General features: G+C 44.7%; 1 long non-coding RNA gene across 1 annotated transcript; it reads right to left on the bottom strand.

The window, feature by feature from the left end:
• Window positions 1-13,434: 13,434 nt before the first annotated feature.
• LOC122461658 lies at window positions 13,435-59,449 on the bottom strand. The gene is made up of 3 exons (XR_006283741.1): window positions 58,991-59,449; window positions 57,286-57,363; window positions 13,435-13,540 (listed from the first exon to the last, which is right to left on the bottom strand). It is a non-coding gene; the product is annotated as an uncharacterized LOC122461658 (long non-coding RNA).
• Window positions 59,450-72,089: the final 12,640 nt, after the last annotated feature.

The raw sequence follows: 72,089 nt of genomic DNA, 5'->3' as shown, positions 1-72,089 counted from the left end.
GTGGAAGCTGAAGGTTTGCCTGCTGGGACCTCTGCCCAGCTTTCCGAACTAATAGCCCTGACCCGTGCACTTGAACTGTCAAAAGGAAAGCGGGTCAACATTTTTACTGATTCAAAGTATGCTTTTGGTGTGCTACATGCTCATGCTGGCCTATGGAAGCAAAGGGGAATGCTGACAGCCCAAGGCTCCCCAGTCAAGTACGGGCCCCAAATCCTCTGGCTCCTAGAAGCCGTACAACTTCCCTTGGAAGTGGCGGTGGTACACTGTAAAGCCCATCAAAGGGAAGATCAAGATGTGGCCAGAGGTAATGCTAGGGCAGATAGAGAGGCTAAGCATGCTGCCACCCTGCCATCCCCTCAGACTGAGAACGCCCTGGAGACCGCAAGCCAGTGGTGTTAGTGGAGCGTACCAATCAGACCCTTAAACAGCATCTCTCAAAAGTGTGCCAAGAAGCCCCACTGCGATGGCCTGATGCTTTGCCCTTCGTCCTACTTCGTATCCGCGTTCTCCCAAAGGGTAGATTAGGGCTTAGTCCCTTTGAAATTATGTTCGGAAGGGCATGGCCTATGAATGGCACTCCGGTTCTGTCAGGGGAATGGGAGCTGGGTAATGGTTTTTTGTCACAGTATACGTGTTCCCTGTCTGCTGTTCTCTTGTCTCTTCCCAGGTATACCAAGGATTCCCAGCCTCTCTCCTTGGACTCTCCCGTCCACTCCTTACAGCCCGGTGACTCAATGCTGGTTCGTACCTGGAAAGACGAGCCTCTCCAGGAAAAGTGGAAAGGACCCTATACTGTCCTGCTGATCTCCCATAAGGCAGCAAAGATCGAGGGACACAAGAACTGGATCCAACACTCTCGTCTGAAGGCAGTACCCGCCCCCTCGTCAGCAGAACAGTGGACCGTCCAACCTGCTGACTCCTCATCTAGTGACGATCTCGGGCTAAAGCTACTGTTTAAAAGACAAATAGTGGGGACATTAACGCTAAAATGGGCCCACCCAGGTACTGGAGACCCTGGGTTGGGAAGATAATTAATTGGGTAACATTGTTATTCTCTGTATTGGTATTTCCAAACTGTGCATACTGGGAGCATAACTCCTTTGTTTCACTTGCGCACCATGTTGCTACTTTAACAAACCAGACTGATTGCTGGGTATGTGCTCCAACTCCACTGTCCCCCAAAACGGGAATGCCCCTTGACATGCTGCCCTGACCCTAGCAGATCCCCTGGAAACTCCATACGCCACCAAAGAGCAGGAAAGAATGGACTCGCCATTCTGGAACAAGACCTCTTTACAGCAAGCAACCTATCAGGACCAGGAGTATTCAGTTGCAGTATTCACTGAGGGAGTATTATGTTTTACCCGAAACCAATCTGATTACTATGGGCGTTCTGTGGGAAAAAGCTCCTGTGTTATTACACAGTGGGCTGATGGGTATTGGATAAAGACCAAAAGGGGAGGCCAGCAGTGTGGGTGTAATGGTTCCTCCCCTTTTAGGGAAACTCTTACAAATAATCTTATCACAAAAAAAGGTTTGGAAATATAACTTGCCGTCCACTTAATATCCCCTGTTATTATATAACTGTTATATAGCTCATGGAGTTCCTCATCTGTCAATAACTGCCACACTGCCCAAAGGAAAGATTAGAAATGCCTGAGACACCTCTGTTGAGTCATGAAAAAAGACCCTGTGGCGACTGACTACGGCATTGGAGGGCAATATGAAGAATCCCCTCACAACCAAGAAGCTTGTAGGGTGCTCTGTACTGGGAATAGCGCCACTGTTTACCGGGCCAGCCACGGCATGCATAGGCCGCTATACTGTAAGGCTGCAAATGGTACTTGAGAAAGTGGCCCTAGAGTTAGAGGACTCAGTTAGTGATTTAGGGTCAGCAGTAAAAACATTAAATAAAGAGGTACAGCAGCTCAGGACATTTTTCCTCCAAAACAGGCTGGCTTTGGACTATCTCTTGGCAACCCAAGTAGGGGTTTGTGCCCTCGTCGGGCCCCGATGTTGTGTATATGTAAATGATAGCAGTTATGAAATCTATGAAAAGGTGGTACAGGCTGAGGCCCAGGCCCGAGCCGGAGCACAGGTTGCCTATACTGCCCCTGAGAGCGATTGGTTGCAAACCTTGTTTTCAGGCTGGGGTTTGTCATTTTGACTTGGTGGTTTATATTAGCCTGTTATTGAAACTTCTCTTTCCTGTATTGCTTGTATTAATGGTATTATGTTGTGCAGTATCATGTGTCAGGGCCCTTTTGCAAAAGTTAATAAGTCATTCTCTTCAGGGCTATCACAAAGTGCTTATGCAAAGTCCTATTGTAAAGAAATAAGTAGCCCAAGTGAGAAAACTCAGAACCAAGGCTGTTGAGTGTTCTCAAAGGAGGGAGTTGTTGGGGACACTGGGGCATGGCCACTAGGTAACTCGAGGGGATGGAAGACCACGAGTGTCAATGAAGCCCCCTCGCACAAGGCCCAGGTGTCCTTGGCGCCCCCCCCTTGCTGTTGTTTTGCCTCTCGACACAGCGGCTGTCTGAATTTAGAGACAGTATGCCGACCCACTCACTCTCCCCCAGTCTGCCGACACACTGTCTCTCACATACACATTCCCCCTCTCACATATTCCCCCAACACACACACTGTCTCTGTCTCTCCACCCACACACACTCCCCCCCCCACACACACACACTTCAATTGAAAAGCAGCTGAAAATCTAGTAGGATGCCCATGGAATGATGGGATTGAGAAACCTGCATCATGTGATGCTGTACCTGCCCCATGAGGCATTGCAAATCCTTCCCAAAGCACCCTGCGGCCAGTTGCACAGTGAGATAGCTACCCACAGTGCACTGCTCTCTGTGTCGATGCAAGATCTGCTAGTGTGGGTGCGCTCTGCTGACACAAGGAGTATAGTGGGGACATGCCACAGCAGTTTAATTAACAGACTGCAGTGCTATGTGACAGTTGTGGGGCTGGGCAGATAGCTTCTCCCCACTTTCCACCCATTCCTGCTATGCTGTACAAATCTGATTGGCCAGGAAGGGGGGGAGTTCCACTCCAAAACAAGGACACAGAATTAACTCTGATCCCTGGAAGGGTTTGAGCGAATGAGCAGATGGGCGATGGGACAGGAGACCAGCCTGGCTGATTTGGAGAGGAAACAAAGGAAGAAGCATGTGGAGGAAGGAGGAGAAGCCCTGATCTAGGGAAGAAGGAGACTGATCTAGGAGCTCCTTGGAGAAGAGTCCCATGCTTGCAAAAGGGGACTGGTATCTATGCCCAGCCTGGAGCTGACAGTATACACCATTCCGAGCTCACACTCCAGCCTCAGAGAGCACAGACAGGTTGGACTGACTCAATGGGAGAAGGGATACGTTGGCACAGAGCAGAGAGACTGTGTGTGTCTAGCCAGGCATTGGAGGCGAGGGGAAGGCTGTGTGGTGTATCAAGGGCAAGGGAGACTGTGTAACCCCTGCTAGAGATCCTGGCTTAGGTCTACTCCTGGCTTTGCCTGGGTTAGAGAAAAGTGTTGTCCTATGCTTAAGTGCGGTGCTTGTTCCAGGGGTAACTCCGACCCCCCTAGGAGGGTGGGTTGGTGTTTGTGAAGAAGTGCACGAATAGGACCTGGGACCCCTCTCAAGACCCTCGGAATCCCCCATCTGACAAGTGGCGTCCCAAACAGGATTTGGGGATTTTAGGTAGGGGTCTATCCAGACCATATCTGAGGCTCCAGAGGCATCTTTGAATCATATGGACTCTCCCACAACCCCCAGCCCCATCCTGCCAGCCTGCCCAACCTCAATGACTTTGACATACCACATGGGCACCTTGTAGTTACCCCGGTTTACAGGGGATGGCCAGACCAGCTTCCCAGGCAGACTTGGAATTCACATGTACAGCCTCCCTCAGTAGCAGAAGCCAGGGATTCTGTTGGGCCAGCTGTAGGGAGCTGCCCTTGTGAAAGTGCAGACCTGGCCCCATGACCAGAAGAGTACCACCAAAAATATTTGTAAGCAGCTGGATTGGATTCATGGGCTCCTGATCCCCCTCCCCTAAACAGATGAAAAAGGTCTTTGCTCGGACCCAAAAACCTACTGAGGCATGCAGGGACTTGGCCAATAGCTTTCAAGTGATCCTCCATTCCATCAAAAACATGACACCCTCCCTGGCCCAGGAACTTGAACAGGACCTGGAGCAACAATTGGCAGAAGGGGCCTGTGACCCTCTTGCTCGGCAGGCTTTGCGCTCCCTATGGATCCAGAACCCCAACATGGACTTTGAGGACTTTAAAGAAAAGGCTCTGGATGCAGTTGGGTCACAAATACCTGAGAGCCACGGCTGGACTCGCACCCACATGCTGGACTTTGATTACCCACAGCCAACACTCAGAGGCCAGCCAGGGGTGAAGCAAAGTTTCCCAGCCAACAGCGAAACCCACAACATCACCCCTCAAGACACGGAGGCAGTCTGGCAGCAAGTAGGGCAGAGAGTCTCTGTATCTAGAGGGAGGAAGGCTGTGTGTTCTGTCAGGGGCAAGGATGTCTATGTAGTCCCTGCTAGAGATCCTGACCTAGGTCTACTCCTGAATTTGCCTGTATTAGATACACGTATTGTTCTAGGGTTAAATGTGGTGCTTGTTCCAGGAATTAACTCTGATCTCCCTAGGAGGGAGGGTAGGTGTTTGTGGACCTGGATGGGACCTGGTAGTCCTCTTCAGATCCTGGGAATCCCCACCTGATACAGTCATGGCAGTACTTCATAAATACGTGCACAAACATCAAAGCCCATCATGTTCAATGGAATTGTCACGCCTCTTGCTGTAGAAACTCTGCCTAAAATCATTGACATAAAAAAAAAATCCCCCCCCCGCCCCGAATCTAAAACTCAAGAGTCAGGATGCAAAAATCAGGAGATTGGTTTAAACATCATTAAATTTGCATTTCCTTTTCTGTTGCCAGTTGTTGAGCTTCCAGGTTACATTCAGTTCTTGTTTTCAAGATTCTCCCTGCAATCAGGAGGACTAGGGGGGAAAAGTAGTTATATTTTAAATGAAAGAAAAGAGTCTCACCTAATCATATGCCTGCAGGAGCTGTGGCTTTAAGACACACAGCACATTGCTAGTCTTGTGATAAAATCACAAGAGATGACAACCCTGTTGCATAGCAGCAGTTAGAACCTTCAGTCTCTGGATCGACTGCCAAAGGAAGTTCTTGTGTCTGGCACCATACTCTGCGGCCAGACTCAGATTTATGGAACTGTCATGTGCTCCTGTGCTTGGCAATAGCACAAGGTGTTGATTGAGTCATTCGAGTGTGACTTGTGTGTTCTTTTTGCCTCAAAAGAATGTGCAGAAGTGTTTCATGTCCTAAAATGAGCTATAGCTAAATCCAGAAGACATTCTCCCAATTTCCATCAGAATGATGGAATTCATATTAAACCAAATCCTGAAATCCTTCCTTAGGTCCTGATTCAGAAGAGCATCCCTATTAAGGAAATCACATAAGCACGTGCTTAAAATGAAGCATATACTTAAGAGCTTTTCTGAATACAGATGGACGTAAGCCCTAAACTGGGACCTTAGCTTTCATTCATTCAGAAATGCCATTGGCCTTAGCGAGAGCTTTAGTGGGCAAGGACTTCAAGTCTTGTCAAGTTATAGGGTAGACAACAGTAGCAGGGTTTTCTCCAAGATCACTGCATTTCCAACACAACATGGACTGGGGAGCTCATAGAAAGCTTGTGTCATTACAACCTTATGTGTAACTATATCAACATGATCATTTGCACTAAAAAGACAAGTCTGAAGTTGAAATGTACACAAGGGTGCGGGTATTCTACCTAAATGACATTTTTCAAAGTAGGTACCTGAAGATGCATTTTTACCTAGCATTTATTCTTGAAGCCTTTTCTTATTTAAATATGGCAGCATCTCAAGTGATTTTAATTTTCTAAATCGTGCATCTGACTATAATCCTTATCACTAAAATCAATCCATTGAAATTTTATATAGAATACTAAATTCCTCTTATTCTTTATCAGGGGACTTAGCATGCTACAGAGTTTAGTAGAAACTGCATATTATTGTGCATTTCCTTTCTATTTTGCTCAACATATCCATGTAAAAAAGTTTTTAAAATATAACAACTATACTCTGCACAACAACACCATGACAGTAAGGAGCAATCTTTTTCCAGCACACCTTTAGATCCTAGTTTGCACATAGAATCATAGAATATCAGGGTTGGAAGGGACCCCAGAAGGTCATCTAGTCCAACCCCCTGCTCAAAGCAGGACCAAGTCCCAGTTAAATCATCCCAGCCAGGGCTTTGTCAAGCCTGACCTTAAAAACCTGTAAGGAAGGAGATTCTACCACCTCCCTAGGTAACGCATTCCAGTGTTTCACCACCCTCTTAGTGAAAAAGTTTTTCCTAATATCCAATCTAAACCTCCCCCATTGCAACTTGAAAACACTTCATATATCCTGTTTTACTGTATTTTCTGGACTTACTTGTATTAAATGTTGTTATAAAGATGCCACAATTAAGAATGCAGTAAATTATAAAATATATAGGTACAGCAGCTTGGACAGGTGAATTGATGCAAAAGGCAAATACACAAAATAATAATTCATTTGTATCTGAACAGTAAAAACCCTATTTATGAAAAGTTCAATCCAACTCTCACTGGAGGCAATGGAAATCTTTCCACAGATTTCAGTGGGAACTAGACTGGGCCTTTAGTTTACAGATTTTGAGCCAGATCCTAGGCTGGTATAAAATTAGCATAGCTCTGGACCTTTAAATTTTTAAGAAGCCTTTTTCGTATGTGCCATTTATATGAAGAATTTATCGTGTCATTTCCTTTAAAGGTGGTTTGTTACTTAAAATACACCAATCAACCATTCAACAATAATCCTTAAAAGAGTGACACAAAGCTTCCCCAATAAATCAGAAGTCTAGGCCATGGTTTATTTAGCCAGGAGAATCCAAATAATTTAAGTACACAAAAGGAGGCCTTCATGATAATAGATGACAGCCACTGACATGGATGGATGACACCATGAGCCCTGTGACAGCCCACCTCCTCCACCCAGGGTACTCGAGACATCACAGACCCCGGCAGGAAAAAAAAGCAGACAGCACAGCATTCAGCTTCTCTACAAACATCAATCCAAGAGTGGTATCTCAGGTATGATTTCTTCATTCAAACTCATTCATCTGACAATAGAAAACAGTGCCAACACTAATATAAATGTTATCCTCATTTACAGACCACCACAAGCTAAGGAATTCATAAGGGAGTTCACAGATACCTTCGCAGACATGGTGGTGAAATACCCCAGTCATGTCCTCCTAGGAGAGTTCAATATACTCATTGACAAAGCCACAGATGTAAAAGCCCAAAAACTCATCTCCTCACTTGCCTCCCTAGAGCTTTCATGGCCCCAGCCCATGCAGCTGGTCACACTGTAGATCCGGTCTTCAGCCTAGATGTCAAGACTGAGGACAGCATAATACAGCCACCGACTTGAACAGACCGTGGCCTCATTAAGGCAGTGGACAGAGTTTTAGTACCCAGGCGTCAAGAAAGACCAATGATCAATGGATTCCGCTGAATTCCCAAGCACGTTAAACAATAGCAGCACCACGCACAGTGTGAGGAGTCAAGGACCTGGTGAATCATTATTATTTTACATTAGCCTTGACCATTAACACACCGGCCCCCCACATAACCCCTTCTTCCCCACTGCCCACACAGATCTCCTTAATTATCTGACACCTTGATCCAGATGCGGGCAGAAACTTGAGCCCAATTGTGGAAAATAAAGGCTAATACAGACAGGATGAAACAATGAATTCCTCTATGACTATGCTGAAGTGATATTACAGACCAAGAAATTATTCTTATCAGCTTCCACTGAAACTGCCAAATCCTGCCCCAAGGACCTATTGCTTCACCAATCCTGGGTGTCTACAACCTGCATACCGAGCGTTTAGTACATTCACTCCTCGAGAAGTTCTGGACACCCTAAAGGATTTTCAACCAAAAATGTGTGAATCCGACACAGGCCCTTCCTGGCTTGTGAAAAAGTTGTGAACTGGTGCTACTCCTGATTGAAATAGATGATGCCTCATTTTAGAGAAGGAATCTTCCCTTCTGTGGTATATTGAAAATTGTGACCTATCACTTCACATTCTCAGGGGTTTTCCTGGTCCTGCTTGCAGGCAGGGAGCTCTGTAGGAAGCTTGTGATCAGAATCAGTTCTGCGGACAGACAGCCTAGAGTAAGGTGGGGTGAGTTATACCTCTGTTTTAGGGAGCCAGCTGCTTTGTCTTTCTCTGATTTTGGTATGTTATCATTCTAAATTTTAGGAAACAAAATAGTGTTACATTGCAACCTGCCAGCAAGAATATTTTTGTGTGTCTTCTCTGTGACTATGCCATGAAACAGAACACCTTCCTTCTTCAAACACGCAATAGTCTGACCAACACTGAAAGACACCTAGATACATTGGTTCTAGCCAACTACTGCCCAGTATCCAACCTCCCATTCCAGAACAAGTGCATGGAGAAGATAGCCAAAGGCTAACTACAAGTTCATCTAAATTGAAGTTCATTTTCTAGAGCTGGCACAATCTGAATTCAGACCACAACAGGGTAGTGAAACCCCTTTGGTGGCACTGATGGATGATCTCCTCCTGTCAGACATCCATTCTCATTCTCCTGAACCTCTCTGCAGCATTCAACACTGCTGACCATTAGATACTACTGTCTCACTGGAGAGACGTAGCAGAGGTTCAGGGTAATGTGTTAAAATGGTTTGAGTTATTCCTGGAAGGATGCACCCAATGAGTAGCGATGAGAAACTGCACCTCCACCAATAGATTCCTCACTTGGGGAGTCCCACAAGGATCAAGTCTCTCTCAAGTCCTATTCAGCATCTACATACAGCCAACTAGGTGAACAGATCAGACAATATGGACTCAAGTGCCAGCAACAAGCAGATGACACACAACTCTGTCTATCCTTCCTCACACAGAGCCCCACAACACTACCATTGAGATGGGCCAGTGCTTGGATGAGATCAGCTCATGGATAAAGAACAGCTGGCTGAAACTGAACCTGAGCAAGACAGAAGTGATGCTGGCAGGCAAAGGAAAGAATTTTGAAGAGTTTTGAGCTACAATTCAGTCTCTGCTGGTTAAAGATACATGTCTATATTTGGTCAATTCAGTCTGTAGTACTCTTGGATTCCTCGCTGATACTGAGCTCTTACATAGCAACATCTGAGTAATGCTTTCTACTATCTGCAGTTGGCTAAGAGACTCTGTCCCATCCTTGGGGACAAAGACCTGGCTCATTTATTCATGCTTTAGACAGCTCTTGGCTGGACTACAGCAATGCGATATACCTCAGCATGGAGACTTCAGCACTTAGGAAACTCCATCTAGTACACAACACAACACAGCACATCTTCTCAGCAACACAAGCTATCATGAGGCTACCATCACACCTGTCCTCCACTCTCTACACTGGCTTCCCACAGAATATTGAATCAAGGTCTTGGTCCTTATCTTTAAGTCATTCCAGGGACTGGACCAAAGGATATCTAAAACATCTCCTAAAGCTCTGGGATAAGGACTGTGGTTGACCAGTCTGCTTCTCCAACACAACAGATCTTTCTACAATAAGGGTAAAACTTGTCTGTGCAGGAGACAGAACTTTCTCTGGGCCAGCCCAAGACTGTGGAATGAACTCCATGAACTAAGGAGCATCTCAACCCTCACCATCGTCCTCTGCAAGTGAAAGGCACACTACTTTGACCTTGTTTTCTCTAATATAAATACATAGCAACTTGTATATTAATACAAACACACACACATCCCTAAAACACTCCCAAACAAGGAACTCTACTGCACACACACCTCCTGCTGGGAAGAAGATGAGAGAACAAACATTTTATAGCTGTATAGTCACATTGTTGCATGGCATAAAACCTCTATAGTATAGAATAGGCACATGTTTTCTACAAGCCAGAACATGAGTTTCAGTCAGGCATTCAAAATCTTTGCTTCTCTGCTCCCATCCCAAGTAAAGCTCATTTGCTGCTAAAAGGAATATTGGATATCACATAAGCTTTGACGTGAATACTAATACTTTCCTATCCCAGGTGGCTCTACCCATTTGAAGTCTGGCAAGCATCCACCCCAAAAGAAATTGAAATTCTGCTGCATGGCAACCCAACTCAATTCACAAGAACAAACTGATATTGTCCCCTGCGTCACGTTTATTATAACAATATGACATGATGCGACTCAACACAATACACAGAAGTTTGCCAAATGAAGAAAGCATTTCTTATTGACTGTGTGCCTGCTAGCAATTCAGACAGTGTCTGCAGCTTGAAGTTTTTATTTTATTCTATTTTATCTTTGGTTCAGAGGATTAACCTGTGTACTTTTCTCTGAGAAAAGTTTGCTTCTCCCTCCTCCCACCCATTCTGCTCACTAGTACTTAATTAAAAAAAACCATGCAGGAAGAAAAGTATCCTAATATTATCATTTGCATAATTGCACAGCCAAAGCAATTACATTCTTTGAAAACACAGCAACGGTCATGAAGTGGATGTACTAAAAAAAATCTGTCACTAATTTTTGCAATCAGCTATTCTAACAACCAGGTACTGTATGTTGTGTATGCCTAGCCCTTTGGCTGTAGGCAGCTTCTCTTCTACAGTCTATCAGCTCTTAGCTATGTTCTTCCTGTAGGAAGGTAATTAACATGTCTTTTAAAAAAACACCTTCTCCAGTGATTGTTCACTGTAATGAGGTACTAAGAACCCCAAAAACTAAACAGGAGACAATCAATATCAGAGTGTGAAAATTAAGATATTTAGGAGATTTTCTATACATATTAGGAGCCTTTCAAATATTTGTGTCTATATACATACCCATCCATGTTCCTACTCAACAGTCTACATACAGGACCTGATTATTAAGTGTCCTCACCTGCCCCGGTTGATGTGCACACGAACATTGGTGCATGCTCCTTTCAGCACTAACCCCTGCATGCACAGCTGAAAGAACTGAGAATCTATCAACCACTGGTGCAGATGTTAGTGCTCAAAAATGAGTGCCCAGCTGTTTGTACTTGCAAAGTTGCATAGGCACAGATGGAACTATTTAGTCCCCTTGAAAATTTAGCTCATACTGTGTACAGCTAGAAAAAATAGACTCAAACAGTTTATCATGGATGTCCAAGGCAATATTGTCTGTCCAAAACATAGCAGTTAAATCATAATCCCTTTTATATTTAAGGTAAAAAATCACTGGCATATAGCACACTAATATCTCTAGGATTCACTCTATAGCTCACAGAAATGATAAAATATCGTGTCTTCTATAATCAAGCACCATGATTTGCTATATCAAAAGGGAAAGACTATGTCATGACAGAAAATGACCGGCAGTAGAATCTCTCAAATGATGCGGTATTCAATACATTTGTTATATGTGGGTGTTATTGCTACTATATGATTTAAATGTATTTGAATTCTGTTACCCAACTTGTTTTATAGTTGGGTCTAGAGCTGGTTAAAATTTTTCCAATGGAATGTTTTTCCATGAGAAAATGCTGTTCTGTCAAAATCAAAACTTTCCAGGGGAACAGATAACTTTTGGCAAAAATGTTGAAATATTCTGTTTTGAGATTTTCAACATGGAATGTTTTGATTTTTCATTTTGAAATGACTATTTGTTTTTAAATTTATTTTATATTATTAAACAATAAAGTCAAACATTTTGACTGATCCAAAAATGAAATTTAAAAAATATATATATTTTATGGGAAGTTTTAAAATTCATTAGTTCATCCCAATTCGGAGCACAACCCAATTGTATCGTCACGGAATCTCCTGCAGATTGGAAATTCCAGTTCTTGCACAGCTCTAGCTGGCACTATCTCTAAAATGATGTCTGTGGAGATGAGTTGAAGATAATACTAATGTAATTCCAACCCCTTCTGCTGGACAGTGCTTCCATCTCAGATGCTGACAGTTTAGACTGCACTCTTTACAATTTTGCCATAGGAGGCAAATCATGATTCTGACCCTGTAGAACAACTTCCCTCCTGACACAGGTTTCAGACTAGCAGCTGGGTTAGTCTTTATCCACAAAAAGAACAGGAGGACTTGTGGCACCTTAGAGACTAACAAATTTATTTGAGCATTAGCCGCGAAAGCTTATGCTCAAATAAATTTGTTAGTCTCTAAGGTGCCACAAGTACTCCTGTTCTCCTTACAACACAGAATCTCAAGGAATTATTTTAATGTCCTTTGTCTTCCAAAAGGTATTCCTAGAGTCAGATTTTTCAGCGGATGGATGTTGAGATCAGCAGATAAACAATGTGTATGTTCACTCACATTTGCATGCATAAGTCAGGTACCGGGGTGCTCAAATGAGAATTTTCATATCTAGTTACACAGTAGCAGCCGTGTTAGTCTGTATTCGCAAAAAGAAAAGGAGGACTTGTGGCACCTTAGAGACTAACCAATTTATTTGAGCATAAGCTTTCGTGAGCTACAGCTCACTTCATCGGATGCATTCAGCTCACGAAAGCTTATGCTCAAATAAATTGGTTAGTCTCTAAGGTGCCACTAGTCCTGCTTTTCTTTTTGCATATCTAGTTACTCACCTTCTGCACCTGAGAGAGGTAGCTGCACATGTAAAGGTAGGAGCACACATGCTGAGGTTTGAACAACAAACTTGGGTACCTAATGGATACTCTACATACTGCCATTTGTTCACTTATGATTCTTTAAATATTTTCAGGTATTAGATACATCCACAATTAGACTGCTTCACAAATGCTCCACAAAGCCAAAATAAATTCAGCAAATTTGGCTTTATGTTGGTGAATATTATCCTAACAGCTTTAACCTAAGCCTCATTCTTGTTCCTTGGCAGTTCTTTAAATTATTTCATATTAAACCATGAACAATATTTGTTTTCTTTCATTTTGCACAGTGTGATTGGCAGCACTTTTTTAAAGGGCCAAGATTAAAGCACAACATTTGATTTCCTGGTTCAGGTGGTTGGAATTAATGTTTCATCTAAAACACTTTCCATTCATAGTCTAATTAAATATATTTAATGCTATTACATTTACAAATGGATTCATTTCCATGAACTTAGTATTGACACTGACTTATGAAGCCTGCATGGGGTAAATAATAAATATAGCTTCAAATAAGCTTTCACATTCTAGGTATGAAAAAATAAGCCAGTGACCACACACATAACTAATCACGTTAGCTGTTAAAAGTACAGAAAATACAGAGTTACTGCAGATAATATTTTACCAAAAGAAAAACCCTGTAGACATTCAAGTTTTGATGATTGCTAAAACAAGCTTCATGGAGCACTTGATTTTCCTTTGTTCCGGTCTCTGTACAATAGAGATGCCTGATACTGATGACTCACTAGTATTTTGCTTTCCAGTTCAAAAGTTCACTGCTTCACAGTTGAGCCGCTTGCCTGAGTGTGACATAGCAAAAAAAAATGTTATTTATACAGACATGGTACCCACCTAAGAGACCATATCAACTGAGCTGTCACTTTTTAAAAAATATTGTTTCCAGCATATAGTGGAAGTCTTTAGAGTCTGATGACTATATTTTCCATGCATCACCTCTAACATATATTCATAGTGAGTAAGAAAAATTTGCTTCAGTTTCATGGGTTTGCACACAAGGTTTTAAGAAGACCATTACAGTATGTGCCTGATCCAGTGCCCACTGAAGTGAAAGGCAGACTTTCCACTGACTTAAGTGGTTATAGGATCAGACCCTATGGCTCAGTTTCTCTCCTGCTGCTCAGATCAGCAATGGAGAAGGGGCAGTTAATAAGCTGCTTAGGACACCTTGATCCTTAAGCTATTTTTCTCAGTACTGAAGTTAGAGCAGACTCTTGGCAGGTGTAGCTTACAGCAACTGGCTCTAATCCCTGACAGACAATACACCAGTTGAGAATTGGCAGAGCATGCATGTAAGGTGGCCTCAGCAGTGCAAAGTAGGCTGAACATGAGGGGTTCTGTTTAATAGTCAGTGGGATGGGCTGGCTCCCCAATCCTTAAATCACTGCACGTGTAAACGTTCCCTTTCAAGAGTGGTTTGAAAACTGAGCTCCTCAGAATATTGCTTCTTTTCAAGGCTTAATAAGCTATCTCTGAACAGCACTTAGTTACTGCAATGATAAAAGCGCATGTGGCCAACTAACTAAAAGGTTTCTCTTGCCCCTCTGCATGCTCATAACATTTTCCAAAGGACCGAACAGAGTGGCTCTGAAGGTGTGAGCAGTCAAGTGGGTGAGCAGAGCAGGGGCATGGTTAAGGGTTTGACCACTGAGATCACATTTTCCAAAGCCCTAACAAGGATCCTATGCGTCCAGGCAGGTGCTGCTTCCCTAGTGGTGGCACAGGCCTCGCTTCATCTGTGGGTACAAGATGCGTGACCTCTGCCTTCTCCACCCACCCATGGCAATCTAGACAGTACATGTTGGGATATAGATATCCAGGCCTGTCTGTAAAGGCCTATACTCTAAGAATTTAGGTGTATTCAGATCACTTGGCTAGTTATAGAGGTATAAAAGAAAGAATCAAAATCACTGTCTGCCCGTGTAAGGTCCTTCTCTTACTGTGACAGTCTGAGGCCCTGTGCTTAGGCTAAGGCCTTTGGCTAAGCAGCAGAGGCAGCCATAAGCTGGGAAGTGACCGGTCACATCCTCACATTCCAAACTAGTCATATTGAAGTAAGGAGCTATTGGGCTGTAAGGAATACACTCCTGTCCTGATAGTGCCGATCACCTCCAGAGAAAGGGAAGTGCCTAGAAAATGTAAAAGGAAACTTCATTTGATAGGTTTCAGAGTAACAGCCGTGTTAGTCTGATAGCATCCTGTCTGGCAAGAACTCACTTATCAATAGCTGGGATGTGAAATCCTCATTTCTTTGTTGTTCTGTCACTGTAGTCCCCATTTCCCTATTGTTTGTCTGTATAATCTGTGTCGGGTTCTGTGATTGTTCCTGTCTGCTGTATAATTAATTTTGCTGGGTGTAAAATAATTATAGTGGTGGGATATAATTGGTTACATAATCATGTTACAATATGTTATGATTGGTCAGTTAAATTTCAGGAAAATGATTGGTTAAGGTATAGCAAAGCAGAACTCAAGTTTTACTATATAGTCTGCAGTCAATCAGGAAGTGAGTGGGTGGGTGTGTGGGTGGGGGAAATGGGAACAGGGAATGGGGGTGGGGAAATTGGAATCATGTTTGGCTAAGGGCAGGAATGGGAACAGGGACACAGGTGTAAGGCTCTGTGGTGTCAGAGCTGGGAAGGGGGATACTAAGGAAGGAAACTGGAATCATGCTTGCTGGAAGTTCACCCCAATAAACATTGAATTGTTTGCACCTTTGGACTTCGGGTATTGTTGCTCTCTGTTCATGCGAGAAGGACCAGGGAAGTAAGTGGGTGAAGGAATAAGCCCCCTAACAGTACACAAGGCAGTGCACATACGATTTCAGCTGAGCCCTCCATTTCCTGCCCTGCCCTTATTCCTAGGTACAGCTTGCAGTGGCATATTTAGGACTTTCCAAGTCAAACAGGATAGCTAAACAAATGTTATAAAACCAGTAGAGAAATCCACAGCCTGGTAGATATGCATGTGTGTAAGTAAAATGAAAGGGACTCTCAAAGTAGGCATAGATCCTAAAGATCTCACTGAAAACATAACGTAACAGCTTTACAAAATGAGGAAAAAATACTTCACAGGATGACAGGGGGATAATAATATACTAAACTGGATGCTGCATTCAAATTGTGGTCACTCCAGTTAGATAAAGTGATAAAATGTGCACCATTAGAGCACCCTTTGGGAGATGTTCAAACACTCCCAGTTTCTGTAGACCATTCTCATGTCCCCCTTTGCCATCATCTATTTATCTATCTTAGAGTTTTATACTGCCACCCATCACCAGAGTGTCTGAGCGCCTTCTATGTAAAATCAATAGCAAAGTCCCTGGTGGACTTCATGGAATCTCTGGCATTTCTCCCTTTATAGGATCAGAACTCTGCTTGGGTTCATTTTGGGGGGAGGGTTAGAAAAGGTTTGAGAATAACAGAGCTGTTCAAATTGTGAGCATCACCTAGAATGGAAAGGCTTTCTCAAGCAGAAGGTTTTGCAATGTTTCCTGAAGATGGAAAGACTGTGGATTTCCCTGCTCTCCTCTGGAAGATTACCCATAGTCAGCTCCCTTAGACTGAGAATGCTTTGTCCCCAGCTCTTGCATGCTTTGTCCCGGGCTTTGCGAGCTGCATCAGCCCTGAGAAGCACAGCTGTCACAGGGGTTCATAGATCAAACTTTGTTTTTGAGGTAGCTGGGATTTCATCCATTAATTGCTTTGAAAATTAAAACCAAGACCTTAAACTGGCATTGGAAACTGACTTCCACCCAGTAAAGGGCCTTAGCACAGGCCTGATGTGCTCATGGCAGCCTGTGATTAATGGCCCCAATTCAGCAAAGCACCTACACAAGTGCTTAACTTTCAGCTTAAATACTATCCTAACAGGGATAGCTTTCCAGAATCAGTGTTTATGGGCCACTCAGCTGCAGTTTTCACTCACTAAATGTTTTGCTGCCCCAAGTCCCTGCACATCTGTGTGATACAGCTGGTCATTTCAGTGAATGGGACTGGGTCCTTTGGAAAGATAATGAACTTTATTAAACTTCTTAAAATAAGGGCATCATAATAGAAGCTGATTAGTAGGCAGGCATTGCAGGCAGGCATGCTCAAGAACCTTGAAGGCTTGATGAGTTGACTGCTCTTGGACTTTGAAAAAGTTACCCATAAAACTAGCTTTGACATAGTTAATGAGCAGAAGCATTATTAGAACCAAATGTTATATGGTCAAATACCCATAATAGAAACATGTTTAAACAAAAGCGTTTGATCCTGCTGATCTGACATTTCTTATTTCACGTCATTGTGATTCTTCACTGGAGTTGCCGTAGCTCATTAATTCCATGCCATTTATACAGAATGACTTGTACAGTGCAGCCCAGCAAGATACCACTGAATTATAGCGGACTGTCCTTCTAAACAGTACAACACAAATTACTGTAATTGACTGAGGAGTTCTTTTACATGTTCCTTTGCTGTGATTGGAAGTATCTTATGTAATTTTGCAAACACTTGATTTAATGTTTTAGTTCTCCTAATTAGAGATACGCTGAAACACCTTGAATTTTATGGAAGTTTGGGCTCATCTAAACTTTGCCCTTTGCTTGTCTTTACTTTTAATCAGTGAGACAGGCTCAAAAGTTATCTGAGCTTGATGTTCAATTTCCTGCATAACTACCTATTATGCATGGCCCAGTGTTGTTTCCATCACCAGCCTCCCAAGACAGGACAGATATAATACCCATCAGAGGTTCGATAGGAACTGAATAAACACTTCTGATTGTCCTAACTGTGCCCCTTCAGTGAGTACTGCCCACTTTTTGAGATACACTTTTCTACTTATAGAACCTAACCAATCTTATAGACTGTTCAGAGGCTAATCCAAATGGAGATTACTTGTGGTGAAACATGCATCATTCCTTGCTGACCCTGCTTTTGCAACATTGTTAAAGACAAAGGACCCAGATCACCAGGTGGTATGATCTGGTATAGTTCTGCTGAAGCTGATGGAGCTACACCATTTTACCACAGTGGAGGAGCTGGCCCTGACACTTCAGTAAGAGATTATACGTTCTCCCAGCCGCATTCTTTCATGAGTGTTGTCCCTTGCCAAATAAGAAGCAGTTCAAGGAAAGTTTAGGGTAGATGCTGTCACTACTCCATGTAAGCCTGGAGAGAAGAAATCTGCACACATACACATGCTCAAACCTTTGTTTGCCTCTCCTTTTAGGGCCTTGTACTATCCTCAAGCTGTGATAGAACTGGCCATGTGAAGAGAGAGCAACAGGCCCTAAGCTTTCACACATTTTAGGAAATACTATTTGAGTCATGCTTAAAATGGCACTGAAAGATGCAGCACCTTAGTTTACTTACTGGAGATTCAAAGTTTTCTTGAAAGAGTTTCTTTGTTTTCATATTCTGAAATGAAGATGACTCTGCAGAAATATGCTGGATAAGCCGATCCTGTAGTTTGATTTTTGGCTAAATTCATGTCAGATGTAAGCCCAGAAATAGTTGATGGAGTTACAGCAAGGATGAATTTGACCTGTTTTGGCATCAATCCAGCACGGTTCTTAAGCATTTGCCTAACTTTAAGTCCTTTTGGCTTCAAAAGAATGACTTCATTCAAGTGAACTACTCATATGCTTAGATGCATGCTTAAGTGCCTTGTTGAACTGGGGGCCCATGTTTCTTTACAATATACTAGCTGAGACCTAGGTAAAAAGTTTGTTAATTAACATTGAAGTCAAAATTAAATGATTGAAGTGCTTTTCACTATCTCTCCAGAGAGCATTTGTGTCTTTATTTAGTGAAATTATTATCTCAAGCCAACTTAACATTTGAGATTTTAGCCAGCAGCATAACATAAATGTAGCTAAGAAGAGAAGCAGATCAATTATCCTATCATATCTAAAGCTTCAGAATTTAAAAATTAAATTGTGCATAAGACTTTCCCTGACCTTTTCTTTAAGGTCTGTTATATTTTAGAATGTGCAGTTTTGCAGTTAATTAATTTTTTTTTCTCTTTGCAGGTACATACATTTTTTTAAAGTTAATGATTTTTCCAAGCATGTGAAAGGATTAATTTGCCCTGGCATTCGCGGCTCTCCTGGATGTACTCCCAAAGTCTTTGCAAAAGGTTTCTGGGGAGGGCAGCCTTATTGCGTCCTCCATGGTAGGACACTTTACCACTCCAGGCCAGTAACACGTACTCGGGAATCATTGTAGAACAAAGCATTGCAGTGTATGTTTGCTGGCGTTCAAACAACATCCGATCTTTATCTCTCTGTGTTATCCGCAGGAGAGTGAGATATCATTCATGGTCACCTGGTTGAAATAGGGTGCTTTTCTTCAGGGGACACTCAGAGGTGCCCGTTCCTGCTGGGCTGTTTGCCTGTGGCTGAACAGAAATGTTCCCCGCTGTTAGCCACGGGGAGGGGGGAGGGTTGAGGGGGTAGCCATGCGGTGGGGGGAGGCAAAATGCGACCTTGTAACGAAAGTACATGTGCTATGTATGTAATGTTAACAGCAAGGTTTACCCTGAAAGAGTGTAGCCACTGTTTTATAAAATGTGTCTTTTTAAAAATACCACTGTCCCTTTTTTTTCCTCCACCAGCTGCATGTGTTTCAATGATCACAGGATCTTCTCCTTCCCAGAGGCTAGTGAAGATTAGAAAGAAAAAAAACGCACTCATGATGAAATGTTCTTTGAGCTCATGCTGTCCTCCCACACTGACAGAGCACAGACGAATGCGTGGAGGCAAATAATGTCAGAGTGCAGGAAAGCACAAAATGACCAGGAGGAGAGGTGGTGGGCTGAAGAGAGTAAGTGGTGGGCTGAAGACAGGGCTGAAGCTCAAATGTGGCGGCAGCATGGTGAGAGGAGGCAGGATTCAATGCTGAGGCTGCTGGAGGATCAAACCAGTATGCTCCAGTGTATGGTTGAGCTGCAGCAAAGGCAGCTGGAGCACAGACTGCCACTAAAGCCCCTGTGTAACCAACCGCCCTCCTCCCCAAGTTCCATAGCCTCCACACCCAGACGCCCAAGAACGCGGTGGGGGGCCCTCCGGCCAACCAGCCACTCCGCCACAGAGGATTGCCCAAAAAACAGAAGGCTGGCATTCAATAAATTTTAAAGTTGTAAACTTTTAAAGTGCTGTGTGGCATTTTCCTTCCCTCCTCCACCACCCCTCCTGGGCTACCTTGGTAGTCATCCCCCTATTTGTGTGATGACTGAATAAAGAATGCATGAATGTGAAGCAACAATGACTTTATTGCCTCTGCAAGCGGTGATCGAAGGGAGGAGGGGATAGTGCTTAGCTTACAGGGAAGTAGAGTGAACCAAGGGGCGGGGGGTTTCATCAAGGAGAAACAAAGAGAACTTTCACACCGTAGCCTGGCCAGTCATGAAACTGGTTTTCAAAGCTTCTCTGATGCGTACCACGCCCTCCTGTGCTCTTCTAACCGCCCTGGTGTCTGGCTGCGGGTAACCAGCAGCCAGGCAATTTGCCTCAGCCTCCCACCCCGCCATAAATGTCTCCCCCTTACTCTCACAGATATTGTGGAGCACACAGCAAGCAGTAATAACAGTGGGAATATTGGTTTCGCTGAGGTCTAAGCGAGTCAGTACACTGCGCCAGCGCGCCTTTAAATGTCCAAATGCACATTCTACCACCATTCTGCACTTGCTCAGCCTGTAGTTGAACAGCTCCTGACTACTGTCCAGGCTGCCTGTGTATGGCTTCATGAGCCATGGCTTTAAGGGGTAGGCTGGGTCCCCAAGGATTACTACAGGCATTTCAACATCCCCAACAGTTATTTTCTGGTCTGGGAATAAAGTCCCTTTCTGCAGCTTTTGAAACAGACCAGAGTTCCTGAAGATGCAAGCGTCATGTACCTTTCCCGGCCATCCCATGTTGATGTTGGTGAAATGTCCCTTGTGATCCACCAGAGCTTGCAGCACTATTGAAAAGTACCCCTTGCGGTTTATGTACTCGCCGGCTTGGTGCTCCGGTTCCAAGATAGGGATATGGGTTCCGTCTATGGCCCCACCACAGTTAGGGAATCCCATTGCACCAAAGCCATCCACTATGACCTGCACATTTCCCAGGGTCACTACCCTTGATATCAGCAGATCTTTGATTGCATGGGCTACTTGCATCACAGCAGCCCCCACAGTAGATTTGCCCACTCCAAATTGATTCCCGACTGACCGGTAGCTGTCTGGCGTTGCAAGCTTCCACAGGGCTATCACCACTCGCTTCTCAACTGTGAGGGCTGCTCTCATCTTGGTATTCATGCGCTTCAGGGCAGGGGAAAGCAAGTCACAAAGTTCCATGAAAGTGCCCTTACGCATGCGAAAGTTTCGCAGCCACTGGGAATCGTCCCAGACCTGCAACACCATGCGGTCCCACCAGTCTGTGCTTGTTTCCCAAGCCCAGAATCGGCGTTCCACAGCATGAACCTGCCCCATTAGCACCATGATGCCTGCATTGGCAGGGCCCATGCTTTCAGAGAAATCTGTGTCCATGTCCTGATCACTCACGTGACCGCGCTGACGTCGCCTCCTTGCCCAGTATCACTCTGCCAGGTTCTGGTGCTGCATATACTGCTGGATAATGCGTGTGGTGTTTAATGTGCTCCGAATTGCCAAAGTGAGCTGAGCAGCCTCCATGCTTGCCTTGGTATGGCGTCCGCACAGAAAAAAGGTGCTGAACGATTGTCTGCCGTTGCTCTGACGGAGGGAGGGGCGACTGACGACATGGCTTACAGGGAATTAAAATCAACAAAGGGGGTGGCTTTACATCAGTGAGTATTTCAGGCAGGACTTCATGGAGGGTTCCAATAAGAAATGGTGCACCTAAGTAATTGTTCTTATTGGAACAAGCAGGTTGGTCTGGCCTCTGATTGATACATGGCTAGATTTACCTCACTGCACCTTCTCTGTGAGTGACTGCAGTGTGACCTAGAGGAATGAGTCCCCTAGACGGGGGAGGGGGGGAAGCAAATGAGTACAAAACAAATCTGGTCTATTTCTTGTTTTAATCCACTCCATCTATCTTTTACATCTTTGGCTGGCAGCAGACGGTGCAGAAGGACTGCAAGCCATCCACATCTCATGGCTGCTCGGCAGAAGACGGTGCAGTAGGACTGTTAGCCATCCTCATCTCTTGCCTGCCTGGCAGAAGATGGTACAGTAGGACTGCTAGCAATCCGTATCGCCTGCCTGCTCACCATAAGATGGTTCAATAGGACTGACTGCAGGACTAAAGAGAATGACCTGGTCAAGTCACTCCAAATTTAGTCCCTGCGCCCCTGTCTGCCCAGACGCTCCTGGCCGACGTGGCCAGGAGCACGTCGGACATGACGATGACAGCTACCAGTCGTACTGTACCGTCTGCTGCCACAAGGCAATAGGTTGATGCTGCTGTGTAGCAATGCAGTACCACGTCTGCCAGCACCCCGGAGACATACGGTGACGGTTACCTGAGCGGGCTCCATGCTTGCCGTGGTATGGCGTCTGCACAGGTAACTCAGGAAAAAAGGCGCAAAACGATTGTCTTCCCTTGCTTTCACGGAAGGAGGGAGGGAACGGGGGCCTGACAATATGTACCCAGAACCACCCGCGACAATGTTTTAGCCCCATCAGGCATTGGGATCTCAACCCAGAATTCCAATGGGCAGCGGAGACTGCGGGAACTGTGGGATAGCTATCCACAGTGCAACACTCTGGAAGTCGACTCTAGCCTCGGTACTGTGGAAGCACTGTGCCGAGTTAATGCACTTAATGCACTTAGAGCATTTTATGTGAGGACACACACACTCGAATATATAAAACCGATTTCTAAAAAACCGACTTCTATAAATTCGACCTAATTTCGTAGTGTAAACATACCCTTACACTATCAGGGCTCAAGCCAGCTCACTAAATATAGCAGTGTGGACACTGCAGCTCAGGCTTTCAAGCCCACAGGACCCCCTAGCCTTGATAGCCCAAGCAATAGCCTGATCAAAATGTCCACACTGCTATTAAGCTCGTGCGAGTCTGTCTACCCCAGCTGGGACACTCACTTCCATCTGAAGCATAGACAGAGCCATCCCTCGGGTACAGCGAATCAGGGCGACCGCCCCACGCCCCACGCTTTGGGGGGCCCCCCAGAAGGCAGGCGGGGAGATGAAGTGGGAGGGCAGGCGAGCAGGGTGAGGAGGCGAACGGGGAGGTGAGTGGCAGGCCAGGAGGCGGGGCGGGGGGGGTGGTAGGAGGACCCCCTCTACCAGAACCTCCCCCACACGCCAGCACCTCCTGCCCGCCGGTGGGCCCCGCTGATCAGTGCCTCCCCGTCCATCTCAGCGCCGCGGATCAGATGTTTTGCCCACGGCATCAGGAGGCGCTGGGGGAGACGGGAGAGGAACACAGGCACAGCACGCTTGTGGGAGGGTGTGGAACTGGGTGGGGTGGGAAGGGGCAGCGAAGGGGCAGAGTGGGGGCAGGGCCTGGGTGGTGACAGGGGGAGCAACCCCCGGCAGATTAGAAACTCAGCACCTATGTCCCGGACCCCGCACCCTCCTAGGGACGGCTCTGAGCCTAGACATACCCTAAAGGTTCATCTCCCCTGGTGAAGAACTAAGTGCTGTTGCCTTGGAGGGGAGCTGAGCAAAAGAACAATTTCCAGCTTGAATTTTTACAGTTTAAGAGTAAAAATAGACACCATCACCCAAGTTCCAGGGAAGTGCCACTGCTCTTGCTCAGGCCCTTTCCTACGCATCTAAATCTTGGCCCCCGACTGTAGATGTGACAATCTCTTTCTCCATTACTCCAGTCCCCTTCACTCTGCCAACAATACCAGCAGGACTTGTAGAAAATCTGCGGAAAAGGACCTTGGGGTTACAGTGGACAAGAAGCTGGATATGAGTCAACAGTGTGCCGTTGTTGCCAAGAAGGCCAATGGCATTTTGGGATGTATATGTAGGGGCATTGCCAGCAGATCGAGGGACATGATCATTCCCCGACATTGGTGAGGCCTCATCTGGAGTACTGTGTCCAGTTTTGGGCCCCACGCTACAAGAAGGATGTGGAAAAATTGGAAAGAGTCCAGCAGAGGGCAACAAAAATGATTAGGGGACTGGAACACATGACTTATGAGGAGAGGCTGAGGGAACTGGGATTGTTTAGTCTGCGGAAGAGAAGAATGAGGGAGGATTTGATAGCTGCTTTCAACTACCTGAAAGGGGGTTCCAAAGAGGATGGATCTAGACTGTTCTCAGTGGTAGCAGATGACAGAACAAGGAGTAATGGTCTCAAGTTGCAGTGGGGGAGGTTTAGGTTGGATATTAGGAAAAACTTTTTCATTAGGAGGGTGGTGAAACACTGGAATGCGTTACCTTGGGAGGTGGTGGAATCTCCTTCCTTAGAAGTTTTTAAGGTCAGGCTTGACAAAGCCCTGGCTGGGATGATTGAGTTGGGGAATGGTCCTGCTTTGAGCAGGGGGTTGGACTAGATGACCTCCTGAGGTCCCTTCCAACCCTGATATTTTATGATTCTATGACCTTGTTTGTCATCTTGTTTGTCTGCTCCTGTGACTTCTTCCCTGTTACCCCTTAGGCCTGCAACCACCAATCCAGTCACCTCTTTTCATTCAGATTCCTTCTTAAGACTCTGTTCTTCTGGGATACCCATAGGACATCATCTGTTCCTCTGTGAAGAAAGGTTTCAGAGTAGCAGCCGTGTTAGTCTGTATTCGCAAAAAGAAAAGGAGTACTTGTGGCACCTTAGAGACTAACCAATTTATTTGAGCATAAGCTTCATCCGATGAAGTGAGCTCTAGCTCACGAAAGCTTATGCTCAAATAAATTGGTTAGTCTCTAAGGTGGCAGAAGTACTCCTTTTCTGTGAAGAAAGACCAGCTGCACTGCGGGGAAAGGAATACTATAGAACATTCAGAAGTAAAAAACAAACGGGTTGAAATTTAACCTCCAGCCTCTCCAAATAAAAGAAAATCTCTTCTTATGATTTTAAAGTAACAGCCATACCCACCCTTTCATCTCACCCTCCTGGCTTTCTATAGAAGGAAGAAGCTTGAAGTAGTAGCCAGGTGCCAAAGATAAGGGTAATTATGGCTATGCCATGTTTCAGCAAGACACAGAAAATCAATACAGCTGTCATAGATTTGCTAAGATAGATAGAGGGAAAAAATCCCTTTATACAAAGAAGATGTTAAAGTAGCTACATCAATAGAAACCATACAAAGAAAGAACCATAGCAATCAAGTTACAAGTTGAAGCACAGGGAATAAATAGTATTTTGCACTTTTCCAGCAACTTTCACCCAAAGAGCTCAAAATGTTGTGAAGTTAAATGTAAAACATCACTGTAAGAGAGTTAAATATTGTTATGCCCATTTCACAGATGGTGAAAATGACAGAAAGGTTAAGTGACTTGTGCCCAAAGTCATAGAGAAACTGCAGCAAACGTGGGACTAGAATCTGAATCTGACTCCCACTCCTGTGTTCTAACCATCAAGCCTGAAATAACAACTCAGAAGTGTGAACTCTCCTGTCTTCCTATTTATACCATTGGTGCAATGTGGTGTGTTCATTCAAAAGCCTAATAATTGTTATGCATCAAGTGTCAACATTATCCATTTTATTTGTGGTTATTTTAGCAGATGGGATGGGAAGGGGGCATGAGTGAATCCCAGAAGGGAGAACTAACTAGGAGTTGCTGTAAGAAGGAAAATGCAGAAGGAGGAAGAAGAGGGATAGCATAATGATAGGTAAGGGGCAGAGAAATGAGAATAGGGGAGAAAGAAATAAAGGGCAAAAACAGCAGTAGTATTAAAGATGAATATTTTCCCATTGAATGTTGCTGGATGATGTGAAAATGAGCCACTGAAGTAATAAGTTAATGGTAACAGGGGAGATTTTCAAAGGCACAAATGGCAAAATCTCCCCCAATAACTAAAAGTTTTGCCTTGATGGTTATGCAAACCATTCACGGACATCAATGGGAGATGCCCCAAGAACTGAGGGGAGTATGTCATCCTAAATATATAACTCATACCCTTATTAAATCTGGAAGTCAGCCCTCTCCACGGAGTAAGTGTGGCACACCTGGCCTAAGCCATCCTCCTCAAATGTTCTGAGGAGAGGAAGAAGAGAAGTGGTGATCTGAGCCAATGGGACTGGAGAAGGAGGTAATTACTAGAAACCATGTATCTTGGTACATTTCACCTGTCTCATCAAGCTCAGAGCCATTATGCCGGCATAGACTAAAGAAACTGTATCATGAGGGAAAACGGGGAGAAAGACACTGAGATAAATGAACAGATGCGGCATAATGGCCATAACACACTATAAATCAATAGGAAATAAAGAAAAAATTAATATTAACATAATTAACAGCAGCGTACTCATAAACCATCAAAACAACAGGCTAAATTCACAACTTTATATGCATCACATGTAAACTAGCGTAATGCCAGCAGGTAAGTAGCCAGCAATTACAGTCTCCTAACAAGACTAATGTTGAGCTCCACCTGAAGAGTTAACCATGCTATGTTCAACATCTTACATGCTGTATTTAAAGCATCAATTTAAAACTAAAAATTGAAGAGAACAGCACATACTAAAAATTCCCAACCATAGCCTGCAATTAATTCAGGATAATCTTTAAAAGTAAATATAGCTTCTCCTTGCAGCATGGCAAAGAAAGTTCTTGACCTAGTGCCAGTCAACTAGGGAGAAAATATCAAAGGTCAAGAGTCTGAAGTCCCAAGCCAATCAGCAATCACTAGCCCAAGCATTTGCAGTCTGTATACAATGGTCACTGACCACCTGCTCATCCAAGCAACACACAGCCAATGATAGGAAAACAACCTACACAGAACCAGCTCTCTGCTCACGCTACAGTGTCAAGTTCCAATCCTACAGAGCAAACCACAAGCATGAATCCTTACTGCCATGCTGAATCCTATTGACTTCTCTGACCCTCTCCATCCACTCTGGGAAGGTGGGGAATGAGAAGCATGAAGGTCCAGGGATGAAAAGGGAGTTCACTCCCCCTTACACCCTTGTGTGGACATGTGGTCCAAGTCACTGTCTAGCCCAAGCTTTTTAAGAGGGATAAATCCATGTGGATTCTATATTGGGCTCAAGCCATCAAGTTTGGATCCAGATCTGAATTTCTCCAAGGTTTGTTTCTAGGATTTGGATTTGGGCCCTGTGATGGGGTGTACCAGGTCCTTTGAGGCCCTCCGGAAGACCCTGGAGTACTACCACACCCCACCTCAGAAAAAAGGCAGAGCGGGATCCTCCGAGTGGCCTAGAGAGGCTGCAGGGAAGGCAGCCAATCAGCACCTGGCACGCTCATATAAAAGGAGTTACAGATAAGGTGACCAGGTGTCTGATTTTTGACAGAAAGTCCGGTCGAAAAAGGGGACCTGGTGGTGTCCGGTCAGACCTATTGAACGGACACCCAAAATCCGGTTACTGTGGGAGGGGGAGGCAGGGAGGCACTGAGCCATCACCCGCACCAGCCCCTGCTCAGCCAGGGCCACCTCCTACCTGCATCTAGTGGGTGAAGCTCCCAGCCCCAGCTCTGCAGGCAAGTCCCTCCCGACCCACACAGGGAAGGGAGAGAGGGAAAAAGTAGTGAGTGATGGAGGGAGGGAGAAAGAGGAGCAAACGGGGTCAGGGCCTTGGGGGAAGAGGTGGGAAAGGGGAAGTTCCAGCACTCCTGCTGGAGTGTCCGTTTTTTAAATATTACGAAGTTGGCAACCCCTAGTTGAAGAGGCTGGACAGTTCAGTTGCTGGCTGGAGCCAGAAGAGGAAGAACACTTCCTGGTTGGCTGAGGAAGCTGCAGCAGCTGGACAGAGCAGTTGCTGGCTGGGACCAGAAGGAGTTGAAATCTGGGAGACTCCACAGGTACAGAGACTGGGGAGAAACCCTGTCTAAGCAGGGACAGGACTGTGAAGCTCTCCAGGTACAGAGGCCTGTGAGAGAGAGCCTTGGCAAGAAGGGCCGGAGATTGTTATAAGCTCTCCCTGTGAAGGAGCCTGTGAGAGAGAACAGGTCAGAGACTGTTAGAGACTCTTTAGGAAAGGAGGCCTGGGAGAAACCCTGCTTAAACAGGGAACAGGCTGAGGACCCAAGAAGATGATGAAACAGAGTGAGAAGCAGCCCAGGGAATGCAGCAATAGACTCTAGTGAAGGAAGCAGCAGGTGGATGCTAGTCGTAGGGTCCCTGGGTTGGGACCCAGAGTAGTGGGCAGATCCAGGTTCCCCCACCAGCCACAGGCAGAGTGGTCAAGGGTGGAGGAGGTAACAAGTTTCGTTTGGCGCCCAAGGAAGGGACAAGTGCTTAAACAGGCCGAGAGACAGGACTGAGGACCTTGGGTAGGGGCCAACCATTCATTGGACTGCGTTAGCCAAGAAGGGGTTTGTTTTCCGTTTGTTTCACATACAGACTGGTGTGACTCAGCCGGAGGGCTGAGTGACTGAAAACCCATCTGAAAAGAGAAACTGTTGGCAGAGAGCACCACAAAAGCAGAGAGTGCAGGTATGCACCCAGCCAGCCAGAGACACCGATGAGAGGCGTGTGGCCACACCTCTACAGGCCCATCTTGGACTTTTAAAATCTCTTTAACATGTTTTCACAATATTGTTCGGGCTAAAGTTATTAAAATAATGAATTGTGGAAGGTTCAAGTGTTTTAACAGCTAGTAATAACATGGATGCCCAGTAGCTGTACAATAACAGCTCTTACATTAACATGGGAGTGAGACTAGACTGGACAAATAGTAATTTGAGGAGGATACCACATTATCCCAGCAGGATGCACCTGCCTTCTGAACACAGTCAGCTAGAGTCTCAAGATCCCCAGGAACACAGGGGGTAGCAAATGGTTTGTTCCTGTAAAGTGCAGTGAGTCTGATCTAAGACCTGTTGAAGTCAATGACTTCAATGGTCAGGCCCTGCACACACTAAACTCCTCCTGAAGCCACTGTGAGTTGAGGTGCTGAGCTCCTCAAGTCACCAAGAGTATTTTAGTTGAGTTTCTGAAGTAATTTGTACTGGAAACAAATCCACTTCTGAAAACGTGTTTATATCCAAACAAATCCATATTCCTTAAGCTGTGGATACATCAACTGGGTAAAAGCACTAAGCAAAATAATCACTTTTCTTCAAATTGCGGTGGAATTAATCTGCTGAGATTTACTGATGTTCTGTCCACAACATACTCTCTCTTATTTCTACACTAATAATTTCAAAACATGCTTTTCTTCATCAGCCAAAGGAGGGCAGAAACCCACAGATTTATGTCCTTTAAAAATCAACTAGACAGCGTTCACTAGACAGTGCTAAAATCCTTCTCATATTTTAATTCAGTTTCTATACTAATCTTTGGGTTTTTCACTTTTCAGAGTCTAAGTCACACTGTTGATCAGAATTTCAGCAAAAACAGCTGGAGTGAGTCACTTGCTACTGGCTATTTCACATACCATCACTGACAGAAGGATATTCAGAAGGGGAAAAAAAGTAAAGCCAAAAAAGAGGACTCCAGTACTTTGATAAAACAAACGAAGACTCAAATGGGGTGGTAAACATTATCTGTTTCACTCCCACACTACACTGGTGCAGTTCACTCCTCATAGCAACACCTTATGGCACAGAGCACAACAAGGAGGTGAAACGGTGATGAGATGAACTTTACCGCATGTAAGATGGTAAGGGTCTAAGTCAGGGGTTCCCAAACTTGGTTCGCGGCTTGTTCAGGCTAAGCCCCTGGCGGGCCGCGAGACGCTTTGTTTACCTGAGTGTCCGCAGGTAAGCCCGCTCACAGCTCCCAGTGGCCGCGGTTCGCCGTTCCCTGCCAATGGGAGCTGCGAGAAGCGGTGTCTGCTTTCCTAGGAATGGCGAACTGCGGCCACTGGGAGCCGCGAGCAGCTGTACCTGCAGACACTCAAGTAAACAAAGCGTCTCGCGGCCCACCAGGGGCTTACCCTGAACAAGCCATGAACCAAGTTTGGAAACCCCTGGTCTATTAAATGGATCATATATCAGCTAGTAATATACAAGTAAATGCATAAGTAATATATATAAGCAATATAAATGTTGGCCTAATTTAGTGTGGTCAATAAGACCTTTAAATAACCATTTTGGGAAGGAGTGCAAAGAAAGTCTTCTTAGCTTATTAAATATCCTGTTACTCAGTTTTTGGAATGCCCCTGACTTGGGTACAGAACAAAGATAAGGTCATTGTAACCTGCCAAGCATGATCAGGGAAAATAAGGGAAATCCCTATCAAATAAGAAGATTAATTAATAGCTTTGTTATTGTTAATAAATAGATAAACAAGATATGAATCAACAGTGTGCCCTTGCTGCCAAGAAGGCTAACAACATTTTGGGCTGTATAAGTAGGAGCATTGCCAGCAGATCGAGGGACATGATCATTCCCCTCTATTCTGCATTGGTGAGGCCTCATCTAGAGTACTGTGTCCAGTTTTGGGCCCCACACTAGAAGAAGGATGTAGAAAAATTGGAAAGAGCCCAGCTGAGGGCAACAAAAATGACCAGGGGGCTGGAGCACATGACTTATGAGGAGAGGCTGAGGGAACTGGGATTATTTAGTCTGCAGAAGAGAAGAATGAGGGGGGATTTGATAGCTGCTTTCAACTACCTGAAAGGGGGTTCCAAAGAGGATGTCTCTAGACTGTTCTCAGTGGTAGCAGATGACAGAACAAGGAGTAATGGTCTCAAGTTGCAGTGGGGGAGGTTTAGGTTGGATATTAGGAAAAACTTTTTCACTAGGAGGGTGGTGAAGCACTGGAATGGGTTACCTAGGGAAGTGGTGGAATCTCCTTCCTTAGAGGTTTTTACGGTCAGACTTGACAAAGCCCTGGCTGGGATGATTTAGTTGGGGATTGATCCTGCTTTGAGCAGGGGGTTGGACTAGATGACCTCCTGAGGTCCCGTCCAACCCTGATATTCTATGATTACCTTTGCCTGCATTCAGCAATCAGTATCCCCACAAGGCCTGATCCTGTATCTCTTGAATTTTTGCTATATGCTGTAGACTTATCAGTTGGAAGTGATAGTGGAGGAGAAAGATCTGGGTGTATCGGTTAATCACAGGATGACTATGAGCCACCAATGTGATACAGCCATGAAATAGGCTAAGGCAGTCCTAGGATGCACCAGGAGACGTATTTCCAGTAGAGATAGGGAAGTGCTATTGCCATTATGCAAGGCATTGGTGAGACCTCCTCTGGAACAGTGTTCAATTCTGGTCTCCCATATAAAAGGAAGATGAATTCAGACTGGATCAGGGGTAGAGAAAGGCTACTAGGATGATCAAAAGAATGGAAAACTGACCTTATGAGATGAGACTCAAAGAGCTTGGCTTGTTTAGCCGAACCAAAAGAAGGCTGAGGGGAGATATAATCACTCTTCATGAGTACTTCAGAGGGATAGATACCAGGGATAGAGAGGAGTTATTTAAGGTAAGCGCCAAATTTGACATAAGAACAAATGGATATAAACTGACCGTCAACAAGTTTAGGCTTGAAATTAGATGAAGGTTTCTGACCATCAGAGGAGTTAAGTTCTGGAACAGCCTTTCAAGGGGAGCAGTGGGGGCAAAATGCCTAACTGGCTTCAAAACTGAGCTTGATAAGTTTATGGAGGGGATGGTCTGATGAGACTGCCTATAATGACACATAGCTGATCTGTAACTGCTAGTAGTAAATATCTCCAATCGCCAGTGATGGGGAGGGTTCTGGGTTACTACAGAGAATCCTTTCCCCCCTGGCTGGAGGGTCTTGCCCATATGCTCAGGGTCTAACTGATTGCCATATTTGGGGTTGGAAAGGAATTTCGCCCCAGGGCAGATTGGCAGAGATCCTGTGGGTTTTTTCACCTTCCTCTGCAGCATGGGGCACAGGTCATCTGCAGGTTTAAACCAGTGTAAATGGTGAATTCTCTGTAACCTGAAGTCTTCAAATCATGGCTTCCCGCAGCCCTCATTGGCCTGGAGCAGCCAGTGGGAGCTGCAATCGGCCGAACCTGCAGACGTGGCAGGTAAACAAACTGGCCCGGCCCACCAGGGGGCTTACCCTGGCAGGCCACATGCCAAAGGTTGCCAATCCCTGGACTAGATGATCATGATGGTCCCTTCTGACCTTAAAGTCTATGAATTTACTCAATGAATTTAGCCCTCTCTGTTTGCAAATTGTCCATGACCAGACTTTGACTTTTACAAATGGTGCACTAGTTCTTCAGATGTTTTCTGTGAACTGATTCCAGACTATGGGTTCCCCAAGAATGGCTGGCTATGAGTTTGATATTTGAGATTTTATATTCAAGCTATGTATTTGATCTTTTACGTCATTTGACAGACTAAGTCACTCTGTTTCCTCAGATCAAGTTTTATAAACAGGTGGCTTTTTAAGATAGCCACTGAACCAAATCTGTTTAATTGCAAGACAAATTTATTGTAGTCATAAAGGATCTGTGTTATCAGCCCAAATTTTCTTTTCTATCAACATCAATATGAACAAAACTCTGTTTGCATGAATCTTTGGGGGGATAAAAAGTGTGGACACAATGGATTATGCTAATAAAAGGTGACAAATATTCAGACCATAGGCATTACTTCTGGAACAGTTCACGGATAAGGTCTAAAGAAAGGAAATCCCTGGAATAATATTCCCAGTTAGTTATGCTGATATTTCATCCATGCAGCATGTCTCAGTGTTTCCCGTTATGTACAATTTTCTTTCCTTTTATAATTATTCAGGCCTGTTGAAAGGGGAAAGGGTGCAGGTCTCTTTTCTCATGTGTGGTTTTTTAGTTTGCACTTTCTTCACTTTATAATGGACTATCTCTGTAATTCTTAACTCAGCAATGAGCCTTTCTATTTGACTATCAAAGCATGGAAAGTAAAAGCACAAAAGGTTCACATTAAGCTCTAGACTGACAAAATATCAGGTGGACCTGGTATTTCATGTACAGGCTGATGTTGCCTTATTGGCATCATACAAAGGACAACCCACTCCACCCACAGTTTGCTTCTTGCTCACAGGCTTTTTTGATTACCAACCCACACTGCTCATCACCAGCGGGGTCTGCTGCATCAGAGAAATCAGCACGAAGAGATTAGAGGTGCTGTGGCACAAAAAAGAGGTATTTGAGACCTTCATGGAGACTGAATCACTCAGCACCGTTTGTAATCAGCTATTTTGTGGTGATTCAGCAATGATGCCACAAGCTGTCATAAAAATAAGAAGCCACAATAACAGGCAACAATTCTTCAGTGCCCTTCTAGGAATGAGAACAGGAGGACTTGTGGCACCTTAGAGACTAACCAATTTATTTGAGCATAAGCTTTCGTGAGCTACAGCTCACTTCATCGGATGCATTCAGTGGAAAATACAGTGAGGAGATTTAGATACACACAGAACATGAAAAAATGGGTTTAGTTCGTCTTAAGTGATCACTCTCCTTACAGTGTGTATGATAACACCCATTTTTTCATGTTCTGTGTGTATATAAATCTCCTCACTGTATTTTCCACTGAATGCATCCGATGAAGTGAGCTGTAGCTCACGAAAGCTTATGCTCAAATAAATTGGTTAGTCTCTAAGGTACCACTAGTCCTCCTTTTCTTTTTGCGAATACAGACTAACAAGGCTGCTACTCTGAAACTTGTAGGAATGCTAATATATAATCCAGCAAGATTTGCTAATGGAGTAGAAGAAGATCAAATAAGAAGGCATATATCAGACATTTTATATGCAGCCCAATCCATTTTTAAGGGGTTACATTCAGATGCCACCCTTTTAGAATTAACTACAGACATTGAAATATCAGCCCAACAAGCATATTCCCCACCTGCTGTTGAGAGGAACTGGCCAACATCCATTTACTAAAGCAGTAGCATGTGGTAAGCAATCCAGCTGCATCATACAGTGGTTTTTGGAGGCAGTTATACAGAAAGCCTTAAAGAGGAAGGCTATCTAAGACTCAGAATGAAGTCAATGGAGTTACACAGATCTGGCCCCATATATCTGTTACAATGGTGCTGCCCATCATCCATGTTGCAGTTCTTTCATAACAATGGACCTGATCAACCATCTGTGGAAATGACTGTTAAAGAAGCAACGGATGACTGGACTGTGACCTAGAATTCTGACGGAATCACTGCTACCATCAACCAAACTAAAATCCAGAAGGAGTATGATGCGTGCTGGCGCTTTCATTCTGAGAGCTTGACATTCAAATCTGGTGCAAGAGATGTATTCGAGGTTAAATCAGAACAACTTTGATAGTCTTTCCATGGACTGGAAAACTATAAAACCCGGAGTAATCCAGAATAGGATGATCTTTTCTTTTTCTCTGTATCATTCTCCCCTCCAAGTAACATGTATAATAGGTGTGAAGGTTATTGCAACTCAAGCCATGGTATTTCTGAAGACTAAAAATGGATGCTGGATGGCCCTCATCTGTTCACCAGACACTGTTTCTGCCAGACCCAACACCTACAGCTAAAACTCCATCCTATTCAGAAAGCAGGCCTCCTCTCCTGATCCTTCCAGAGGGTACACTGCCTACTTGAAAGAGGAGCCAGATCTTAGCTTCAAGCCAATAACTGTCATCACCACCTACAATCTAACTGTGAAAAAGAAGTTTCTTATTGTTCCTCTGCCCATCTCCTGTCTTCTCTCCCATCCGTGCCTATAGAAATTGACTTGACAAAACTAACAGCTTTATAAACAAACTGGGAATGTTTGGTTGCAACCCAGTTAATATTTCCATCAGCCAAGAAAAGCATTAAGAAAGTCAAGCTAGTTTGGTACTTGCCTTTTTCCCAAAGTAAACAAACAGGCCAGAAACTCAGCCCTGTGTGCAACTGCTTTGTATAAAAGGAAGGCCAGTACGGGAAAAAGGGTGCTCTGAAAATACCTGTTTATTTCTGTGAAATTGTTTTGAACTTCTTTTTTTCTTACGTGCTCTTTGGAGTGAGGTGCTCAATAATTGTCACTTAAAGAGGAACTTCTGCTGTCAGAACTGTAGCAGGCAACAAACGTGGAACCAAACTCAGGTCCAGCTTTAGTTTCTTAATAATGCTGGGCTTTCGGTGGCATGAATCTGCCTCGGAAAGAGCACACTGGCATCTGTGCAGGGCTGTCTATGAACCCAGGCTACATCTACCTAAAGAAAAAAATCACCAGAGGCTAAGAAGTGCCCTTGATGCATATTACATCTCTTTCTTGCAAAAGTAAGCCCTGTAGCCTGAAGCTCTAGAGGACAGGGAGCTTTCTGCTCTCATCTGTTAGTGAACAGGCAAATGAATGGCCAGAGAGCTACTTCATTTACATACGTTCTCTATCCAGACTTCCTCCAGTGACACATTGACAAGCTCAGAACTAATCGGGGAGAGGAATTGAACTGGGAGAGGAGGGGAAAAGGCTCCTTTCTTTGTGGCAAAGACGCTGCTTGAGGGTACTATATGCCACTGGTTCCTTTCCACTGAGGACCTGTGCCGGGGCAGGCTTCTTTGATGGGCTACAACGCAGAGAGACTCTGCTGAAGCTGCAGAGGACATCAGCCCACCTTAGTGCCTTCCTGTGAGGCCCTCCTACTCTCCCACTAAATAAAGCTGAAATCATTAATGTTGGGCTAAGTGGTGGAGCCTCAAGGCAGGACTAGGCAGAACTTCCCAAGATGCTGAAGACAGGCTGCCAGAGTGCACCTGGGACTATGCTACCCATTGACATCAAACCATGAGTGAGGATTACTGGACGTGGAATGGGGAAGTGATGTGGTAAAGAGCACTGGCAATTGGACATTCATAGTGGTGCACGAGGAATAGAATTAACAGATTGCTGCCAGCAGTTCCCTGGAGGCGTGTTTTATTTATATCCTTCATATAGATGTTTTGTTGCTGTGTTTTCCCAAGTTGAGGCTTTGTTCCCTTTTCCTCAAATAAAGTTTTTCTTGTTTCAGACGCAGGCTCAGTGCTTGTGAGTGGGAGAGTATTGTCTGTTAAGGGTACCTAGAGAAGGCACTTAGTGATCCTAGAAATGCCGGTGGTGTTTGTTAGTTGTAAGAGAGAACTTTAGTTATTTGAACCCAGCCTTTGTTGCTGCCAACACCACCTCCCAGAAGGGTTATACAGATCGCCACTAATGGAAAGCTAAGATCCTGTCAGTTGCCTCTCTTTTCTTTCACCTTCAGTCCTCCTCAGCAAGGATTTCAGCACTTGAGTGCACTACATTAATAGACTACTGCATTGTTTTTCCTTGGCCGCAGTGGTGTGCTGTGCACAGTCATGCAGCTCTGCCCGTGTCTAAAGTGTGCCTCTCCAAATGTCCTTCCAGCCCTACTGTTTTTCATTGTTGTTGGTGTAACTTTGTCAAGCCTCCTTTTGATGATGATTTGCAGTTCCTGGAAGATTGTTTTATTTATGGAGAATACATCATGGACACATGGTTTCCTGAATGTGATGTGCTGTGTTCCAGTAATTACTTTATTTCAGTTTAGCAGAGTTCTCAATATTAAGATTAATAAGGCACTGGCTCTCAGCAAAACTCGTAAGAAGAGGTCTGATTCTTCTTTCAATTCAGCCTAAAATATTGATTAGATAGCTTCATTTGACTCCTTATGTTCCTTAAAATAATTAGTTATTTTTTCTACCCTTTGCTTAGTCTAGACAATTGTAATGTTTATAATAGTACAGCTAAATATTTTAACTCGAACAACACAGAGCATAAACTAGAAGTGGCCTTAACTAGTGATCAGGCCAGCAGTGTAATCTGAGTTTACCCTCTTCTCATTGGGGAATATGGAGTTTAGTTTGGGCTAATTTACCCATTTCTTTTTTTAATCACTGTAATGCTGATAGCAGTGGGGAGTGAACCTAACACCTCTGTATCTTAACACATGAGCCTCTACTCCCTGAGCTAAAAGATACAACTCAGCCAAACCTATTGCTGGTTTAGCAATCTCTAATTGGCCTAGCCACCATTAGAGGGCGACAGATCTGGCTTACACTGCTACACCGTTGTAGCAGGAGACTGGAAGTCAAGATTCCTCCAGGGGTCTATATTCCTGGATCTACTAGAGACTTGTTGTGCAACCTTTGTGAAGTCATGTAACTACTCTTGGGAGATTTTCAAAAAGCACAAAAGGCATTTAGGCACTCAACCCCCACTGCAAATCAATGAGAGTCTGGTACCTAACACACAGGTGTCTGAAAATCTCCCTCTCTCTGCAGTTTATTCATCTCTAAATTGAGCATCATACTTTATTACCTTACAAGAACATTACAAACATTAATTGATTAAGCTTCATAAAGTGCTACGAGATCCCCATAATGAAGTCATTAGAAGTACATGCAATATGCCACAAGTAGATCAGTGGTTTTCACACAACTTCATAAAATGGATCACATCTTACAGAGCCTGCCTTGTGGCACACCTCCCCTTCCAATCACAAACATGCAGTTCACCCCCACTCCCCTTTGCAACTGAGAGACATCTTTGGCATCCACAGGAATTGCTTACATGGAAGGGAAACAGTAGGGAAGTTTAAAATTGTATGTTATCTGTCTTTAAAGTGATATGTGCATTGCCCCTTTTAGGAAAGAGTTAGTCCCATTGCCCCCTCCCACTCTACACTTCATCGCCCTTGTACACACTTCACTGCTGCCTGGTTTTCACCTCTTTGTCCCCTTCACATGCTTCCGTGGCACCCAATTCCCTTCTACCATGGAAGATGTTCTCCTGCTGGTGGCTGACAGCTCCAGTCCCAATGCTGTCTCTAGTCCCTCAGATCTACTGATATTTCCTCTTCTATGTAGCAGCCCTAGTGGAAGATACTAGTCTACTCCTCCTTCTTTTCACTTCCTTTTACATGTGTGTATCATGATCAACAGAACTAGAGTCAGAGGGCCAATATTGCCTGGATGGAGTGTTATTGATGGGAAATCAGTGGAACAGGGAACATGGGGAGTTCGGCTTGAAGCAACTCAGCCACATGGACGGAGCAATCCACAGGTTTAAAAAAGTTTCACTTGTTCAACTTAAGCTATATTCAATTTCGCGCACTGTGAAGGAAACATATTGGCAGCATTGGAGCTATGAGGCCTCTGCAAGTGCAGAAGCTGACAGTGAGAGCCATAGAACACAGTCTGAAGCCCACAGAGCAGTAGCAGAACCAACAAAGCAGACTGCGAAAAGCTACAAAAAGATCTCACAAAACTGGTGACTGGGCAACAAAATGGCAGATGAAATTCAATGTTGATAAATGTTGCAGACACAAACCTAACCCAGCAATGGACCTGGTGAAAGGAGCTCCAGCTTTACAATGATCTGCTCATGCAAGAGGACAAGAACAGCAAGGGATTAAACCTGCTACTTCAGTTTACAGAGGAACAAGGCAGGGATGTCTGCAACACTCTGAAACTCACACAGAAAAAATGTGACTCAAACATCATGAGGATGACATTCACTGGACGGCTGCTTACAGCAGAGGGACTGAAAATGGATCCCAACCAGATCAAATCAGTGAGAGACATGCCAGCTCTAGTGGATGTGAAAGGCAGACAGTGCTTCATAGGAATGGTTACTTTTCTGTCCAACCTCTGTCCACACCTGGCTGCAGTAGCAGAACCAATGTCAGCACGCAAGGCAGGATGTTGAGTGGAACTAGGCAGGTCCCAAACAATAAGCATTTGAGACACTGAAACAAATGATAATGGATGCCTCTGTCCTAAAGTACTACCAGCCAGGAGAACCACTGACACTCCAGTGTGATACATCAGAGAAAGGATTTGGTGTAACTCTTTTGTAAGAGCAGCCAGTTGCCTGTGTCTGCAGGCTCTGCCAGAGACTGACCAGGGATATGCCCATATGAAAAAAAAAAGAGCTTCTGTCAAACTCTTACAAAGTCAACATGGTTTTTGCAAAGGAAAATCACGCCTCACCAATCTACTAGAATTCTTTGAGGGGGGTCAACAAGCATGTGGACAAGAGGGTCCAGGGAATATAGCGTACTTAGATTTTTAGAAAGCCTTTGACAAGGACCCTCACCACAGGCTCTTAAGCAAAGTGAGCTGTCATGGGATAAGAAGGAAGGTCCTCTCATGGATCAGTAACTGGTTAAAAGATAGGAAACAAAGGGTAGGAATAAATGGTCAGTTTTCAGAATGGGGAGAGGTAAATAGTGGTGTTCCCCAGGGATCTGTACTGGGACCAGTCCTATTCAACATATTCCTAAATGATCTGGAAAAAGGGGTAAACAGTGAGGTGGCAAAATTTGCAGATGATACAAAACTACTCAAGATAGTTAAGTACAAAGCAGACTGCGAAGAGCTATAAAAGAATCTCACAAAACTGGTGACTAGGCAACAAAATGGCAGATGAAATTCAATGTTGATAAATGCAAAACATAATCCCAACTATACATATCAAATAATGGGGTCTAAATTAGCTGTTACCACTCAAGAAAGAGATCTTGCAGTCATTGTGGATAGTTCTCAGAAAACATCCACTCAATGTGCAGCAGCAGTCAGAAAAGCGAACAGAATGTTGGGAATCATTAAGAAAGGGATAGATAATAAGACAGAAAATATCATATTGCCTCTATATAAATCCAAGATATATTGGAAATGTAAAAAGGTTCAGAAAAGGGCAACAAAAGTGATTAGGGGTATGGAACAGCTGCCATATGAGGAGAGATTAATAAGACTGGGACTTTTCAGCTTGGAAAAGAGATGACTAAGGGGGGATATGATAGAGGTCTATAAAATCATGACTGATGTTGAGAAAGTAAATAAGGAAGTGTTATTTACTCCTTCCCATAACACAAGAACTAGGGGGTCACCAAATGAAATTAGCAGGCAGCAGGTTTAAAACAAACAAAAGGAAGTATTTTTTCACACAAAGCACAGTCAACCTGTGGAACTCCTTGCCAGAGGATGTTGTGAAGGCCAAGACTATAACTAGGTAAGTTCATGGAGGATAGTTCCATCAATGGCTATGAGCCAGGATGGGCAGGGATGGGGTCCCTCGTTCTATTTGCCAGAAGCTGGGAATGCGCGACAGGGGGTGGATCACTTGATGATAACCTGTTCTGTTCGTTCCCTTTGAGGTACCTGGCATTGGCCACTGTTGGACGACAGGATACTGGACTAGATGGACCTTGGTCTGACCCAGTATGGCCGTTCTTATGTTATGTTCTTATGGATGTGGTACTTGGAATGGAGCAATCCCACCAATAAACCTAGGGCCACCCAGTAATAGTGTATTCAGACCACAAACCCCTAGAAACAATCATGGCAAAGCCCTTCTTAATGTTTCAAAGAGATTGTAGTACAAATTGATGTGCCTCCAATGCTACCAGGGAGCGATCAGATATTGTCTAGGACGACTACTGGTGCTAGCTGACACCTTCTGCAGGGCACATATATCCAGCATCAGTAAGCTGGGGAAAAGGGATCAAAACACTGAATCTATTAACATGCTGCACTATCTCCCAGTTTCAACCGTGAAGCTGATGGAAATTAGAGAGGCTAAGGAAAAGAGCATCTAAATACAGGGAGTCAAGAGAGTGATACTAGCAGGGTGACCAAAAGATAAAAGCCAAGTGCTGGTAAGAGCAGAACCATAGTTTCAAATTAAAGATGAGCTGAATGTGCAGGATAGAATCATATTTCAAGGACAGGGAGCTGTTGTCCCTACTTCATTATGTAAGGATCTCATGCAAAAGATACACACCTTGTGTCTATTGACAGCTGTCTTAGGCTCGAGAGTGTTTATTGGCCAAGAATTAATACACAACTCTGCTCCTTGACAGAAGAGTGTGACTCTTGCCAATCATGATAATTGCCAACAGAAAGACACTCTGTTACCACAGGACCTGCCAGCCCGACCATGGAAAAATGGTGGGAGTGGACTCATTTACCTACAAGGAAAAGAAGTATTTGATTACAGTGAACTACTATTTACACTTCTGGGACGTTGATGACCTGCCTTATACAAGAAGCAAGTCGGTGATTAGCAACTTCCAGGTCCACTTTGTGAGATATGACCTTGCAGACCCTGTGTTCACCAACAACAGATCCCAATTTGTCTTGGAAGAATTCAAGAAATTTGCACCCAAATGGGAGTTTGCACACCTCTCACCCAGCATACTCCCAGAGTAATGGTAAGATGGAATGAGCCATGAAAACAACTAAAAGACAGGTACACTGACTTTTTCTTTTGGCTCAGACCTCTTGTTAGCACTTTTGGCACACAGAAATACCCCATGACAGGGATGGCAAAACAGTTGAGCACAGGCACTGATGGAACCACGGGCATTATTTGCTATAGGGAAAGGTGGCAGTTGTCCTCCAGACCTTGGTTTTCTCCCTTCTCCAAACTTTTTATCAGTTTATATACTCTATTATGTCTTCCACTTTTGAGGGAGAAAAACAAACTTTGCAGGATTTCATACAATGTTCTATATCCTGACACAATTTTGCCCCCCACCCCTGAATTTTTCTGAGATGATACCCCTGAATGCCATGAAGGCCGAAAACTCTGCTACCAATGAGGAGAGAAATGTTACAGCCAGAAGAATGGAGATATTGCTGAGTGGAGATGGCCAACAATGAGAGAAAGCAGGCACTAGAGTACAACAGGTCAGCCAAGGACCTACCAACCCGGGAGGCATGCATTCCTGTGAAGATCCAGCCGTTAGAGAGATACAACAGCCAGATAGCCCCCACAGAGATCATCACAGAACGGAAAGCCAGAGAACCATCCAGAGGCCAGGCCCACGGGGTGGGAAGAGACTCCATAGAGAGAGCGTTTGCTAGACTTGAAGACAGGTAACGGAGAAACAGAGATAGATCACTCCTGGTGTGATTTCCTGTAGAGGAGACCAAACGATCACAAAGACAGGGAACAAGAGAGTTAGGCTAGAATCAACTCAGTCACATGCACAGAGCAGTCCAGAGTTTAAATGACATTTCAATTGTTCAACTGAACTTGCATTCAGCTTCACTCATTGTGAAGGAAACAATGTGAGCAAGATCATCTGTGCAATACACACTAGATGCCTGGAGAAGGAGATGAAAATAGGAAGGAGAAACCAGCACCAAGAAACAAGCCAGCTCTCTGCAGACCAAGGAATCTCTGATGTTGACAACATGTTTTATGCAGCAAAATAAAAATTAAACTACAATATTCTTGCCAAGTAATGCAGAGCTTATAGAAAGTGTGGTACCCCAGGCTGCTAGGAGCTTTTACTATTTTTTTTCTGTTGTAAACAAAATACATTTAATATCCTATTGTTAAGTCACAGGTTAATGGAGAGCTCCCTAAATTAGACAGCTGAGATTTGACAGTGAGGACAATAAACTATCAGTTTTATTGATCATGTGGGCATGGTAAGTATTCATTCTGCACTAACTAAACTCAAAGTCCTGCCCCAGCATGCAATCAGTTCAGGGTAAAATCTGGGATGGATTTTCTGGGGAGGAGACTCTATTTTGGTTGTCCCAAAGTCATGATCAAGAAAGTGGAGGGAAATATCCTACACCTATTTTTCATCTGGCTTAGTCAAAATCCTAAAAAGAGTGAAGAAAAACTTAGTTATCGTCTAGCTAGGGAACAGCTCCCACTCTCTGAATATAATCTTGGCCTTTTCACCCTCAGCTCTCCTTAAACAGAACTAGGACACAATCTCATTTCAGTTCACTTCCCTGCATTTTCTGCCAGTATATCTTAGGGGGAATTACAAAACTATATAAGACAGAGGAGGAAAAATGTCTTGATTATTGCATTGGCATACTTGGTTCAGGACCACATTGTATTTTCTAGTACCACTGACAGGACCAGGCAATCAGCTGAACTCATAGACAGCAATTTGATTGGCCCTAAGTGAGACTAACCCCAGTTGTTTCTCCTGTTGCGTAATTTCCCATAGTAACTGAAGATGCACTTTCACCAGATCATCAATTTCTATCTCAGGAGGAACTGAAGTTGCGTCTACCCTTCTCTATGGCCTTTGTTGACTTGCACACTTCGATTAAAAGTGGTCATATAGTTTCCAATTCTTTTTACATCAGCTAAATTCAGAAAACGCACAAGACATCAAGCTACATAGCACAAAGTTTATACAATAATATTCCATTATCTCATACCGTAAATGCTCAAGATCAGAAATAAACAGCACTTTGCTCAGGAAAAACTGTTAAAATGTCACCTGCTCTGCTCTGTGATCTAGTTCAAAGTGAGGATGAAAATCTCGCCTAACTGTGGAATTAGGCTTGTTGGCATTTTTTAAAAAAAGACAGCGCAATGGACATTGGGGCAACCAGCTGTTTGATCCATGTTCAGTTAGGTCATGTGTGATACCGTACCCTGCAATGTCAAGGACTCACCTTCCCCGCTTGTTCTAAGGTATTGGCTGCATTGCTGTATAGCACTCCCATTCTCTGATTTATAAAGCTGCAACAGCAGAAGGTTGGAAGGAAACCATATATTCCATTCCCCTTGCCAAATTTCAGGTATCCTATGTAACCCTTCTGCCCGTCAGAGTTGGCAGCAACAAGGGCCGGGTTCAATATCTAGGGGATTCATTCCAATAACACAATGCAAACTGGCTCAAGCCCCCACCCAGTGACCTGCGACAAATATATACCACCCCCGCTGGGCGCCTCCAAGAGGCGATACTTCCCCTCTCGCAAGCACATAGTCCGAGTGTAGCAAAAAGCCTTTTAATAACAGAGAGAAACAATCTGGCATTATGTTGGGGAAACACCACCAACAGGATTCGTAACACAACCCATGAGCAAAAAAAAAACCACCCCAAGCAAATTGGGGCATGCTCTTTCCCTTTGGTTCTTGAGTCCAGCAACCCCAAATCACCCAAAGTCCCAAAAGTCCAATGACCCAAAAGTCTCTGTCCCTGGTCAGGGCAGCCCCAGAGTTCAAAAGTTTATCTGCAGAGCTTTACCTCCCAACCTGGGTGGAGATGGGGGGGGGGAGAGAGGTAAAGGGCACCTTACATGATCTGAAGCTGACTGCCCCACAGCTCCATAGGCCCGCTCCGCTCTGCCAGCCGCCCCACAAACTGCTTCGCTCGCCTCCGCTCCGCTGCCCACAAGCGGCTCCCGCCGTCCCACAAACTGCTCCACCAGCCAGTCCACGAACTGCTCCGCTCCACATCCCACAAGCAGCTCCCGCCGTCCTATGAACTGCTCCATCAGCCTGTCCACAAGGCACTCCAGCCGTCCCACAAACTGCTCCACAATATATCTTCAGGCTCCCCCACTACTTAACACAACACTCAGTGATTTCAGCTCTTAGTCAGTTCAGCTCTTTGGTGAATTCAGCTTGTAGTAGGGGAGCCTCAGTGCTGATGCACCATTAACCCAAAGTGAGCTCAGCAGCCTGTAACTAGGCTCCTAAGGGAATCAAAATCAGCTCTGATATTCCACAGTGGAGAGAGGAGGCAGTGCAATTAGCACGTAAGGCCCTCACCCAGAGACCCATGCCACCAAGTATTAATACTTGTCCCCAGCCTCTCTCAATTCACAGAGTTTTGGAACCCATGACCCTTGTCTAGTGAGTGCTACTTAGTTGATGGTGAGTCCCTCCACCATAACAAAAGGCCAAGTACAGTTCCAAGCACAGTTCCCATAATCAGAGTAATAACAATTTATTCTTCCTGCCTCAATAACAGAGAAAATGGGGATCCCACAGCAGCCAAAGTGACCATTTGGGCAGCTATGGTCTCATTCTAGGCGGGGTGGGTGTGCCTATGCAAATGAGATCAGCCCCTGAAGTTCTTTTCCACAACTTGCCACACCTCACCACCAGATGTCAGGGTGGAGCTCATCCTGACACTGCTTACACCTAAAATGACAGCTCGCTAGATGTGGATTGTGGTAGAAAGGCAGAAATAATCAGGCCACAATATGTCCAAAATGCTACATCATATGGAAATGTTACCACCACCTCCATATTCCTAACAAAATATCTGACAGGTGCATGATAATAGGAAAACATGTTTTTACACAACCAGACCACAATGATAATTTTTTTCTTTTGATGTTTTCCCCCAAGGTAATAAATTTTATTTGGGTGAAAAGTTTACAGAACACAGAATAAGTATTCTTGCTTACTGTCTTCCCCGTACTTTTTTATATCTTATTTTGTATGTGTAGCACTTAGCCAATTAATATTTGAGTTTGTTAATGCAATGGGCTCGTGCCACAAAAGTCAGAGTTACACCAGGGATTAATTTGGCCCATTGTCTCTATAATCACTTTGAAATTATTTTAATAGCACAAAAAGGACTGAACACTTCAGATACCCTAAAATCTGGGACAATGGAGACTTCATCCCATGAGCCATCTCCAGGAGCCTATTATCAGTGGGAAATTACAGAGCCAGCAGGTCCCGTGAACAACATACATCATCATCATGGCACATCCCAAAGGGACATGGCCTCCTTGCAAATCAAGGAACACCTGGATCAATCTGTGGCAAGGTGCTTAGGGTGGTTTGATTGTATACTCCATTTATGTCCCTCACTGGCAATCATGTCATGCCACCAAAGTTTTTGGTGCCTACGCGATCACTGGCTGTGTGGCAGCAATCCTTGGTACACACATTTCAGAACTGCACCAAGAAAGCTGCCAAAACCAAACCAGTGTTGATGGAGGTGGTTGCTGGGTTCAGCTTTGAATATCCTTGTTTCTGATCTTGTCCTACCACTTGATACGGCTGACAGAGACAACAAGAACAGAAGATATCAGTCCAAAAGTTCTTCAGCTTTCCTCAGCACCCACGCTTCACTTTCGTACAATAGAGTTGGTATAACTGTGGTTCTACAGAGCTGCAGCTTTGTAGCAATATCTGCACAGAAGCCACTGAAAGGCCCAAAACATGGCAACAGCTGCTGCTATACAAACATCCACATCTTTGAACATCTTCCAGCGCTGTCTATGATGCTGCCCAAGTATTTGACAGCTGCCATCTGCTTGATGTCCTGTCCAGACAGGCTAATTTTGAGCTGTTTGTAATCTGAAACTGGAAGCTGTTTGATGATAATTGCCAGGGGCTGAGTTTTATCCAGATTAAATTGTAGCCTCGCTTTTTTCTTAGCTTCAACTGCTGTGATCTCTGGATGACATTTGAAAGACTGAGGCCCCAGCACTGAGCTGGCAGCGGTCAGCACTGATGACTTGAAACAACACCATGCTTCATCAGATGAGAGAGAGAGAGAAGGGGAATAAGACCTTAGCCTCTAATGCTTCAGTAGCCTTTTGCAGTTCAGAACAGAAAGCCATCTGGCAGCTTGGTTGTAAGAAGAGCTTTTGATTGAACTGGTTTAATTTTGGCCCCTTCGCTGGTTATCTTCAAAGTCAGGGGTACACTTTTGTCAGCAGAAGCTGATGATCAAATTCAGCACCTCTGTGAACTCATGCATCCATGACTGTTGACTGCCAATGACTGTTAACAAGAACATGATCAATAACAGTCCTGGTGAAACCATCTGGATTGTACCAGCTCTACTTGTGAATCTTTGAGTGATGGCAGAGTGATTCAGCAATCACCATGTCACTGGCAACCACAAATTCCAGCAGCCACTGCCCATTCCTGTTCTTCTGCCCAATACCCAAGTTACCAGATATACTTGCCAAGATGTCACTATCCTTTCCTTTCCGTGCATTAAAGTCACCCAGGATCACAATGACATCTCTTCTCAGAGGTTCATTAAAGATTGACTGCAGTATCTAGTAAAAATTATCTGCAGCCGCATCATTGGCATTGGTGGGATCATAATGACACTGTGAAGACATTAAGATTCCCACAGCCAGATGCTCATAAATCATTCATTAATCTCCCACCAACTCTGCAATGCCTGTCAGGTGTTGGGTGAAAGTACAGTGGATATTTCTTGCTGGAGCAACCCATCAGGATGGCCTGAGAACAAAAATATATAGTCCTTAACTTTCTTTTCACCACTTCCTAGCTAGCACACTTCAGATAAAGCTCAGGGCTCAATGTTCAGGTTTTTTAACTTGACGAGGAGGACAGCTTTAGCTGTTTCAGACAATCTTTCCAGACACCAATTTTACTTTTGCCACCAACACACAAGATACTATAACAGCTCTTTTTCATTGATTGTTTTTGTCTCAGCAGCAGAAAAACTTGCCCATTTCAGCCACAAGGACAATTGACCAGGTTGCAACAGGTTGTTGGCTTCAGTGTAAATGCCCTCACAACATAAGCTTGCTGACCCTGGAGGGTCTGACAACATACAAAAGAACTACCAAAAAATATCTTGGTTTCCTTTAACTCGCGCTTTAGTATCAGATTGTATCAATCCACTGAGTTGCTTCTTACATAACAAAATAATTGTGGATCTATATTCAAAACAAATTCTGAGCTGTCTGGACGAGGACTGGGACTGTGAGTGACAGCATAGCTGAGTCTCTTTCTGAATCAGATTAACAGCATAAACGTTTATGCTTACAGTCATAATGCTATCAGTTTTCATTTGCCTCTTCCTTGTACACACAGTAGGCAGGACCAATTTCCTTTCATTCATCCTACTTTCTATTTGGATTGAGCCACAGGACAGGAAAAGCAGCAGTGCTTTTGAAGCCTTTTGCTTTAGAGAGCATTGAGGTAGATTAACCCTTGCGAAAGGTCAAAGCCAGGGGCCTGGCCAGAGGATAGAAGGGTTCACTGGAATACGTGCCCTCACTTCTGAGTATATTTGACTATGTTTCCCTCACACCACAACGTTTTTAGAGTTTTAAATTTGAAATAAAGCTAGAATGGTGATCTCTTTGAGGCAGGGAAAGTATTTTTGTTGTGTTTTTGCACAGCACCTAGTACAATGGGGTCTTGGTCCACAACTAGGGCTCCTAGGCGCTACGGTAATACAAATAATAAATAAATGGCCTTAATACAAAGGAAAGGTAAGCCAAACATGCACACCTCTCAACGACTGCCCAGTCCACCTCTGTCGGGCCCCAACCAGCACCCTCTGAAGTTAGGAGGAGTCTTTCCACTGACTTGAAAGGGCTTGATTCAGCACCCAAGGTAAGCACAGAAGTTAACAGACAGGCTGCACCTGATATTTTCTCCAACATCTCTTTTGTTTTTTGTTTTTTATTTCTCTGGCACTTTGTCTATTACACTGAATAAAATACAAGACAATGACTGATAGGAATAGCCATGCTGTGTTTCCTCAGCATGACTGCAGTCCTATTGGCACACGTAACTAAAATATTCCTTTTCCAACACAACACGCTCAGTACCATGCCAAAGAGTGTTAAACACTGCACGCTCTAGAGATGGGAGAAAGGGCTGCTGCAAAAGGCAAGGACTGAGGTGCTGGGAGCGGGACTTGAAGCTATACATTCGCAGTGCAAACGCCTAACTACTGGACAGGATCGTGATTTATATAATGCATGCATCTATCAAATACTTATGAAGAATTATGGAAATTAGAAATGGAAGAAACCAATTACATTGTTATCCACCCTCCTAATCAGTGCAAGACATATTGTTCTATTATAATTAATAGGTTACAAGGAAAGAGTTCTGATTCTTGAGAAGACTGATTGCATAGCTGGATCTTAAATTGCATCTGGAAAGGAAAAGCTCGCATGATGGACCAAAGGAACATGATGGACCAAGTGTTTCCTTAATGAAACTTAATTGACACAAACAGAATTTATGCCAGAGATTAATATGGTCCAAGAAACTTTTGCATCATGGGCCCAACTTGGGCCTTACATTTTATCTTGCTACAACCTGAGATCTGATTCAACAGTTAAAAGTTGAAGTGTTTTGCCACCACCATTGTACTGTAGCATCTCTGAAGTAAAACTAGATTGTGATTTCACAACATAGACACACTTGGAACATTTAGGACATTTATATTAATCTACATGATCCACAAATAAATGTACATATGAAAGACATAAAGAATACTGATATCAACAAGACCAGTATTTGACCCACATCATTGCATCGGAGACATGAATAAGTAGTGACAATCCATTAGCAGGACAGATGTTTGGCTCCTAGCTCTGTACAATGCTGTCTACAGCTACATTTATACCTTTTTTAGAGTGCCTTTTTTAGAGTTAGATAAAGTGTCTGTATGTTTATTAACAAACAGTATATTCAGGAGTAAATTCTTCTCTCACTGATAGCATGACCATTCGTCAGAATTCAGTGAGTATTATTTATATGGAACCAGTGGCATGCCGTGACATTTTTAGTAACACAATGTGACCTCATACCCACCATATGTGTAAACTCACGGCTTGCATGCAAAAAAATTGTTGCATGCAAGCCGTGAGTTTACACATATGGTGGGTATGAGGTCACATTGTGAGGACGACACCAATTTGTTCTACGTGTGCGTTCAGGGGCTGGATGGAATTATCCCTGGACTGCCCTGAACAATGCACAGCCAGTCAGGCATGCATAGCATATACAGATGGCACCCCACTGTATGGAACCATAAGTGTGCAAGATGATTTCCAGAACAGATAAAAATGGACTCCTTGTCTAGAGCAGTGGTTCTCAACCAGGGGTACACATATCCCAGGGGGTACACAGAAGTCTTCCAGGGGGTACATGAACTCATCTAGATATTTTCCTGGTTTTACAACAGGCTACATAAAAAGCACAAGTGAAGTCCATACAAACTAAAATGGCAGAGACAAAATGAGAAAGTATGCAATGTTTCAGTAATAGTGGTCTGTGACACTTTTGTATTTTTAGGTTTCAGAGTAACAGCCGTGTTAGTCTGTATTCGCAAAAAGAAAAGGAGTACTTGTGGCACCTTAGAGACTAACCAATTTATTTGAGCATGAGCTTTCGTGAGCTACAGCTCACTTCATCGGATGTAGCTCACGAAAGCTCATGCTCAAATAAATTGGTTAGTCTCGAAGGTGCCACAAGTACTCCTTTTCTTTTTGTATTTTTATGTCTGATTTTGTAAGCAAGTAGTTTTTAAGTGAGGTGGAACATGGGGTACGCAAGACAAGTCAGACTCCTGAAAGGGTACAGTAGTCTGGAAAGGTTGAGAGCCACTGGTCTAGAGGAGCTACAGTCGAAAGCCTCGATCCCGAAACTATAGTGTATAGGACAACTGCTGGGCTCGCATTGAACTCAAGGGGGCTCCACAGCAGTCTACCCCCATGCTAACAGTTGCAGGTTCTGAGCCTAAATTAAGACATCTGCAGCAACAGCAGACTGGGCAGGGCTGAGGGAGCCAGAGCTCGTTCTCATAAGTTGCAGAACCTGCGGTCACTGGGGCCTGGATCCACAAATGGATTTTAACATTGCAACACTGAGAGTCATACCACCTAACTTTTAGCCACAGAGAAAAATCACAGGAACAACAATGACATCCACAAAGCCTGAGTTAGGTACCTAGGTTCGCTATACAATGCATGGGGACAGATAGGTGTCTCAGACTGGGATTCACAGAAGCCAGTTTGCTAGGTGGGGACCTGCCTAAAATAGCCAATGAGAGATGGTGCAGAAAGGGGTGTGTCCTGAGCCCTGCCCCTCTCATAGAGTTAAGTGCCTACATCTGGGCTGCAAGGCTTCTTTTTGCTCGTGATCCAGAACCAGGAATCTTTTCCTGGAGTCAGGATGTTTAGGTAACTATATCGTTTCTTGTGAGAATGAGTTAGGCACCTTCCTAACTCCACACAGAAAAAAAGGTAGGGGGAGGTGGTGCCAACCTTTTAACTTTTAGCCCAGTGGTTGGAGCACTTACCTAGGATGTGGGAGAGACAGGTTCATTTCCCCTTTCTTTTGAATAGGGAGAAATCATTTGAACAATGGTTTTCCACCTCTCAGAAGAGTTCTCTAACCACTGAGCTGTGGGATATTCTGATTGCAGGGCCTGTGGGTGGTTCCACTGGTTATAAAGAGTCACTGGGCCAGAGAGAGAGAATGATTATAGCCTCGTAACCTAGAGTACCCACTGGGGAAGCAGGAGACCCAGGCTCCAATCTCCCTGCTCCAATGAATAATTATTTATCCAAAATGGAATAGCTTCAAGAGGAAAGATTGAGGCAGCTGCCCATCAGAATATCCCCTTGCTCAGTAGTTAGAGCACTCTCCTCAGAGGTGGGAGACTCCTGTTCACATCCTGTCTTCATGTCAGGCAGAGATGAGAATTGAACCAGGATCTTCTACGTCTCAGGTGAGTACTAAAAGGCAGGCACCATCACTAGCAGCTGTCAGATTTTGAATGAGGCCTCATCTGGTAGGCATGCTTCATCTTCCCTCTTTTTGTTGATTGCAGAGGCTTAGGTGGGTGATAGGCATCCGGGTGCTTAGCATGAGGAACAATGCACATGACCGAGGCAAAAAAACGGAGGTGCCTAGAGAACTTTTACTCTGAAACTGTAGGTGCTGAGTGAGTTGAGGTGCCTACAGGGTTAGGCACCAGCCAAGTGGGAGTTTTTCTCAGGTAGTTCCTCAGCCAGAGCCTGCAATGATTCATCCCTTAGTTTGTGATGACTCATCCTCCATGGATGTTGCAGCAGCCAATCCACAAACTAGGACTGGGTCAGATGATCCCCAGGGCAGCTATTTAATCTGACAGAAAGAGCAGCAAGCCAGTCTGTGCAACATCACTACTTGGCTGAGAACTCTCCCTCTGCCTCATGATGTTACAGACTGCCTGGGCTTCCTACCTACCCCTGCCCCAGGCTTCTTGCCTGCTGACCCCACAACAGCATCCACCTGAATTGGCTCTGCCCCACCTGAGTGAGTCACCCAGCGACCCCCTGACAGTTTTGTGGACTGCAGTGATATATACCTCGTAAAACTGGGATTTAGGAACTAAATTTCAGTTTAGGCATCTAAGTCTCTGTGGATTTGAGCCTGGGTGTCCCATCAGGAACCTCCCATTGGGGCAGAGAGTTAGAGTTCTGCCTTTCCTTGCTTTTCACTCATCACTCCATACAAAGAGTGAGTGTGCGAAAACCGAGTCAAGCCTGTGCTGTGTCTCATGGACCTAAAAGCTTCCAGGCCTTGTCAAGACTTTAGAGATGCTTGGGGCTGAAAGACTCCTCTCTGTATATGCACCCACTTTCCCCTTTCCCTCCATCACATACACATATAATGAAACTTGAGGCACATAGGAGAGGAAACAACATTGAGGAAAAGGGATATTTGATGTCTGGGGTTGGATAGGTCAATGTCCTTTCCTCCCCATCTCCTGGTTTCTTTATATTATGCTCCCAGTAGGATGTCAAGACTGGCCTCATTGGTGGAGTGGAGGGGATGAAGGGGCAACAACAATAGAGACCACGGTAGAAAAAAAGAGAGTACCCACTGGGCAGAACCAAGAAGGCACGGACAAGATTTGCTGCCATGGATGAATGGAACCAATGGAGAGATTCAAAGAGGCGGGATGACAGTCAGATTATAGTCAAGGCAGATATTTTTAGTGGCTGTGTATTGCATTGGCTGAAATGAGGCAAAGTGGGTATGAGGGAGTACAGAGTGGAAGAGGTTATATTGATTAAGGTAGATGAGAGCCTAAGTAAGATTTTTAGCTGTGGGAATTGGCAGAGGAAAGACAGAACTTGAAAATGTTTCAGAGGGAAAAGTGGCAGGATTTGGATCTGGCCCAGGTCTCCCTGGATCTCCCACCTCTGAAGACAGTGCTCTAACCACTGAGCGATGGGCTATTCTGATGGGAAGCTGCCTCAGTCTTTCCTATTGAAGCTGTTCCATTTTGGTGCAAGAGATGGGAGGAGCCCAGGTGAAGGGCCTGAGTGACAGGGAGGATGACTGGCTTCTCACTGGGCTTAGAGACGGCAGGGAGCAGGAAGGGCTTGGGAAGAAAGATATTTGTAAAATAAAATGAATAAACTGACAACGCTTTAATCGTAAGTGTATGAGGGAGACTCCACCCAATCAAATGGTTCCACAGGGGGCCCAGGTATGGTGTCCCCATCCCGTCCCCCCGCACAAGCCCTGGAAGGAAGGGAAGACAAGGGTGATAATAAGATCATATGGTTGCTTGCGTGTGTGTGATGTGTGGATCTTAAGAGACACATTCAGTTATTTATTTTTAGGCTGTTTCTTTGAAAAAGTACATTTGGGAATGGCATGGGGGGCACGTTGTCTTTAAGGAGCCGAGTGATACATCTGAAACCTTTGTTAGCAGTTCAGAACAGCGAGAATTTTTATCTTTGTAAAGGTAGGATAATTTGAGAAAGAAAGCAGCCAAGTGTGATTGTACTCACTGTGGGATAGCCCACAGGGCTGGCTTTGACAAACTCATCTGTCTGTAATGGAAGCCGTCTTTTTTTGATGTTATGAAGACCACAGCATTGACTTTCTATAAACACCAGGGGCTTTCTTGGAGTTCATATCTTACCTGATGTGACAGAAACAACAATTCTTATTAGTTGCTTGAAAATTACAACCCACAGTAAAAGGGGGTAGGTGGATGCAATCATGGGTGAAAATTGGGCAAATTCCACAGGCTTTCAGTTTTGAACTCCATAATTGCTTAAGGATTTTTTGAATTGCAATATTTGAAGATTAAACTGATGCTTGTTTTATTATACTTTGAACAACAACATTAATTAAATAAACCTCATTAGAGTAAAGCTCTTCAAGATACCATAAAACCTAACAGTGTCATTCCAGATTGTTAAAATAAAAAAATCAAGAACTTGCATCTATAGAATTTTATCAGCTAGTAACTCAGTTTTGAAAATACATCTTAAAATCACATTTAGGAAAACTATACCATCTATTCATGCTTATATATAAGACCCTACCTGAATTGCGGGATGATCTTCAAATAAATGCAGCTGAGTTGCGGAGAAGACATGGAAAATTGTGGGAAAGTAATAATGTACCATTATTAATTGCGGGAATTTGGAAAAGCCATAGCAGATCTATTTGTTTAAGAAAAATTTGCTAGAACAATATAAACACTCAACTATTACGTTATGCATGTGAATTTATTTTTTCATAACCAGACAATTTGGTACAATTAGAGGGCTGTAACCAGGGCAGGGTGAGTGGGGCAGTGGCCCAGCGCGCAAAGCTGGATACAGGGGAGAAAAATGGGGCAGAAAATGGCGGCAGCGCTGCCTGCAAAGTTGGGCACCCAGTTAGCAGCCACCTCTGAAGGCAGCGCTGCCGCCAGCAGCAGTGGAGAAGTAAGGGTGGTAATACCATGCCCGCTGCAGGGCTCTACCCCCTACCGTTCTTTTTCCTCATCATTCCTCCCCTACCCCCCTCCCCAGCTTTGTGCCCTGGTTACGGCCCTGCCCAAAACTCTTCAAGATCATTTAAATGTACTAATGGGGGGGAAAGTGTGTGTTGGAAACCTCAAAATGTATGGACAATTCTGGACTGTGCCAAGTAAGCGAATTTAAAACAAAATTGCGGTGGAATCCACAATTTCCACAATATCATGAACAAAGTAAGACCTTATTTCTATACCTGTACTGTGTGATCACTATTTTGCAGCCATATACCTATTACACACCATTACAAATTCCTTGTGCAAACAAGCTAGTTGCTATACATTGCAATACCAGTTAACAGAATTATGTAATAATCCACCCTTACCTTCCAGGGATCAGACAATATTATGATTATTTGTATTGTGGTAGCACACAACATGGTCCTGATCCAACAAGCCACATGCTAGAGTCCCATTGAAATCAGCACATGCTGAAGTTAAATGTTTTGCTGGATCAAGGTTTCTACCATCAGCCTGAATATGAGATTTAAAAAACATAATGCTGTTGGAGGATCTAATGGAGCATCTTAAAATATGGCACAGAGGATTTTTTAAAGGACTGAAAAAGCTCTGCTGTGTGGTTGTATGTTCACAATGTGTCTACAATTTCCCTCCAAAATGTAGTGAGGAAATTAACCGAGATGCCTAAATCTCCCGATGGGAACAAGAGAATCTGCAAGCTCTTTGACTGTGAGAGTTTTATCCAGCATAAGTGAAGACTTTTGTCTGACACTCTGAACTACTTACTTAATCTTTTTCCTACAAAATGATTGTTTTTATTGAAGCAGTTAGGAAAATTAAACGGTACAGTGAGTAATTACCACAAGTTTATTATACCTTCTGAAGAATGTGTGCAATGTCGTGGAATGCTCCAGAAATGTAATTAAAGCAGCAGAATTTCAATTTTCCCCCTAGATTTTAATGCCCATTAATACCTGATTCCTCAAACAGAAAAAAACCTTGGGAAATAGAGTGGGGAAAGGGGAAAAGTATGCAACCTAAGAAGGAGGAGAGAGGGGCAGGTTGCAAACTTGCATTTCACTTTGCTGATGGTCTATGGCAGTGTTTCCCAAACTTAGGACGCCGCTTGTTCAGGGAAAGCCCCTGGCAGGCCCGGCCGGTTTGTTTACCTGCTGCATCCGCAGGTTCGGCCGATCGCGGCTCCCACTGGCCGCGGTTCGCTGTGCCCGGCCAATGGGGTCTGCGGGAAGTGGGGCGGGCTGAGGGATGTACTGGCCGCCACTTCCCGCAGCCCCCATTGGCCTGCAGCAGCGAACTGCGGCCAGCGGGAGCCGCGATCGGCCGAACCTGCGGACGTGGCAGGTAAACAAACTGGCCCAGCCCGCCAGGGGCTTTCCCTGAACAAGGGCGTCCCAAGTTTGGGAAACACTGGTCTATGGAGTTAAGTGGCAGCAAAAGAATCCAGTCATTTCTGAAAGCTTTGCAGTGATTCCCAGCTATTAACTTGTTTTGTGTAATTGAACAGTTTTGCATGCAACTATTTGGGTGAATGGTTGTGATGTTTTATTGGAATTACTATCTTTCTGTCCAATGAGCCAAAGAGATATAATACACTTTATAACTAGCTGTGTTTTGCTGCATATCAAGTAAAAATTACACCAGATATTTAAAGTGATATTGTCAAGGAGTCAGGTCAAAATATTAGCCTGCCTAGATGTCCTCTGTACTTAGTACCTAGCTGATGCTGTGAATGTCATCTAAATCAACTTCCAAGTTTATAATGGGGCTCACAAGTCACTATTGTTAATATGCTCTTCAACATAGATTCCAGAGAGAGATTTTCAGGATGAAACCACTTTCAAGGTAGGTCTGTTTTTAGGTCTAGTTGCCTTGACAGTGTCCATTCAACTACAAATATCAAACTATCATCCAACCCTTATATTCCATATCAGAAACTCTAGCTTAAACTGTTGAGGAAACCTGACTTGTAGGTCAGATTGTCAAAGACAAATGTTTTTTCCTCCTCATATTATTTGCTTCAGTGATACTTAGTTGTACAAGGTTTCCCAAGTTCAAGCCTTGGGGTATGTTCATTGTGCACACAAGCTTTCCAACAGCATAAGTGCGTAGCTCTGCACTGAGAGCAAAGGTATATCCCTCAGCGTTTAAAATCTTGGGGAACATAACAATTGCAGTGACTGTAGACCTCACTCACTTAACCAGGAATTAAAAAAGTATTAAAGTAAACTTTATTTATTTTCTGTATATTGTAATTGTGTACACTGCATATGACGTATTTGCTGCAACTAACAATTGCATTTTAATATGCACAACAACAAAAAATAACGTCAGCAGCTTTCACAACTTATACACCTCAAGCATTGTCAGCCTGTCTTGCTTAAACATAGTTTTCTAATTACCTTCATATGTTGTGTTCTTGTTTTTCTTTTGTGCCAAGAAGCTATTCTATAGCAACATAACTTCCCAATCATTTCCCCATAGAGCTTTCCTCAGTGTTTCTGTTCAATGGTTTCAAGAGCTTAAATCATACACAGTGGCTTTTATGAGCTAGATATTACTGTGCAGCAGAGAGGCGTTATTTTTAAACCAAAAATGCAGATTGCCTCTTTCTACAAAGAGCCACAGTTACAACAAAAAAGTCCCCTCCTTTCCTAGACTTTCTTGTTATTGATTAAATGTAACTACACCATTATTGGCAAAGTGTCTGCATGTTTCCTATACTCTTTTTTTTTTTTGAACAAGCTAAGATGCAGTTACATTTTCTATTAATCATAAATATTGGAGTTTTGATTGCTTTCAGTGGCTCCTTGTTTGAATGGATTAGTATTGATAACTTAACATGAAGGGAGAAGACTATTTCTATAAAAATTACTCCCTGATTTTTTAAGTCTCCTTTTTCTTGTTGTTAAAAGAGAAAAAAAAACTTTTCATGTGTCTGTACCTCGGGAGGCACAGGAATTGCATGCACACTGTTGCTAGGCTACCTGCTTTGCAGTATGATGTACAAAGACAAAGCATAACTGAATTGGAGATAACCACGTTACTTCGGCACTGAGGCCCATCCGTTCTCTCTATGCACATGACTAGAGTGATATCACAGCTGAGACTTTATAACAAGAATCTAAGCTGGATGGAATGACTGCGGGTTGCAGACAGTAATGTCTTTTTCCTCAAAAGACAACAACAAAACCAAAACAAGCTCACATAAGCACCAAACTTTGTGGTTCAACTCACCCCCCTTTGGCCCTGGATAGGAAGCCCTCCTAAACACGTTCTCTCATACAGCTCGTTTATGGTCCTTCCCCACAGCACCTGGAGAAAGGGAGTTGGAAGCTGAGCTGATATTGTCCCTGCACCCAATCACAAAGAACTACTAGTAGCTAAGGCCCAGATCAAAGATATTTAGGTGCCTAACTCACATGGAAATCAACAGGAGTTAGGCACCTAAATCTCTCTGATGATCTGGGACTAAATGGTTGTTGATATTTTATTCTTACTGTTACAGTAGATAGTGGTCTAAACTTAGAGCAGATTAACATTAGTTCTAAATAGGGCTGCCACATTTGAAGTACAAAAAACCTGGGATATCCTGAGCGCACAAAACTGGACAGCCGGCAGTGTGTACTGAGCACCCTTACAGATCTCCCAGGACTGCTGCACCAAAAACAGGACGATCCTAGGAAAACCGAGACAGGTGATTCTAGTTCTACAATGGGAGTTTATGGTGCCGTTGACCATTTTGCAAATAGTACTAATTGAATACACTGCAAACCACAAAGACTTTACATCTTGTTTGATGTTCTTCAGTATCTTAAATTGAGCTTACAACACCTTACAAGATGTAATTAGCACAGTACTTGAGAATTCCCCAGACACTTTAAAATTAAAAATTGCTGCATGCATATTAGATAGGTTTCATTAGCAAGTTTAAATGTTGAAAGAAAGACATCCTAATCACATTAATATGTCTTATTGGCTAATAATGACAACTAAAGATAGTAGTAATAGCAAGTATTTCTGCTAGTGACACTATAGTATTTTCTGTTTAATGTGTCTTTAGAGGTACGTGATTATGGCTCACACATGTTTTCTGTGACATCACTGATAACAGGGACAGTCCATTTCAGCAACCTTTGAGTAGACAAACTACTTATCTGAAAGAGGTTTGGTTTTTCCCACTCAAGGCTTACAGCTCACTCTGAAAATGTACACATAAAAGGAGACAATCCCACTGCGCCTGGGCACTTCTTGCTAAGATGTCAAGCTGTCTTCAGCGAGAAGGGCAAGATTTTGAAAATTGCCTATGGCTCTGCATTGGGGGAGGACCAGAGCTATATTCCCCCAGGTGAATCTTCCTGTCACATAACCCCACAGGCTGGGTCTGCAACCTGGGTCTGCAAGGTTCCTAGTTAACTGATTTCTCTCTGCTCACGCCCAGCAGGTTGCTACTCACTAACTGAGCAGAGAGACCATGAAACCTGAAGCTACATCAGGGAGGCTTCCCTTGGTCCCTGACTGGAGGAACATTGGGACCTCTGATTGGCCAGGGTTGCCTATGAAACCAGAGGAAATTGTCTGTACAAGTGGGTGAAGTCCTGGATGGCCACTATGTCAGACCCTGCCATCTTGCCTGACTCTTGAGCTCTGTTTTCCTGACTTGTCCCTCCATTCTGTTTCCTGTCTTCCTCCTAGTTACTGCTTTCCTGACCTGTTCCTGTCTTCCTCCCGCTTTCTGCCCCTGGAATCTGACTCCAGCCCTGACCCTTGGCTTGACTCTCAACTCTGACTCGGGTGTGGACCATTAGGTCTGACTGCCCAAGCCCAGATCATGACACTCCAGGAGTGACTAAGCCTCAGGGGACACAGTCATTCTGTCACATAACCCCACATTCTGTCCCTCTGCAAAATCTCTTAGAGCGGGAAGGGGTCATGTACTCACTCAGGCTCTCATCAGCTGGGTTTGGGTGGTTGGGGATGGAAACTCAACCCTCCACTTGAATTCCTCTGGAGCTGATCCCTTGCAGGATTCCCAGGAAACAAAAAGAATAAAAGGGAAAAAAAAAAGGAACCAATGAGCCATGGGGTTGTCTTCCTTCAGGGAGCCTTGAGCTAGCTGCAGTCTGGCTCAATGTCCTCTGGTCAGCCACCAGAGGTAATCATTTAGAGTCCAGACCACCTTTCTCTCAGTGTGCTCAGACAGCTCAGAGGCCTGGGAGCTGGCTCTGCCCTCTGACAGGCCTCTTCCCACCAGCCGCAGGGGCTAAAGGTCTGTCCTCCACCCACAGTTACCTTCTCCTGAGCTGTGCTTCTCCCCTTCTTCCTGCCTTACAGGCATGGCAAGGCAGAGCTACACAAACCCATAGCAACTCCTTAACCCCTTCCTGCCTGGTGCAAGGTTTGTACAACTTGCCTCACATTCCCACAGCTCCCCTGTATTCAGGATGCAACAACCTTTGGTGTGATGTAGCCTACTGCATGCAGAGTCCCTGGCCATCCCTGCAGGCTAGTACAGGGGGGCAGACTATGGACCTGCTTCTTTCCCCTTCCCTTCTGGAGCAATTCATGCCCCCACCATGTACCTTTTGGGGAAGTCCTGCATTCTCCTGAGTACAGGGACTGCTATTGTGAGGGAACCCCTGGATGAGGAAAACAAGGGATGGGATAGGCTTTTGTGTTTGTCCCTTGTGAAATTATGGAAGGACCAAGGACAATCCAGCCTCTCACAAACAAAGCTACATAGTGGGGCTATGCACAGGTCTGACATGTGAGGTTGTTCCTGTGAGTGTGATATTCAGATTTATTTGGCTTAGGTTTCATTTCTCCAGCTGGTAAGTAAAGAGCCAGCTACCAAACGAAGAGGTCTGACAAAGAGGCAACAGGGTTTGTTTGTTCTGGGGTGGAGACTTGTTCTCTCATTTTTTTTGTGGGGAGCTGACTTTGTTCACCAGGTGGATTTAGGTGAAAAGTGTTCAGCTTTCACTGTCCCGATGATTGTATTTACCTCAGTCTGTCTATTTTAGGCATCCATCATCATAGTATTTAGGGATAATAGTTCAGGTTGCTGCATAGGAGCAAGCTGAGCTGAAGTGAGTTAATAACTGAGTCCTTCATTCACTCAGACTGAATTTATTAAAGGGCAAATTAAGTTTGCACTGCCCTGGGGTTGCTCTGCATCCAGTTAATCCCTCAGGCCGCTCCTAAAAGCTCCCTAAAGGTTGCTCAAACATGCATCAGCTGTCAACAGCCTGAAGGGCAGCCAACAGCAGCCAGGGATTGCCAGAGCATAAGGGAGCCCTGGCCGCACTCCCCCTGCCAGGCTACAGCACCCAAGGAGTGTGCTATGCAGGAGAAATTATCTAGGAGCTGGATCAAGTAGGTTTAGATCTTATTTGTGCCAGGGGAGCAACAGAAAGTGTCGAGGGCACAGCTCAGAGTCAGTGCCTATGGGTCTAATTCTGATTGAACAGTATGTAAAGGGAGTTCACTCCTTGTATATATCTCTTAGTCATGTTACTAATGTACATCTGTTACTAGTGGACCTGTTCATTCTCATTAACAAAGAGAAGCAGGGGAGCATTTGAATTGGAGACTCTCTGCCTAGTGAGTCCCCTTCTTTCAAATTCAAAGCAGGTCAAGGAGATCGCTGTCCTGTGGTGTAATATTGGACATCCATTCAATGTTTCAAGTCGTGTCATAAGGGCAACACTGGACAAGAGACTGGGGCTGATCCTTCAGGGGGACATAGGTGACAATAAACACTGGGTTATTTTATTTGCTCTTGGGATATCTTCCATACCCCTCTAAGACACATAGGTCACTTGAGATCTGATGTATTTTCTTTCCTACACTCCATAAAGGGATGATCCTGGTGAACCTACAACTTCCAAGCCATGTGTAAGATCAGTTCTGGTAAACTCTCCACACTAGGCTGTAGGCACTGAGGATATACCTACACTGCAGCCGGAAGGAGTGTTTCTGAGCATGGGTAGACAGACTCGTGCTAGCTTTGCTCAAGCTAATGTACTAAAAATAGCAGTGAGGATGTTACAGCTTGGGTGGGGCTTGGGCTCACCAACTGAACTGGACCCAAAGGCTTGGATGGGTTTGGACTCGGGTGGCTAGCCCGAGCCACCCTAGTGCTGCAGCATCCACACTGCAGCATTCACAAGCTTAGGGCTGGGCATCACATCTATCAGCTGCAGGATAGACATACTCTTAAAGTAATATTATTCTTCTCCAAGAAAAGCAACTTGTATATACAGTAGAACCTCAGAGTTACGAACACCTCGGGAATGGAGGTTGTTCATAACTCTGAAATGTTCATAACTCTGAACAAAACGCTATGGTTGTTCTTTCAAAAGTTTACAACTGAACTTTGACTCAATACAGCTTTGAAACTTTACTAGGCAGAAGAAAAATGCTGCTTTCCCTTTATTTTAGTTGTTTACATTTAACACAGTACTGTGCTTGCTTTTTTTATTTTATCTTTTGTCTCTTGCTGCTGCCTAATTGTGTACTTCTGGTTCCAAATGAGGTGTGTGGTTAACTGGTCAGTTCGTAACTCTGGCATTCGTACTGTTAGGTTCTACTGTACTGTAAATAGTTCTAATAGTAATGTTGCTTTTATTTCAGTGTAACTAATGCATACATTGAAGGAACACCCAGGCAAATATTACAATTCCACACCAGCACTCAGTGCTGACAGTGATATGGAATTAACACTTAGTTAGTGGTAGCGATTTTTTAATGTAATACTGTTACAAAATTTGCTTCTGAAGCCTCTCATGCCTCTCTCAGTTCTTTTCCTTGAAAAATTGTTCCTAGAAAATACTGTAGCTACTTCCACTGAAACCCAACAGTGTATATCATCCAGATCCACTGCTTTAACTGAACCTATCCTATTTATCAAAGTATGCTCAGCAGAGATATTAACAGTGCATTCATTAATTCCTAATTGTCCAAAACCAGTTCAGTAATTGCTCAGTCATTTGAGAATCATTTTCATCCCCCTGTTTTAAAGGGCATATTTGGTCTGCTGTCCCTGGGACCCAATCATTAATTAAACAAATAAGGGCTTTAAGAAATTTAACAGGAGGAAGCCAAAGATTAAACAAAACAATGTCTGTTTTGTGGAATCATATCTTTCTTGGCCATTAAAATAGCTCAGAATAAAATGGGGGAGGGGATTTCTACTATGTCAATTTCTCCCAAAAAGAACCCAGAACATTTGGTGATCAATCCTGATTTTAAGTTAAAGATAAAATTCCCATTAATTTCCGCAGCAGCAAGCCCTTAAACAGGTCTGTGCTGACGAGCCTACTCAGGGCCAGATTAAAACAAAGGCACCATAGGGCCATGCCCAGGGCTCCAGATACTGGAGTCACGGGATCCTATCAGAATCTTAGCTTCCTTTTTCCCCCCTCATTTTGGAGGAGGGGGAGCTCAAAAACATGATCCAAGTAGAACAAATGCAATAGCATCTGCCTGAACCTGCAGGCAGCCTGAGATAATAGCTCTTAGAGATGAGAACTACCCTATTCATCTCAAGGGGTGTTAAACCAAAGACCCACTGCTCTAGTGGGACATACCATTACACTCTGAAAGAGGACTCTGTGAACTGCAAGAAGAAAACTGCAAAGCAAGCCAAGGCCATCCCTGGCTGTTGTGAGTTTTCCATACTGGCCTCTCCAGGGGCAGAGGGGAACCCTGCTGCCATCTCTGCTGACACTTCTTGGTGGGGAAGGAAGAGCCCCATACCAATGCCCCTGTCTTTCTGGGATGGCTGAGGTCCCACTGCCATGCCATGTGTGGAGACAAGGCCATGGGGTGAAGGCAGGGCTGTGGTGGTAGGGCGCCAGGGCATAGACCCCTGGGTTGCTTTCATCCAGCCCTGTAATTAATCAGTATTGAACTCAAACATGTTGTAAGACTGCAAAAAATTCAAAAATGTAGCAAACTGTTCTCTAACTATATTTCATTTCCAATAAATTACATTTCTCCATTTACTCCAGGTTTTGCCATTCATTCTGAAATCCAGAAAGTAAAACCACTGTATATAAAACATTTAGCTGTAACATCCTCAGTCTTAGATCAATAGACAATCTACTGCCATTAACAAGTATTAGCCTAAAGCTCTGAGAATCCAAAGGAATTTTTAAATACTTACATTTCGTAATGTTAGCACTTGCACAATAGCTAATCTGTAATACAGTAGCTGTAATTACATTTACTATGAAGTAGATCTACAATAAAATGGAACCACGTGAGAAACTGCAGCTTCACATAAGACATGCTCTTACTGGTTTAAACTATTTGTGTAATGATGAGTGACACTTTGATCAAAGCAAACAGTTTCTTGGATGTCATTGTTTTACGTCCATTTATTGAGTGATGTCACAATACAGCATGCAAAAAAAAACCCTCTGTACACAATTTCAGCAGCCAAAACAATGAAGTGTGCATTAGCTATGGTTAGTAACCATTGCCGATACTTCTATGTGAAAGCTTCTTCCAAACTTTGAGTTAGCTACTTTGAAAGGAGTAGTAGCAAGTGGAGCCAACGCATAAGTTCCACCACACCTCCTCCCCCAGTCCTTTATTCCCAGAGCTGGGAAAATGCGGCTCAGGCCCCCGTTGAGATGCAGGGAAGTCCATATCTCTCTGGATTGTTGGTTGCTAGGTGTCCATGTCCAAGCAATTGCATCTGCCATTGTATTCTCAAGAGCTCCATTGATATGGGACCTAAGGCCCCAGACAGCTAAGCACCACTCACAACTGTGTCTCTGAGCCTCTGCAGATACATAGATGAACACTATTTCTTGGGGAAGAGTCAACATGTTTTTTGTAAAGGGAAATCATGGCTCACTAATCTACTAGAATTCTTTGAGGAGGTCAACAAGCATGTAGACAAGAGTGATCCAGTGGATATAGTGTACTTAGATTTTCAAAAGTCTTTGACAAGGTCCCTCACCAAAAGCTATGAAGCAAAGTAAGCTGTCATGGGATAAGAGGGAAGGTCCTCTCATGGATCAGTAACTGGTTAAAAGATAGGAAACAAAGGGTAGGAATATATGGTTAGTTTTCCAAATGAAGAGAGGTAAATAGTGGTGTCCTCCAGGGGTCTGTACTAGGATGAGTACTGTTCAACATATTAATAAATGATCTGGAAAAAGGGGTAAATAGTGAGATGACAAAATTTGCAGATGATACAGAACTACTCAAGATAGTTAAGACTGTGAAGACTTACAAAGGGATCTCACAGAACTGGGTGACTGGGCAACAAAATGGCTGATGAAATTCAGTGTTGATAAATGCAAACTAATGCACATTGGAAAACATAATCTCAACTATACATATAAAATGATGGGGTCTAAATTAGCTGTTACCACTCAAGAAAGAGACCTTGGAGTCACTGTGGATAGTTCTTTGAAAACATCTGCTGAATGTGCAGCGGCAGTCAAAAAAGTGAACAGAATGTTGGGAATCATTAAGAAAGGGATAGATAATAAGACAGAAAATACCATAATGCCTCTGGGGCTTTTCAGCTTGGAAAAGAGACGACTAAGGGGAGATATGATAGAGGTCTATAAAATCATGACTGGTGTGGAGAAAGTAAATAAGGACGTGTTATTTACTCCTTCACATAACACAAGAACTAGGGGTCACCAAATGAAATGAACAGGCAGCAGGTTTAAAACAAACAAAAGGAAGTGTTTCTTCACACAACACACAGTAAACGTGTGGAACTCTTCGCCAGAGGATGTTGTGGAGGCCAAGACTATAACAGGGTTCAAAAAAGAACTAGGTAAGTTCATGGAGGATAGGTCCATCAATGGCTATTAGCCAGGATGAGCAGGGATGGTGTCCATAGCCTCTGTTTGCCAGAAGCTGGGAATGCGTGACATGGGATGGATCACTTGATTATTGCCTGTTCTGTTCATTCCCTCTGGGGCACCTGGCATTGGCCGCTGATGGATGACAGGATACTGGGCTAGATGGACCTTTGGTCTGAGCCAGTATGGCCATTCTAATGTTCTACTCCCCACATATTGACACTTCTGTATAAATCTATTAAGCACAGTGAGATGACGATAGAGCCAGCCCTACTAACCCCAGGGGACCAAAAGCCCAAGAGACTGGTTGGGAAGGTAAGGAGAATAGGTATCTCTAGGGAGTATGAGAAAACTCTATTAACATTTTAAACACACTATGGAATTTCTACTAGAATATGAAGTATTTTGCTACTGAAGTGTTATTTGTATTTCCTATACTACAGTGGCTGACTCACAGTTTTATTAATTATGGGAATGATGATGGTTAGCATTAACATTTATGGAGGCACAAACACTGTAGTACCTGAGTGGATTTTGCAAGATGTAGATATGATAGCCACGAACCTCCCTCCCGAAAAAAGGATCAAATATTCAACAACCCACTGCAGGTCCAAACAATCTCACCTTAGACACAGGGGAATGTGATGGATCATCTAAGAGGGGACTACAGGTCCCATTAGCCACCTTCCCACAGCACATCCCCTTTCTCCTGCCCAGGTAAAGGGAAAGGTCCCGAACCAAGAAATGGCCGGGTTCTGTTTGGAGTGGCAGCAGCGGCCACATGGCTAGCCAGGAACTGGAGAGAAGCATCCTCAGGAACTGTACATAGGGCTGAGTGTGGAACAGGCTGTGATTGGTGGACATTACAGCTGGGTGCAGATCCAAGTGGGACTTATGGGAGAGCAGCAGTGACAGGGCAAGGAGACAGTGCAGAGGCTCCTAAATGAGAGACACTAACTGAGCCTGGTATAGAAACCTGCAAGGGCCTATTTCCTTGCGTAGAGACTGGGCTGGAGAGGGCATTAGGCCTGAAGAATCCCAACCCTTGATAAGATTGCCCCAGGAACCCAAAACAGGAACTGCTATTGCTCACTCTGAACTGTAACTGTTTACACCTCTGTACTTACAGAATTTGCAACCTTTCTCCTTTCCTACCAGCCCTAGTAAATTACCTTTTCACTTAGCCATGTCTCTGAGTGGCTACTGGGGCCCACTGGGGCTACAAGGCCTAAGTTCTGAAGCACCTACAGTGCTTGACTGCAAGTTGAAGTACACCTGGTACACTAATGGCAGTCCAGAATAGCAGTCATGATGGAAAGCTGTTAGTATCTGATGGCTCTTCCGAGGCCTCTGTGCCCCTGTAGTAAGCTGGGGCCCTCAGTCAACTCCTAATGGGCAAGTATCCATGTCACAAACTCCCCTCACAACTGGCACATATTGAGCCCCTTGTAGCAGCCTCAGTACAGAGCCCAAGCACTAAAGAAACTGTGGTGACTCAGCTGTCATATCACCCCTAAAATGACCCCTCTACATCAGCTGAGACACATTGGCAGGGAAGCATGGTGCAGATTGTGTGGCCATCACCCATGCTGAACCTACTCTGTGGATAAATACAAAATCTCACTGACACCTCCCCCCTAGCACTAATGTCACTTTTTAAAAGCTAATAAAGTACTCTTCACTACTGCAACACATGCATATGATCCATGGCATCTAAAGCCTCAGAAAACAGAGCCCCAAACTATGTTTATGGAATTTTTATTTATGCTATTTTCCATAAATATAGATAAAACCATACTGTGTGATATCTCCAGTTCCAGTATCACATGGTATTACAGCATATGGGAAAAGAGGAGACATCTGTGTCTAACAATATGCCTGGAAGTGTTAATGGTTGCTAACTCTGCCCCGACAAATGTAGACAATGTCTCACCACCAACACACACACACAGAGTATATATTATCCTGAGGTAAGGACTTACTACGAATCAGGATGTCCAGGTCCACTTGCCTCATCAAGCTGTCATCCATATTGATTAGGTACCCTAGAAAGACAACTGCACAAATATATCTCCTCTTACTTTTCCCATTCCCCAGTGATAATTTTTCAGAAGTGCTTTAAAAGGATCCCTCAGGTAATCTGTAAATTCAGGTACTCCTAGATAAAGAATCAGATATTTAAAAAGCTACTGAGGGTCTGACTTTCTGTGTTCCTATCAGTAAAGGCCAAAGACTTGTCTACTCTGTGAGCTTTTCTTCAGCAATGACCTGTAACCAGAGGTGCAAGTAAGCCGTTATGGTCCAGTACGGCGAGAGCCAGTACGCCGTGCCGAACCAGACCGGCTTCCCCAGGCTGGCAATTTAAAGGGCCTGGAGCTCCCCGCAGTGGCTGGAGCCCTGGGCTCTTTAAATCACCACCCAAGCCCCGCTGCCGGAGCCCCAGGGTAGTGGCAGCAGGGCTCCAGCAGTGATTTAAAGGGCCCGGGGCTCTGGCCACTGTGGAGAGCCCCAGGCCCTTTAAAGCACCACCAGAGCCCCGGGGTAGCAGCAGCCGGGATCCTTAGCTGGGAGCCCCTGGTCCTTTAAATCACCCCTGGAGCTACCAGCTGCAGAGGCGGCTGGGAGCCCCGGGGCTCTGGGGCAATTTAAAGGGCCCAGGGCTCTATCCACCGCTACCGCAGTGGGGCCCCAGGCCCTTTAAATCTCCACCCAAGCCCTGGGGTAGCAGTGGCAGCTGGGAGTCCCTGGGACTCCGTCGGAGATTTAAAGGGCCCGGAGCTCCGCTGCGGTAGCAGCAGCTAGAGCCCCAAGCCCTTTAAATCACCCCAGAGCTCCCAGCCTCTGCAGCTGGTAGCTCCAGGGGTGATTTAAAGGGCCAGTGGCTCCCAGCCGAGGTGCCCAGGGGCCTTTAAATCTTGATTTAAAGGGCTGGGGTATTAAAGGCCCTGCCTCTTCCAGTTGAGGCCACGCCTCTTCTGGTTGAGGCCACACCCCCTGCTCAGGACTCCAGAGTACCGGTAACTCCTTTAAGTTACTTTCATCCCTGCCTGTAACCGAAACTTAAAGTTAAGTTCTATCCTGAAAAGTAAAATGGATCTGACCCTCTGTGTACTCAGAGTCATATCAGCTGACTTTAATGACTAAAGTCATTTTATCAAATTATTTGTTATCTGAAATGACAATCAAACTCAGCTGATTCACTACTGCAAGGTCTTGATGTATCAGGCGGTCTTGTTTTGTTATTCCCCTGTGCCCACTGATAAATCCTCTTCTAGTTTGCTCTTCAGATGGGCCGCACTACAGGGTTTGTTACATGAATGTATGGAGCTAGAAAGCATTCCCACTGCTCAGCGACACTGGTCTGGAAAAACATTAGCACAGAGGAAGGCAAACTATGGCCCGCGGCTTGGATCCGGTTTGTCAGGGCTTTAAATCTGGCCCGCAGGATTGCCAGCCCCATGGCGCAGCGGGGCTAAGGCAGGCTCCCTGCCTGCCCTGGCCCTGTGCCACTCCCGGAAGCAGCTGGCACCACATCCCTGTGGCCTCTGGGGGAGGGGGCACAGAGGCCTTCGTGTGCTGCCCTCGCCTGCAGGCACAGCCCCTCGCAGCTCCCACTGGCCAGGAACAGGGAACCGCGGCCAATGGAAGCTTCGGGGGTGGTACCCGCAGGTAAGGGCAGCACACAACGGAGCCACCTGCCCCACCCCACCCCCAGGAGCCACTGCCGGACATGCTGGCCACTTCCGGGAGTGGCGCTAGGCCAGGGCAGGCAGGGAGCCTGCCGTAGCCCCGCAGCACGCCGCTGCTACCCTGGAGCCACTAGCGGTAAGTGGCACTGGGCCGGAGCTCACTCCCTGAACCCCTCCTGCACCCCGCACCCCAATGCCCTGCCCTGAGCCCCCTAACCCCTGACTTGAGCCCCCTGTCGCACCCCTCCTGCACCCCAACCCCCTGCCCTGGGCCCCCCACCCCCTGCTCTGAGCCCCCTGCTGCACCCCATACCCCTCCTGCACCCTAACCCCCTTCCCTGAGACCCCTCCTGCATCCCGTACCCCTCTTGCACCCCAACACCTTGCCCCTATTGTAATTATGCAAAGTGTGGGCCATTAATGGTGGTTTGGAATATTGATGGCTCCCATCAACTAGGTAAGGGGTTAGGGTGTGGGCAGGGTGCGGGAGGGAGTTTGGGTGCGGGAAGGAAGTCCAGGCTGGAGTAGGGGGTGGGGTTTCTTGGGGTCCTAGCAGTGCTTACTGCAGTTCCCAGGAAGCAGCCACCAGGTCCCTGTAGCCCCTAGACACAAGGGTGGCCAGGGAGGCTCCACATGCTGCCTTCTTGCCCTCAGGCGCTGCCCCCGCAGCTCCTATTGGTTGTGGTTCCTGGCCAATGGGAGCTGTGGACCTGACTCTTGGGGCGGGGACAGGCTGCAGAGCCTCCCTGGCCACCCATGAGTCTAGGGGCTGCAGGGACTTGGTGCTAGGGAAAGCAGGGAGCCTGCCTCAGCTCCAGGCTCCCACTGCGCCGCCGACCGGACTTTTAATGGCCCTGTTGGCAGTGCTAACCAGAGCCGCCAGGGTTCCTTTTCGATTGGGCGTTCCGGTCATAAACCAGATGCCTGGCAATGCTACCTAACACACTGTGGCATGCTTTCCTGGGGGAAACAGAAAGGGGCCTGAAAACCAATCCCACACTGAAAGTGGGGCATTGGGACTAGGTCAGCTTGACATGTGGCTCAACCCTGCAACCACTGGTATGCAAAAGCACTGCTGGCTGCTCCCACACTGAATAGCACCTTGCAGATAATGTAGAGATATAGGTCCGGAGGAGCCTGCAATCTACACTGAGCACAACAAAGACGTGCAGGATGGCAGGGAGAAAGCATCAGGGAAGGAGAGAGAGTGGGGCTAAAGGTGTCTGAGGGAGCAGTGAGACAGGGTCATTTTCTGAAGGACAAGAGTGCAGAGTGGTGCACAATGCAAGGACACCTAACCCTCCATGGCACACATGTTCTGTAGTCACAAGTGTAGCAGAAGGGAGTGAATCCAAGATCAAAGGGGAATATTAGGGTATAAAGTTACTTCATCAGACTGCAAGCATGGAAAGAGTATAAATAGCTCTCCTGTTGGGTACACCAGACCCATTACTGCCCATATAAGGTACTTATTTGGCATCATTACCATACTATCTGAGCGCCTCACAATCTTCAGTGTATTTACCCTCATAACGCCCCTCTAAGGTAGAAAACTATTATCCTCATTTTACTGATGAGGAACTGAGGCACATAAAAGCTAAGTGACTTGCCTAAGGTGTCACAGAATGTCTGTGGTGGGGCAGAAATTGAAACCAGGTTGCCATCTGTTTCTCTAATCACTGGACCATCCTCCCTCTCCAGCTTTCCTTCTGGGATAGTCCATTTAGTCTGAGGATTTGCATCATGTCACATCACAGCCAATCACTGGGAGACAGGCAAATACAAGTCCTGCAGGATGATTTCACACAGGCAGGGATGAGAAAGGCTACAATGGCCATGTTACAGAGAAACTGACTGAACACTGGAAAGATTCAAGGTGAGAAAAAGCACCCAACTCTCATGGACACTGTAAGAATAATGGACTCAGCCTGGCCTTGATGCAACAGGAGACACTAGATACTTCACTAGAAAAGTCTCTTCTGAGCCAAATGAGCCTGTATAAAGAAATGCTATGGGAACAAAAATGACCTTCTGTTACTAAAATTATGTCTTCACTACAGAGTTAACTCAGGTTCTCACCTGGGGTTTAGCCCTAACCCCTCTGCTGTTCACACATAAAAACCTCTCACACAGATTTGGAGGTACATTATGTCTGGGCTAGCTGACCTAACCGGGGGTGTGGGAGATAGCCCAAAGCTCTGCTTTAACTTGGGCTGAAACCCACCCACTTTGCAGTGAAGACACAGACTAAATCATTCAAGTGCTGATAGTTCTGCAATGCCCTTCCCACAATTCCCTTGGAAGAACAGACCAGTTCTCCCAGAGTTGTGTCAATTGACAAGGAAAGACCATCTCAGCACAAAGAACAAGGGGATATGCCCCCAGACACACATGGGTGAGTACAGAAACAGTGAGGACACAGTAATGCAGGTATGTCTGGCAGTGTGAATACTCACAGCTAGGCTAGACTAACGCTGGTGTTCAGACCCAGGTGCCAGTCACCTGAGTTAACTGTGTAGGATAGACACAGCTAATATAAGAAATTACTGCCAATTATCATGTTATCATCACTGCTTCTATTAGCATTATCACAGGGCATGTCTACACTGCAATTAGACACTCGTGGCTCACCCATGCCAGCTGACTCAGGCTCAGGCTGAGGGGCTGTTTAATTGCAATGTAGACGTTTGGGCTTGGGCTGGAGCGTGTGAGGTGGGAGAGTCCTAGAGCCCAGGCAGTCTGAGCCTGAACATCTACATGGCAATTAAACAGCCCCTTAGCCCAAGCCCGAGTCAGCTGGCTTGGGCCAGCCGCAGGTGTCTAACTGCAGTGTAGACATGCCCACAGAGTAGCCATGAAATGACCACAAAATATCACACAGTGGGCTGAATATTCCAAGTGATTTAGGTAGGTTTGCAGGTGGCGTGAACAGAATAAAACAGCTGTTGTACGTGATGTGCATGAGGAGAGTGGCTGCTTGCCAAGAGGGTTTTTATTACATGCTGGCTAACTGCACACATTTGAGGCAGTGGAGAAAGACTGTGGAAAGATCAGCTAAACACGCATTGCCATAAAAAGACAGGCCCCCATGAAGTGTGTGGGAAATTGCTGTACTGAAAGCAGCGGGCGCATTTCTTAGCAGTTGGAGCCTTCTCTTGCTGAGAATGATCAATTATCTACATGGAAAGAAAGTCTGTGCTCAGAGACACCTAACCAGCTCCAGCCGGTGTCCAAATAGAGAGCTGAAGGGCCCAGCCCCACCATGCTAGCAGTGACACCTCCATACCCATTTAATGGTACTGCAGACTCCAGAAGCCTCAGGATCACTTTCACTGTATTCCAGCTGGCCACCAAACATATGGCTCTCAGGAGCCTGTGCCTGGTGGCTCTGCACCTGCTGCTTTTTAGCGGTTGATACAAATCATACAGTATCTCTGTCACCTGAGAGAAAAAACAATTAACATGCCACCTCTTAGGTAGTCACCTGGAGTACAGAACAGCTATTCATAAAGACAGT

This window comes from Chelonia mydas, chromosome 1 (genome assembly GCF_015237465.2).
Source record: "Chelonia mydas isolate rCheMyd1 chromosome 1, rCheMyd1.pri.v2, whole genome shotgun sequence".
NCBI classification, from domain to species: Eukaryota; Metazoa; Chordata; order Testudines; family Cheloniidae; genus Chelonia; species Chelonia mydas.
Note: the sequence above shows the minus strand (reverse complement) of the source record. Positions and strands in the feature narration are given on the sequence as shown.